We start from the raw sequence: 72,089 nt of genomic DNA, 5'->3' as shown, positions 1-72,089 counted from the left end.
ACTAATATTTATCGCAACGGGTGTGGTTTGTATAGAGCCAAAGCTCTAAACCATCAAAGTAAAACACGCCTTTAAATAGTATCAAAAAATATTGTACTAATACTAGACGTCTTTGTGATGACTTGAAACTTTTTTTTATTGGTAGTTATAAAATTTAAAGCTTCAAGAATAAAATGTAGATCGAGTAGATTTATGAACACTGGAAAATCTTGAAAATTAATGGTCCAAAAATGCATTACAAGATGTATTATTTCTAAGGCTTAAAATTTATTTTTTCTCATATTCATATATCTTGAGATCGAGATAATCAGTTTGAGGTTTTTTGGGCTTCAAAATAACCTCTAGTAAAAATTTTAGCTGCACCCTAAATTGATATTTTGGAGTCTTGGCTTTATATAGACTCTTTCCTTCGTGTAATTATATTGCTAGGTTTTTGTCTTTTTCCATAATCCAAGTCCTAAACATATCTCTTGCCCCCAACATGGGCTGCGAAAAAGAGCAATATTCAACAAGACAAATATGCATTGGCTAAGTGAATGGATTTTTGTACTTGCTAACATTTTTATCCTCTTATCACCATCGTTTGCATAGGGACCCACTAATTGCAACAAATCCATCCTTTCAAATTTTCATTTTGGAGAAGGAATTTGGATCCAAAACTTTATCAATCTATTCATCATTATCTTTTTGGCAGCCACAATCATGAATAAAAAAATATTAATATTAAATATTTAACAATAATTTTTATAATTTTTTGAACCTTTTATTGCAATTCTTCAAAAATAATCATATCTACTGGACTTTTTGGAACTCCAAATTCATGAATATGAGGTAGAAGTGACTTTACAGTTATCTGGGATGTTTTTTTAGTGGGGAACATGGAGTCCAGGTAATAAAATAATAATATAATTTCGAAAAAAAAAAATATCACCATCAGACAAAATGACTTTGGATACTTAACAAACAAAACAAAAAAAAGGTCTTATGCTAGCTTGATTCACGCAAAATGGCTTTGCACCTTGACTTAATTGGGTATTGAATCTTTTTCCACGAGTGATTTTCGGATAGATTTGTGTTTTTGTATGTATACACTTCATTTTAAGAGGACATGTTTTTATCACTACAGTCTTTTTCTTTGAAATGATCCCTAAAAGCCTTTTATATCTAGTTGTCTCACACGATGCATTGTTTTTTGGCATTTTTTTAAAAAATCTGTAAATTTCGAGGGGAAGATAATTAATTTGGTGATTTTTTCAATGGTAGAGCAAAATTTTCAAGCGAAATTCAAAAAGCTGCTCTAACCTTTTATGTCTAGCAAGGAGCAAAGTCCAATTGTTTTTAAAGGCAATAGTAAGATTTATTGGACTGAGAACTGAATATAAAAGAGGCTTTTAGAATAGGGAAAAGTTTATATAGAGCAGAGGCTCTAAACAATCAAATTTCAGCCTACCCCAAAAATTTCATTAAAAGTGTTTGTTTTGATGCCCAAATATCTTCAAATTGACCATCTCGACATCAAGATGCATGGACATGAGAAAAAAAATAGATTTCAAGTTTTGGAAATAATTATTTTGTAACACAATTTTGGACCGTCAATTTTTGAGTTTTCATAGATTTATCGATCTACACTATTTTCGAAGCTTTAAGCTTTATAAATAAATATAAAAATATATCTTAAGGCTATCACAAAGATTTTCAATATTAAAACCAAATTTCTAGACACTATCTGAATGTAAGCTCGAATTTGATTTTTTAGAACCTAGGCTCTATACAAACCACACCCGAATAGGGAAAAGTTTATATAGAGCTAAGGCTCTAAACAATCAAATTTGAGCTTACCCCAAAAATTTCATCAGAAGAGTTGGTTTTGATGCTCAAATATCTTCAAATTGACCATCTCGACGTCAAGATACATGGATATGAGAGAAAAACGAATTAAGTTTTAAAAATAATGTATTTTGTAACACAATTTTGGACCGTCAATTTTTAAATTTTTAAAATTCTTTAGAATAAGAGAGTCGAATTCAAGATAACGTCCCTATAGTTCCTTCGGAGAGAGAGAGAGAGAGAGAGAGAGCCTTTCTCCAATGTAGGGTTGGAAGTGGAACTCAATGTATCAAAGCACGTGGAGAGTGTATGTGACAGAGAGCGACCATGTGACTGAAGCGCACATATGTATCCGAGTGAATGAATTAAAGCATGTGGAGAGAGAGCACAATTTAAACGAAAAAATTAGAGCTAGTCCCAAATTTGACTTTCTAAGCATCTCCAACCTCTATCTCAAAAAAATTAAAAATCTTTCGACATTTTTTAGGAAACGTTTCTATACTTCCCTTACAGCATAGAATATCTATACTTCCCTAACCATCCAGCTGTCCAATTTTGATCAAGAGAGCCACTCACGGTTTGATCTTAGATCTGACGTCTCAAAATATTTTTTTTTTAGTTTTTTTATACAAATCGTATGAATATGAAATTTGGTACGTGTCATATTCTCATTGAGGCTTACCTATAAAAAATATTAAAAATAATTTTTTAATAAAATATAATGACCAAAATAACCTTAAAAACAAAATACCCCTTGAAACTTTCAGGGGTATTTTAATCATTTTATTTTATTGAAAATTTTTTTTATATATATTTTTCTCTAGTGTGAGTTTAATAGATGATTGGACATACAAAATTTGGTGTCAAAATATTTTATAGAAAAAAACTTAAAAATAAAATATCGTAGAGACGTGACATTGTGATTGGAGCAATCTTAGCTATCCATTCAAAATGGAAGGTTGGATAAGGGAAAGTATATAAGTTTTATATTGTAGAGACAGCATATAACATAAGTATATAAGCTTTATGTTGGATTAGGAGAGGTGAGAGTAGAGAAAGAAAGAATCTCTTCATACAAGATTTTAGGAAATTAAAATTTTAATAGGATTTATTTGAGAGAATATGCACAAGAGAGATAAAATTTTACTGGAGATTTTGAGGAGTCAGAGTATTTTAGGAGAGATTTTGAAGAGAGAGAGCAAGAGAGAAGCTAATCATTGTGTAATGGAAGATTTTTACGTGGAGCAAGCTTTTTATGCTTGCCCTACAGCGTATAAGTTCTATCATCTCCCGTATCCAACCCTCCATTGTGAATAGAAGGTTAAGATTGTCCCAATTACAATATCACGTCTTTGCACTATTTTAATTTTAATTTTTTTCTATAAATTATTTTGACACTAAATTTTGGACGTCTATTCCTGTATTAAAAGAAGAAATACAATCATTTGGGTCGGGATGTATTAACATCCTTAGGGCCCTACATCTAGAGAGAGAGAGAGAGAGGGAGTGGGAGCGAGGCCTTACATCTAGAGAGAGGGCCCGGATGTAACATTCCCAATGCCTTACATCTAGAGAGAGAAAGTGGGCGTGGGAGGGAGAGAGTCCAAAGACTATCAGGCCATGTGATAGACATTCAATCACCAAAGTCATGATTTTCGTACCTCAAAAATGATTGCATATACGATGATATGCAAACAATTAAGTTGAATGGTCCAACAACATAATTCAAAAAAAATTATTTTTACCATTTAACATATATATTGATCATTTCAATCTCCAAATGTATGGATATAAAGAAAAAAAAAAAATTAAACATTAAAAATAGGAAAAAGTTTATATAAGGATGCAACTTTATAATGTAGAACTAAGGATGCACCTCAAAAATCCATCGGAAAAGGTAGTTTTAATGTTGAAAGACCTTTTGATTAATCATCTCAACATCGAGATGTATGACCATGACAAATTAAAAGATTTTAAGTCTCAAAAATAGTGTATTTTACTACATATTATCTACACCGTCCATTTTCAAGATTTTCATATGTTTATAGATCTACTTGATTTTAACCATTTTTGAAATTTAAAATTTTATAATTAGATATAAAAATGGATTTTGAGATAATCCTAATAACATTTTACATCAAAATTATATAACATGATAAAAATTGAAGCTGCACCTTACCTCTATAGCTACATATGCATATGTAGGCCAACTGCACCCTTAAAAATAAGGTATCTTCTAATAAGTTATTTGAACCATCTATTTTCAAGTTTCAAATGTTTATATATCTGCTCAATTTGCATTATCATGGAAAGAAAAGGTATCATACCCTACAATCCCATTACAAAAAAAAATCTAAAACAGAAAACAAACATGCATTATCTGAATTAATTTGTTGAGAGAAATACTTCCTTACATAACATTTTTTTTTATTTAAATAAAAAAAATTGTTTCATGCGGCGGGACCACATTTCTACATTTTCCATTGCCGAGGTATAAAGTGTCCATCTTAAAGATGGATGCAAATAGGTGGTCCATCTAAAAACAAGTGAAACTAGCGGTCTAAATGTTTTCTTAATAGAATTGTTATTTTAAAATTTTAAAATTTATTTATTTTCTCATACTCATGATCTCAATTACATGGTAAAACAATCCATCTTAAAAATAGATTTTTAAGAGGTGACTCATTTCTACATGGACTCATAGAATCGTGTCCTTTCAATAATCACCACCATTTCCGTTGTGGAAAACTACAACTAATTTATTCATAAATAAAAAAAGTTTATTGAGCTTTGTTTCGAATAATTTTGAAACAAGGATTTCAGCCCTTGGCTCATTATGGTTCCCATGCTAAGGCTGTAATCCTTGTTGACTTATGGCAGAAAACATGAATATTTCCTTCTTTTTTTTCAAAATTTTAAAATAGTCCTACATACTTCATATGTTTAAATTTGAGTCGCTTTTTTTTGCATTGAATATTGTACTTTTGGATTCACCCAATTAAAAACCTCTCGCACGAATATGAATGTGCACAACCGAACACGGATATGTGGAACTTTAAATTTGAGTCGCTTTTTTTTGCATTGAATATTGTACTTTTGGGTTCACCCAATTAGAACCCTCTCGCACGAATATGAATGTGCACAACCAATGGTTTAAAAACCGGATCGGTGACCCGGATCGGGCTTTCCAAAAACCAATCCGGATCGGCGAATAGGCGATCCGGATCGGCGAATCGGCGGTCCGGATCGGAATCCGGTAAATCGGTCAGAATAAAGCTTCAAAAAAATCCGAAAAAATTATTAAAATTCATTATAAATATTGTTTTTTAGGAATTCAATAAAAAATGAGGGTACTTCATTAAGAATTTTCATGTTTTTGGATGAATATGCGAATATTGATATGTTCTTTCCCTGCATGAACGGCCATTCAACATTTAATTTACATCACACAAAAGGATAAACATAGAATTATCATGGAATAAGTATATCAACATACATGGACTACAATAAAGCATAAAATTAATAACATACGATCTAAAAATAAAATGATAAACGACGTTGTTGTTCTTCTTGGTCACGCTGGTGCCATTGATTGAATTCGTTTGACAATTCATTGATTCGATCTAAAAACGAATCATCGATATTAGCGGGCGTCTGACTCCCAAATCCTTGAGTGTTAGTGTTTTGTTGTGTTCCCAGTCCAAAATCCCCGAAGCTTGTCCATCCTTCATGCTCACCTGCACTGTCGTGCTCATCCCTACACTGTTGCTGTTGGGACTCGATATGTGAATAATATAGCTGGGATAGGGTGGCCTCAGAATCATCATCTCTCTCATTTTCTCTTAGACCCCCTTCCCACTCTCCCTCATTAGGTGCAATATCATCGACATATTGTGGATACATTGGCTGGCTGCTTCCTCTTTCATGCCGCTCATCAGTTTCTTCAATATCTTCATCACCGATAGCCTCAAGGAACGCTCTCTTGTGCAACACTGGCTCCTCCTCTTCGACTACCCATCGGTCTGCTGTATCTGTGACAAATATTGTGTCTAAGTCTATCGGCCCATAGTCTTCAAGCTTCCTTCTTATTTGTCGCTCTCTGAGGTTTAAATTATAATGAACGTAGACTAGCTTATGAAGCTTCTCAAAAGCGAGTCGATTCCTTCTAGTAGTGTGCAACCATTGGAACGTACTCCAGTTGCGCTCACAGCCAGTAGCAGAACATGTCTGGGAAAGCACCTTGATTGCTATCCTCTTTAGGTGAGGTGCATCAGTACCATATATCTCCCACCATTCAGCTGGATTAAAATGTAAAAAGCATTGTAAGGGTAAGAACAATTCATAAGATTAAATATATGAATAAACAAAATATTAGCGAGGGGATAACCTGGATCCATCATAGTTCGAGAATTTCTGGCAAGTTTAGTTCCGAAGGATCCTATAGCATCCCTATACATAGCAAGCTAAAACAAATATATTACGTTTTAGTGCATTATTCCTCACAAATATAACAACTCAATGAAGTTCTTACCCAAACATTAAATAATACATCTTGTATTGCTGCTACTTGGTTTCGATGGCTTCTCTCCAACCTTGCAATAATGTATCTGACCGCTTCCATAATCTTGTGGGGTTGTTCAGGTGTCAAATAGAAAAATTTTGGGTTGAAGTAGTAACCTAAAAAATATATAGGTAGAAAAATGTCATTTACAATTTCATAAAAAAATGATTTAAACTGAAACATTGTAATGATATAAATATATATTTACCAGCATAATGAATTGGACGTCCGAATTTAGTGTTCCACCTCTTTTCTATAATCTCGATCACTTTGCTAGCAAAATTACACTTCTCCCCAATAGCTGATTTCGCCCTCTCAATACCTTTATAAAGGATACTCATGGTAGCTTTCTTATCAGCATCCACCATTCTTAACACCGTGACCAAAGGGGCAGTGGCCTCTACAACACTGGAACATCGAGACCAGAACAGCCTATTTGAAATTATGTTATCCACTTTTACACCGGTACTGGACTTCGAGAGGCGGTCATTTAACCACTCTTCACAAGTAAACAATCTCTTTAATGCACCTTCAGATTGTCGAATGGAGTCCACAGCTAAGTAATCGGTCGCAAAGCGGGTTATGGCAGGCCTGAATATCTCTTTTTTCTTAGAGTGTTCTCTAAACAAAAATAATATTTTCGAGTGGTTGTATATAAATCTCGACACCAACCTTGCTTCATCTAGAGTCTCCTTCACAATTTTGATCTCACCGATTTCCTCTAACATAAGATCGATGCTGTGTGCAGCACACGGGGTCCATACTAGATGCTTCCTCTTATCCATCAACTTGCTGCCCGCAGAAACACATGCACGCGCATTGTCCGTAATAAACTGGACTACATGCTTATCCCCCACCTCCTCCACTATCTGATCATATAGTCGTACGTAGAAGTTTGCATCCTTCTTCGTCCCTGATACGTCTTTGCTAGACAAAAAAGCTGTACCTTTTGGGGAATAGGCCAAGAAGTTTAAAAACTCCTTTTTGCTAACTTTATTCAACCAACCATCACTCGTGAGAGTAATTCCTGTCCTTGGCCAACTCTGTTTATATTCTTCAATCCACTTTTTAACTTCCTCTACCTCTTCGTCTAATATTGGCCCACTGAGCTTATATGCCGTCGGGGGTTTTACCCCGGGCCCGGCTCTCTGGATTGCACTAACCATAGGTGGAAAATATGGGCTATTGGCTGCATCAAAGGGAATCCCTTTATCGTAGAACCATTTACCAACATATCTCCCTAACATGTTTCTTGTACCTTTAACCATGCCTTTTAAGGTCATCTGTTGTGACTTAGGCTTTGAGAGAAATGGGTCTTTACGACCATGACCTGCAATACTGGCACTCCTAGGTAACTTAGAAACAATTTCTTCAACAACTTATTCTTCTTGATACATATTGCCACCAACCCCTCCATACATATTTGAGCTGGGCCCGCCATACATGCTCGAGCTAGACCCGCCATGCATATCTGAACTAGGCCCACCATGCATATCGGAGCTAGGCCCATCATGCATGTCTGAGCTAGACTCACCAGGCATTCTAAACCCACATTCCCTCTGATATTGTTCATGTAAACTCAATCTTGTGGCCATGTCCAGCTCATTATTATATTGCTCTTCTAGGTCATAATTATATTGCTCTTCTGTATCATTCCTGCTTGATGGTGTATATAAACTAGCTATCTCCTCATTCATCCTATGTTTGGCAATTTTTTTACCTTTGCTAGCATTAAGAATTGCCACCATCTGTTTTTTTACATTACTAGGGACACTAGTGCATGCAGAAACTTCTCCGTTAACCCCTGCCAAGTGTTGCTTGAACCTATGTACCCCACTACTTATCACTCTTTGACAGTAATTACAAATAATTTGTCTTTCTTGTTGGGATCAAGTCTGACCCCATGTTGCCATGCAGGGTCTTCTGTAGATCTTGACATGATTCAACTGTTTTAAGATGTAAAAAGTTTAAATTAACCTGACAGTTCAAAAAGAAAAATAATCACCATATGTAGTGATAATATGTTGCGGTAGTTCATGTAGTCATATTCGTTGTTATTTGTTATTGCAAAATACCTTTTTTGACAATAATATTTTCGTACATATCAATGACAAACATTTAGAATAATACAAAATGCAAGCTCCAAACATGGCTACAACTCAATTATCAAGAACATACATTTTTTGCATTAAAAAATTAATAATAAAAACAATTCTTCAAAGAGCCGGCTAACATCAGTCATTCCAACTAAAAAATCCATGAACAACAGATAAAAAAAATACAGTTTTGTATTGAAAATATAATAACATGCATTTTTTTGCATAAATAATCCATCAACATACAATTTTTTCAACAAAAATTTTAACAATAAAAATTTAAAATATGGTTTAATACCTCATGATAATTAAAACCTTGTCACGATTTTCACATCTTTTCGGAAAATCATCAATTTTCAAAAAATTCGATCATGGAAAAAAAAAAAAAAAATTACAGCAAACTCAAACAATAAAAATTAAAAATTGGGTTTAAATGTTTAATACATCATGATAATCAAAACTTTATCACGATTTTCACATCTTTTCGAAAAATCATCATTTTTCAAAAAATTCGATCATGGATAAAAAGAAATAAAAAAAAAAAAGTACAGCAAATTTTCAAAAAATTCGATGATGGATTAAAAAAAAAAATTAACAAATTTTCAAAAAGTTCGATCATTGATTAAAAAAAAAAATTCATAAATTTTCTAAAAATTCGATCATGGATTACAAAAAATTCGATCATGGATTACAAAAAATTCGATCATGGATTACCTAAAATTCGATCATAGATTACAAAAAAAAAAAAAAACATAAAAAAACAAAAAATTCGATCGTGGATTACAAGAACAGAAAAAAACAATTCCATCATGGATTACAAAAAATTCAATCGTGGGTTACAAAAAAAAAAAACACACAAAAAAATCGATCATGGATTACAAGTAAAAAAAACAAACATTTCGATCATGGATTACAAAAAAGTCGATCATGGATTACAGAAAATTCTATCATGGATTACAAAAAATTCGATCATGGATTACATAAAATTCGATCATGGATTACAAAAAAGTCGATCATGGATTACAGAAAATTCTATCATGGATTACAAAAAATTCGTTCATGCATTACATAAAATTTGATCATGCATTACAAAATAAAAAAAACAAAAAAAAACAAAAAATTCGATCGTGGATTAATAAAAAAGAAAAAAACAATTACATCATGGATAACAAAAAATTCAATCATAGATTACAAAAAACTCTATCATGGGTTACATAAAAAACAAAAAACAAAAAATTCGATCATGGATTACAAAAAAAAACAAACATTTCGATCATGGATTACAAAACATTCGATCATGGATTACAAAAAATTCTATCATGGGTTACAAAAATAAAAAATAAAAAATAAAATTTGATCATGGATTACAAGAAAAAAAAACAAAAATTTTGATCATGGATTACAAAAAATTCGATCATAGATTACAAAAAATTCTATCATGGGCTACAAAAAAAAAAAAAAAAAAAAAAAAAAAAAAAAAAAAAAAAAAAAATGTTCTTCACAGAGTCGTTTTACATAAGCGATTTTAACTCAAAAATTCACCTCCAAGTGAATAAATTACATCCAATTGACTATATTTTCTGATAAACAACAATATAAGGAATCAAAAACCTAAATTTTTAACACATTATTTCTAATATATCATGAAAACAAAATCAAAAGGCGGAAAAAAAAAAAAAAAACAGCGGAATTTGGTTCCGCAGACATCTCACTGTTCATATCAAATTTCTTGCTGTAATTGACCAGATTATGTAAAATTGAAATTTTTAAATCATACTAGACACAATAAAGATTAAAAACCCTAATTATTGAACTCATTTTGTTCAAAATATGCCGTGAAATAAATCAAATGGCGGAAAAAAAAAAAACCCAAAGTTCTTACCTGTTTTTGTGAACCGAAGCCTTCAATCTCCAAAAAAGTCTGTTTTTCTCAACGATTATCACAAATTAGTAACAAAAGCTTTTGATTCACAGCTTTAAGATCAATATGCCTACAAATTTTGAAAGATTCATGCCCTATTTGGCATGAAATTTCAGAAATGGCGGAAACCCTAAAACCCGAATTTTTCTTGATCCAAAAACAACCAATTTTTCCACCATTAAATCCTTGAAAAAGCTGAATAAAGCTGTTTACAGCCTGCAAAACAGATCACGTGCCGAAAAAAACAAAAAAAATGATCAAAAAATGACAAATTTGAAAAAAATCCGTGAAGAACACTGTGCAACCCGTGTTCTTCACGGACTCGCCGATTCCGCACAGTGAATCGACGAGTCACTGTGCGGAATCGTCCGGTTCTCTCTAGAACCGGACGATTCCCGGTTTTTGAACCGATCCGGTCCCTTTTTCGTGAATTCCGAGTCGAACCAGGCGAGTCCGGTTCGACTCGGCGATTTTTAAAACGCTGTGCACAACCGAACGCGGATATGTGGAACACAAAAAATATGCCAAAGTTTATGGGGATATGTGGAACATAAAAAATATGTCAAAGTTTATGTTTGTAGGAGTAAGAAAAAATACAAATAAAGCAAATAACTTATTGGTATCGAGCTTGTTATAATTATTAACTCAATTATTACAATAGTCTTCTAATGAACAAATTTTTTTTAGCTCACTGATTTCTTCTAGAGGGTTTTTTTTTCTTTCTCTCTAGGTTTTCACTATATATCTCTGAGAGACTTTTTTTTATTTCTAAAGGTTTTCTCTCTCTAAAAAAAAATATTTTCTTTTGTTATTCTCTCTTTTCTCTCTCTACAAAGAGAAGGTATAAGAAGATGACCATTGGCTCTCTTAAGAAAAAGGGTAATTTTCTCCCTCTTTTTTTATGTCTCCGATAGTGATAACTCGCTCTCTTCTTCTTATCTCTCCGATTTGATAACTCGTTCTTTTCTTCTTCTCTCTAAAAGAATGATAACTTTATCTCTTTTTCTCTACAAGATAACTCTATCTTTTCTTTTTCTCTTTTAAGAGAATGATAACTTTCTCTATTCTTTTTCTCTACAAAAAAAACTTCTCTACAAGTAGAGATAACTCTCTCTCTTCTTCTTTCTCTTTAAGAGAATGATAACTTTCTTTCTTCTTTTTCTCTACAAAAAAAAAAAATGTCATGTTTTTCTAATATAGTAAGAAGAGTCTATTCAAAAAAATTGCCCAAAATAGGTACGTTCCAAAAATGGCTTAAGAGATGTGGCTTTAGTTAAAACTCAACCGAAAGCAACCACAAACCCCTCATTTGATTGCTTTTATTCTGAGTCAACGAGATAATAACCAGCATGGAAAGTGTATCTCATAACCTCCTAAAAGATGGGATATCTCTATCTCTTTTAAGTAAGAAATAAGAAAAAATATCTACCCATATCAATCTCCTTGGACTTCCCATATTTCATGGGATTATGACTTGGTCAACATGCCATATTTTCATCTTCAAGATGATTTCCATTGGTGTCGTCCCTCCCTTCATGGGATGGGACGCCCAACAATCTCCCCCTCCAACAGTCTCATGGATAATATATCAGACTTCCTCATTTTTGGCACGGTTCGATAATGGAAACATCAGACCTCCCCAACGATTTTCTCAAATTTGGGGAGGTAGGATGTGACAAATATCGAACTACCCAACTTTCCATTTTGTAACAAATTAAAAGCAGTCAAATGTTTCAATCATTGGAACAATACCTTTAAAGAAACGCTATATATGGGCATTATGGAACATCTAACTTACCTAAACAAAACAATAGAATATATTAGAACGGTTGCATAGTAATATGATGCAACAACCTTAAAAAATTATGTTATGGCCATTTGTTTGATCCAAATTTTGAAATATACACTCTTTTCATTCTAATAAACAATCACAAAAAGAAAAAATTGAAAACACAACTTACGAAGTATTTTTTTAGCCCAATTGACATAAGTCGTTCATTTTGATGCGATGTTTAGATCTAGGTCTTAGAAGGATTTTTCCATTTCCAATTTTTTTAGATGGTTTTATTATCATTAGATGAACAATGTTAAAAAAGAAAAAAATGATTTTGAGTTTATAAAGGCCAAGATCTTGAAATTCACCAAATGAGTGGTCTAGATTCGTTTTTGGAGGGTACTCATTTTGACCATATCTAGGGTTAAATTGAACTCTTTTTTTGGGGGGGTTTGATTATTGAGATGAAGAGAATGTTTGTACAAAATTTTGGGTCATACAAATATTACAAACATAATTTTTTAGAAGAGTCATTGCATTATATTATGATGCTCATTAAAATGTATGGCAATTCGTTGTTACCCGATTATCTACCTCCCTAGAACTGGAGGTCCAATCTTATCCATCGAACCACCTTACAAATGCCAAAAAATAAAAAAGATAAAAACATTGCAATTCCAAGTTTGCAACATTGAACTCAAGGTAAATTAATAAAAAAAAATTAACAAATACATAAATTAATTAAAAAAAAAAAACACGAAAACAAAACAAAAAAGAAGATCTAACTGTAAAATCTCGGAAAAAATTTAATTGGGCCCTTCGTAATTTTTTCTTTCCTAGTTTCTCAGGTAGAAAAGATGTTTGTTGAACCTCTCTCATTTTCATGGAACCCTAACTTTTCTTGGTCCATTGCATAGCATCTAATTTCCCATTGTCCCCACTGATAGAAATCTCTTACTCACTAGGGGGTCATAAATCGTCTCTCAATCACTCACATGTACATTGAACCTAAACTTGGCTCATTGCACAAGAACCATTGTCCCGATTGTTTAAAAATAAAAAAAAAGAAAAAAAAAAAGAAAAAGAAAAAAGAGATAAACCTTCTTTGCCTGATAGAAATCGATCGCTCACAAAGAGGTGATATATCGAAGTTGCAAATCACTTTCAAGCTATAGAAACCATGCTTTGGCAAAATAAATCTCTAGGTACCTTCCTTGATCTATCTAGGTCAGTGTTCGAAAAATTGCACCAGTCTCGAAAACCAGCCAAAGAATGGGTCTAAGTAACTAGTAAACCGGTCGGTTCAACTGGCTTAGCCGCACCGGTCCCTGCCGGTCTAAAAAGTGTTACAGAAATTAAAAAATCTAAAAACAAATATGAAAACAATATTTAAAGTATTATTAAACAAAGCACATCCAAATGAAGTTGAAAAGTAATGAAAAAACAGATTTCAAAAAATCAATTTGTATTTAGGGGTATAATTAAAATGTTTTTAAAAAGATGGGAAAATATAAAAATACTCATTAATGGCCAAAACACTTTCCAATTTTTTTTGCAAAAACAATTAAAAAAATTCAAAAAAAAAATACAAACAAATCTCTTAATTTTGGGATTTTTATTTTTTATGTTTTTTTAAATACCCTGCCGGACCACCAAAACTGGTCAAAACAAGATCGGGCAGTGCCCAGGTCCGGTTTATCCAACGAGTTCCGAGTTGGAACGGGTGAGTTTGCAAACACTGACCCAAATAGAGTCATGTGTGCTTTGTAGAAGAACCCAAATAGAGTCATGATATGGCAAATGACCATATGGTCCTGAACTCCGAAAGCCATGATAACACCTTTCGAATGAGTTCAAACTTTGGGTGCACTTCCGAAAGGGCGTTGGAAGCTTGTATAAGAAATTATATAGGATTTGGAAAGTGCTTTTCACTATTAAATAGCATGATTATATAGAAAGTTGAAATAAATTGAAAACTAATTTATGTATGGACAGAAAATAAATAAATAAAATATAAAATGGGTCAAATTTATCAAAAAAAATACAAAAAAGGTTATTTATTATAGAGCTGTTTTTTTTTTTTTTTCTCCCATAATGTCCATCAGTCTGGGGATGGTATCCCCAAACCGTTTTTTTTTTTTCTTTTTTCTTTTTAATTTTCTTCGATTGTTTGGGCCATGTCCTATATTTTATAACAATTGGCGACCGCACTGAGCTCCCCATCCTCAGACCACCTAGATTGTGGTGTTCGAGGATGGAGACCTCGGACAGGTTGTAATATGGTGTAACACGATATTCTGAGCAGTCTTAGAATGGAGACCTCAGACTGCTTGTAATGGGTTGTCACACCACAATCTCGGTGGTCCGAGGATGGGAACGGCTCCTCGGATCGGTCGTCAACTATCCTAAAACATAAAGCATGACTCTGACAATAAAAAAAAAAAAAAAAAATACCAGTTCAAGACACCATCCTCATACCGAAGGGCATTATGAAAATATTTAAAAAACTCAACAGCATAATTTTTTGTAAAAATTAACCGACTCTATATTTTATTTATTTATTTTGTGTCCGTGCGTAAATTGCTCTAAATTGAACTCAGAATGCTACGAATTTTAGATTGCAAACGGTGGTGCTTGAAAAACAGCTTGTGGTGAATTTATTTGACCATGATTTTGGTATCCAATAAAAGTAAATTTCTCTATGGAGATGGGGAATACCTCGGAGAGGTTACTATTCAAATTTCATGAACTTTGGACATACTTTTAGTGGTCCAAATAAATTCAGTGTTTGTCGACTCGGGAATCGCCTGCTACCGAGCCGGTTCCATGAAAAAACCACCGAGCCGGTTCCACGAAAAAATCGGGAATCGCCCGTGTCCAGAGAGAACAAGGCGATTCCGAATAGTGAATCGCGAGTCTCACAGAGAAAACCGGTATTTTTTGGGTTTACACTTGGCAGCCTCACTTGAGTGATAGGTGGCCACCAGAGAAAATCGGTATTTTTTGGGTTTACACATGGCAGCCTCACATGAGTGACAGGTGGCCACCGCACGAGACTGACACGTGGCCACACATGGTAACTTATATCACGTTTGCCTCCCTCACGTTTCTGTAGGCGCAATAAAAAATCTAATACACTGGAGTTTATAGAGAACCAAGCAACACTCATCCTTCAATGTGGGATAATTCCCACAAAAAGTCATTAAAGCAATATCATTGAATATATATTATTATGGAAGCTAAAAATATCACATGTGGCAACATAGTCACGTTGGTTGTCAACATTGAATCTTGGGTGTATGTCTTGGGTTCGAACCCTATAGCTAACACCAAAAAATATTTTTAGTTCGAACCCACAACAAATATTTTTTTTTTTTTTAGTTCGAACCCCTTGGCGCACAACCAAAAAATACAAAAAAAAATTTGTTGTAAAAAAAATAAACAAAGGCAGAAAATGCTGTTGTAAAAAAATAAAAAAAAATATAAAATAAAAGGCTTTTCAAGATAAAGATAAAAAAGATAATACAACATTTTTTTATTTTTCTTGTAAAAAAAATACAATTTGTTATCAAAAAATAAACAAATGCAAAAAATACTATTGTAAAAAAATAAAAAAAAATATAAAATAAAAAGCTTTTCAAGATAAAAAAAAAAAGAAGATAATACAACATTTTTTCATTTTTCTTGTAAAAAAACTACAAGGTAATATAACAAGTATTTCTTACAAAAAAAATAAAACAAAAGGCATAAAAAAATACAATGTACTTTGGCAGCATCATTTTTTTATTTTTCTTGTAAAAAAAAATAAAAAGTAATACAACAAGTAAAAAAAAATGTAGTACAACATCTTCTTTTTTTGTCAAAAAAAAAAAAACAAAGATAATCAACAAGTATCATATTTTTCTTGTAAAAAAAAATAAAAGATAACACAATACGCATTTCTTGTCAAAAAAATAAAAGGTATTTCTTCATACAACTTAGGAATAAATGGTCTAATTATATTTTTTATTTTTATAACAAGATGGTCTTTAACATAAATTTAGTAATATTAATTTAAATATAGGATTCATACAATGAGGCCATTTGAAATCTCTCTCTTTCTACTAACAATCTCTTCCACTAATTTATTCTAGAAACCTAAAAAATTAAAGAAAATTGGTACGCATTCTAAGAATTTCTACATTGATAACCAAATCTTTTATTTTATTTGTTAATTTTTGTATTATAAATCATGTACTATACTATTTTTCTTACAGTTGTCAATAATACATTTTAAATTAGATGATATTATAAAATATTTTGGATTTGTTATTATTTATATAATAAAATAATTATAAAATATTGGTGGTATATAATATTATAGTTCGTTAGGTTGTAATAATTTGGGCGAATTGGGGTTTTTCACCAATTCGAGATTTTAGTGGCCAAATTTTCATCGATTTAGTCAACTCTTTATTGTAGTCCATATATGATTATAAAATTAATCTATGATAATTCTATGATTTCTTTTGTGTGATGTAAATTTAATGGTCAACATAAGTTCATATAGGGAAAGAGCATCTCAATATTCACAAATTGATGAAAAAATGAAAGTTAATAATGTAGTACCATCATTTCTTATTGGATTCCTAAAAAACAACATTTATAATGAATTTTAATATTTTTTTTGGATTTTTTTTAAGCTTTAATCCGACCGATTTGGCCGATTCCCCATCCGGATTGCCGATTGACCGATCCGAATCGGTTTTTGAGGTGCTCGATCCGGGTCACCGATCCGCTTTTTAAACCATTGACACTATCAATCGCTCAGGTTGAAGCTGAACCAATGTTCTAAAAATCATCCGATCTAACCGTTAACCGCACAGTTAGTTCGGAACAGGCTAGTGGTTGGTTCCCGTTTTGGGTGGTTAGGGTGATCAACAGGTATTTTTTAAAAAAAAACTTCTAACAAATGTATATAAATTCTCAAAAATAAACTATTTGATTTGTAATGCATTTTTAAATATTCTTTACATTATGGTAAAGATTAAAATTTGTTTTGGTCATTAATAATCACTTTTATATTTTCTCATCTTTAAAAAAAAAAAAAATAGCCATTGGAAAATATAAAATGGGTTAAAATCCATTTTTTTAATTAATTTTCAACTTTATTTGAATGTGTTTTGTTTTAATCATTCTTTATATGGAGATTTTCTTGTTTTTATCACTTTTTTGACTGCCCAGGTAAAGCGGTTAAATTGGCTGGTTAAACCGCTTCCAGACCTACGTCTGGTTAACCACTCCGGTTTGATTTTGATAACACTATGCTGAACTCTGCATATACAGAGTAATCTCATGGGGAACCATACTAAGCTATACTACATGTCACTCAAGAGGCTGAAACTTTATGTGCTTATAGATCATATTACAAATAAATTTCATGAATTTTGGAAGCCTACAGGGGGAGGGCCAATAGAATTGATCTTTATCCTCAAGCTGTTTTGAGACAGAATGTGCAATAAATATTGAAATCACTGAATAAAAATCTATGATTTTTGGCCAATTGAACCTCATCTACAGCCAGAGAGCCATGTAAGTAGCATCATGTGGTGAACCTGTGGTATGTGAACATTGGTGTATTGCTAATTATTTGGTTTAATCGCTCAATGAACTACTGAATATGATTAACTGATCTCCAAATTCATTTTAGTTTGTTCTGGGATGATTTAGGGCCCTGGAGAATGTTTCTAAAAGTTTATTCGATCGAATTTAGACAAAAAAAAATTAGATCTACTCAGATGAAAGAGAACTCTTTCCCTTTGAACTCCAAATCACACCTTTCCAAATTATCGAAAGATTTAACATAGAATGATTAAATTTTGATTAGATATGCTTTTTCAAAGAGTATAGTTTCATTTTTTTAGTGAATATTTTGAGAAAATTTTCATTAGAATAGTTATTTCTGAGGGAATTTAATATTCAATAGCTCTTGATATCAAGCATGATGTTTAATGAAGTCAGTGCCATTTGATTCATTTTTTGATGGCCAATAAGTTTAGGACATGAAACGACACAAAAATTTGCCGATGAAGAGCAATCTGATGAGGAAGACAATTGCCTCGAATCCGAATTTTTTATCATCCGATTGTGGGATTTCGTGCTCAGTAAAGCATGAAATATGGTAATTTGATGTTCTTGGAAGACAGAAGAATCTAGAAACAAGAAATTTGAAGCGAGTAACCTTTTAAAAATTCGAATATTTTCCTTGTTCATCGAGCTTCAGCCTTCTATATAAAGGGGCACTTCAAATACAATTGCATCTTTTTTAGGAGACAACGCCTGCTTGATTCCCAAGCTATAAACTTATGGAAAAAGTTTATATAAGGATGCAACCTTATAATGTAATGTAGAACTACGGATGCACATCAAAAATCCTTCGGAAAATACAGTTTTAATGTTGAAAAACCCTTCGATTTATCATCTCGACGTCAAGATGTATGACCATGAAAAATAAAAAGATTTTAAGCCTTATAAATAGTGCATTTTACAATATATTATCTACACCGTCCATTTTCAAGACTTTCATATGTTTGTAGATCTATTTGATTTTACCCATTTTTGAAATTTAAAATTTTATACTTAGATATAAAAATATATTTTGAGATAATCCTAAAGACATTTTACATCAAAATCATATACCATGATAAAGTTTGAAGGTGCACCTTACCGCTACACCTACGGATGCATCTGTATGCCAACTGCACCCTAAACATATTCATCCAGAGTCCAGATTTCAAGAAAGCTCCTAGATATCAAGAAAGCTCCTAGACACAGAGATATGCATAGTTCCAGAGAGATTGAGATGATTGAATTGAGAACTTCAAGGTAAAACGCAAGAGAGAAAATACATCGATTCCAGAGTTTAATATCAATAATTTTGCTTTCTTTTTGAAGTCTTTGTAATCACATATCAAATGTGCTTTGTTATTTGTGTAAAAAGTCTCAAGTTTTTATGAAGAGACTCAATGTCCATTGATTGATATGAATATACATATTTGTCTTTTATAGACAAATTATTGATGACAATAATAGAAACTAAATCATACACAATTAAACTATACACAAACTTACTATAAAATACATGACACAATATCCTACCCATTCCATCTTGACTGATTACAATATACACCTTCTATATTAACTGGATATACAATATATACTTTCCTTTCACGCTTTGTATAAAGATCGAGTGTAAATGAAATTATGTTAACGTTCAAAAAAAAAAAAAAAAGATCGAGTGTAAATGAAACAAGTTGCTTATGAGCACTTGGAACTCTTCCCAAACCCTTTTAATAAAGGGCAAGCTTTCTATGTTTTCCCTAAAACATAGAAGTTCTATCCTCCCCTTTATCCAACTGTCAATTCTAAATGGAGGGCTAAAATTGTCCCAATCACAATGTCACGTCTTTATACTATTTTATTTTTAATTTTTTTTCTATAAACTATTTTGACACCAAAATATGGACATCCATTCCTCTATCAAAACTCGCACTAGCAAAAAATATATAAAAAAAATATTTTCAATAAAATAAAGTGACCAAAATACCTTTGAAAGATTCAAGGGGTATTTTGGTCATTATATTTTATCAAAAATTTACTTTTAATATTTTTTATAGGTGCACCCCAATGAGAAGATGGCACTTACCAAATTTCATATTCATGTAATTTGTATAAAAAAAAGCTAAAAATAAAATACTTTGAGACGTCAGATCTAAGATCAAAGGTGAGTGACTCTCTTGATCAAAATTAGACGGCTAGATGCTAGGGGGAGGATGGAACTTCTATGTTGTAGAGAAAGCATTGAAACCTTATCCTTTAATAGAACCTCTTGATTTCTACATAAATCTTGGGTGGTTTTGCTCCTTAATTGTATGCTTTCTTTGGTTTTGTTTAAATGGAATCACATTTGTCTTCAAATCAACGTTAGTACACTTCTACGTAAAGCACTTCCCTAATTAGAATAAGCCACCAGTAAAACATGTTTAATTGGACCAAACTACAGTTAACACCTTCCAAATCTGCCCTAAGTCTAGATTAGGATGATCCCGGCTTAGTTTAGGCCCAAGATTGCCCTTAACTATACTGCAACTAGACCAACTCTAATTTGATCCATTAAATATTAAAATAAATATAAATTAAAATGGGTGATTAAGCTGCAAAATTACCCAAAACCACCCAAAAGCTATAAACAATCACCGGACGATGTAGGAGGACAACTAGAGGGAAAGTACTTCTGCCTAGGGCACATAGCCTCTAGTAACTTGACACGAGCTGCTAGCAACGTGTTCCATATAGTTATAGTCAGTGTTTGAAAGTTTGGTGATTCATATCGAGAATTGTCTTAACCGTTCTAGATTTCGTAATATATCAGGATCCAGTCATGTCCCCTTTTGAACCAGCCGGTCCATACCATTTCTCTTGCAGAAATGACCTATATTTGTCAATATTTGGCTGGTTCTGTCATAGCAGAACTTTTATGAAGAACGATGGTAGCCCCATCAAGCTTTATGTGAAGTTGTATATTTATGTGATCCGACACTTTTTTCCCCAATACTCACCAACTTTCAATTCACACGTGTGATTACCGATTACACACTCCACCATGTGGCTATTTTTTATAAATTATTATGCTTCTTTGAATCCCAAATGTGAAATTTTTTTTCCGTTTTGTTTCTTAACAACCGAAACCCAATCCAATGCTTTATCTTTTACTGTTTCATTCATAGAAGAGGTCAAAATATTACAAATACTTAGAAGACCAACCCTAAACCCTTTCTATTTTCTTTTAGGGGCAGGGCTTGATTAGACCCCAAAAGCTGTATGGGGAGAGAGAGAGGAAAAATGCCTTTCTCTCTCTTTCCTTTTCGTTTATGGAACTGGGTTCAAGCATGGTAGCACTAGTGCGCTGTCTCTTTATGTTGGTTGAAGAGGACTCCTCAATCAGTGACCTTTCGATCACAGACTTAAAGAGCGTCTTGTGTAAAGTTGATACGAGTCTTGTTCTTTATTTTCTCCTTCTTCATTAGTAACCAGCAAAACGTTCTTGATGCGACCACCTTAGTAACCAGAAAAACGTTCTTGATGCGACCACCGGGCGGTTATGTATTTTTAATAAAATAATTAAAATTTATAATACAATATCTTTTTTTTTTTTTTTTTTTGAAATCTTAAAAAACTAGATTTTTAAGAAATTATCATGATTTTTGGAAAAAATAAAATAAAATAATGTCGAATCTTGTCAATTCTGCCGATTATCACTCGAATCGTCAATCCACCTATCCAATACAGTTTTTGGGGTGGCTGATCCGGGTCACCGATCCGCTTTTTTAAACCTTAGTTGCAGCAATTAAGGTTGTATCATAACTCATAAGTGATGTGCCTCATCGTCGATTGGCCATGGATGGCCTGGATTGAGCCATCCCGTTTCGAATCTTTGATTCAGACTCCTAGGGCTGCAAAATAAGTCCTTTTCTAACTAGGACCGGATTCAACAAAGAACGCTAATTCTAACAAAATCACCCCCTAAATGTTATAAATTCTAGTCGTGCAAGCCCTAGATTAGAGGGGCAATTGGGTCGGGTCGAGCTGCCGGCTGAACTAGGTCCGGGTCCATATCCATGTTTTGGACTCAGTGGGTTTGGGTTTGGGTCTTGGTCTTGTTTGGACCCAATTAGCCCTGGTCCAGTCAAGGTCGAGGGTAGGCCCAACCTAACCCAGCCCAACCCTATATAAAGTATACATTGTATAATAAAAAAGGTTATTTTATTTAATTTCTAGACTCGGATCCGACTTGGGTCATGGTTCAAATGACTTCCACTCGACCTGGATACAAGTTGGGTCCAGGTCCATGTACAACCTTGTTGGGTAGGGTTCGGGTTGACCTGGCCCCCATTGGACCTATAGGGTTCGGGTTGACCCGCTCCCGACCCAACCTGTTGCCACCCCTACTAGATCCCTAACCTTGAAACCTCATATTTCTAGTGAACCCTAATCCTACTCTTCCAAGACTTTAAAACGATCCAAAAAACTCGTAGCCCACGCACTATGGTGTCCGCATGCAAGTCTCAATTTAAAAGACTATTTAATTTTTCAAAATCCGTTAAGAACTCCGAATTTTTTAAAAGATCTTCAAAAAATCGTCTTTTTTTAATGGGATCGATATAAATCCGTATTTTATTTCTTCAAAAAAAAAACTTTTCAAAAAACTTCTTCCCTATAGTTTATTTCATCATTAGCTTAATATTATTGAATTTCAATTTAAAGATAAGCACATTAATAGTGGAAGTAAATTAAGAATCTTGGTTTAACAAAAAATTCAATCAAAATTTCAATAATAAGTTCTCTTAAGAAAAGTGTATGAAAAATACAAGCAATATGTTCCCCAAAAACCGAGATATTAAAATAATTGTCTATCTCACAGGTAGAGTTAAAAGAACAGTAACTCAATGAAAAATATTTTTTTTTCTCTGAAAACCTGTAACATCTTTTTAAAGACAAAGAGAGAGATTCAGTGATACTAAACATTTAAGTGAATTCAATGTGAGATTTGAATTTTCTTAAGCGTTTTGTTGTTTTCTTTATGCATAGAGAAGTTTAATTAATTTCATATATATATTTTTTTTATTTTATTAGTGTATATAATATAGCATTTTGAAAAACTAATATTTTACATATATTTGGATGTTTGTGTTTTACTTTAGTTAACTACAATCCTATACTCAAGGTCTTTTTTAGTTTTTTTTCATGAACAATAATCATATACCTTGATTTACAGTTCTTGTTATTTACTAATGTAGTTTTATGTTTTTAGCATTGCCATTGTTGTTGCTTCATTTTATGCCCCCAATAAATATATTATATATTTTGTATTGTGACAACAAAGTTAGTGAATTCATTGAGAATTTTGACAAAAAAATATCCATTATTACTTTTATGTCACTAAGTGAAGCCATAAATTTATTGTTCAATAGTTTTAACGTATCTATACAATAACTGCAAATCATAATCCTATATTGTATCATTTTTACATATCCGATTTTTTCCCTCCGTTTTTTTGAGTCAAATCCGAAATATTCATGATTCTATAACTTACCTTACTATTGGGCAACTTGAATTGTTTATCCGATTTTTTTTTTCTGAATTTTTAAAATAAAACTGATTTATTACCAATGTTTTAATTTGCCGAGATATTATTATTCTCTATAGTGATGGTCTCCTCACACCAAATTTGTCTTACTCAAGCCTCAACTCCGTGTACCGGGCATATGGGCCTGAATTCTAACCAAGAAGCCCATTTTCTCTCCAATTTATCTTTTATTGCTTCGTCTATCTATTTAAATTAGTTCTTCTCTATTTGTATTTCTAAAGCATTTTCAGGATCTTCCTCTATTTTCCAAAGCTTTTCAAAGTTCCTTCTTGGTTCTTGGCGACTGATGTACTCCAGTGAGAGCATTGTACAATTGGTCCCTTTGAACAGGTCTTTTATCCGAGGGAGTAAGCACACAAAATGCTCCCATGAGAGTACACTGCAGCTGCTCTTTTCTAAAAAAAAGATGGTTCCCACATTGGGTATGGGAACCCATTTTATTTTATTTTATTTTATTTTTTGACAATATTCAAAACTTTTATTGGTATATTACAATCATCCAATCATAATAATAGAAACCCATTTTATTGCCCCTAAATGACATTGATTTCCCCAATTCCTTGTGGTTTTTATTTTATTTTATTTGTGTTTCCTTGTCAATCAATTGCTTTCCATGTTTTTCTTAGTCAACATGGCTAACATGCCATTGTTGGATTTCATATTCTTTGAGTGATAAGTTAGTCTCGTGTATTGTATTATTTTTATTTATTAATTTAAGTTAGTCTCTTTTATTCTTTTTATTTAATAATTAATGCATATTTTTCGTTATCTGTTTCTCTAAAATATTTATTTAAAACTTAGTAGCCCTCCATATCATATGGTAACGCGATTTGTGATCACCATTACGTAATAGCCTCTGATTGTTTACAGTATTACAAGATCGCCCTCCCCTATAAACTAATCTTGGTTAGATAGCAAACTATCTTGTACGTTTGTTTCGTGGAAAAATTTTCTCTGCGAAAGAGATCTCCTAGGGGACCATCACGACGGATTATGCGAAAGCAGATTCTCAAATAGCATCACGTCAAGATAAAAATGGGGAAAACGGTTTCATATCTGTGTGATGTGATCATATGAGATGAATTATCCTTAGGCAGACATTACAATTGGGAAATCACTCTTTTGGAGAAAGATTATTGTCGGACCAAACGTAGCATAAAGCGAACACTCTTTCCCTCCCCTCCTTTTAGAAAAAGGTTCTTTTCCCCTTTTTCTTCGGCTCTTCTTCTTCTTCTTTTTTTTTTTTTTTTTTTGTAGATTAGTGGGTCGTTGCTTCTTCGGCTCTTCTTCTTCTTCTTCTTCTTCTTCTTTTTTTTTTTTTTTTTTTTTTTTTTTTTGTAGATTAGTGGGTCGTTGCTTATTTTAAAAATAGAAAAATTTTATATAGAGTCAAGGTTCTAAACAATTAAATTAGAATCCATCTCAAAAAATTCACTAAAAGAGTTTGTTTTGATGCCCAAATATCTTTAAATTGATCATGTCGACATCAAGATGCATGGACACGAGAAAAAAAATGGACTTCAAGTTTTGGAAATAGTGCATATTGTAACGTATTTTTTGGACCGCCAATGTTTAAGAGTTTCAATTTTCATAGATCTACTCTATGTACACTATTTTTTAAGCTTTAAATTTTATAATTAAAGATGACAATATATTTTAAGGCTATCACAAAGATTTCCAGTATTGAAATCACATTTATCGATACTATTTAAAGGTATGTTTTACTTCGATTGTTTAGAGCCTCGGCTCTATACAACGGCACCCTCCTTTATATACTCTCTTTAAATGGGCCCTAGAGTTGTGGGATTAGGCAAGTGATGTTTTTTATTTGAGTGAGGAGCATGGAAATATTTAGATCTCATTGAGGAAGTTATGCAAAATCTAAATTGAAATGGGAAGGCAATATCTGCTCATAAATATATAGGAAATAGAGAGAGATTGATTGTTCACTCCAATCACTTAGAGAGAGGGGTGTGGTTTCTGTAAGGTTGCAACCTTAAACGATCCAAATACGATGCACCTCCAAATTTTATCACAACATGTAATTTTGATGTACAAAATTATTAAGATTATCTCAAAATATATTTTCAAATCTTACTATAAAATTTTAAAATCCAAAAATGGTTAAAATTAAGCAGAACTATAAACATATAAAAATATTGAAAATGGACAGTCTAGATAATGTGTTGCAAGATGCACTATTTATGTGACGTAAAATCTTTTTTTTTCAAATTCATATATCTTGATAACGAGATGATTAATTAAAAGGTTTTTCAACATTAAAATAATCTTTTCTGATAAATTTTCTACATTTGAAGTTTGCAACCTTATATAAACTTTTTCCCAAAGAAAATGCTCGTTAGATGTTATAGAGAGAGAATAAAAAAAAGGGGAGGGAGAGATATTTTGAGAACTCCAATGCCCAACGAGTCAAAAAAAAAAAAAGAAGACTTGCGTATATTGTCGATGTTTCTACTTGCGTATATTTGGATCCTATGGGTCGGGTTCGGATCCAAAACCTAGACCCAAATACTATTCGGGTTCGGGTTCAGGTCCAGGTTCGGGTTTGGTTGAACTCGACCCGTGAAACTTAAACTATTGGAGATAAAATATTTCAAGTCCTATTTATTTGAGTGTATTAAGGATTATATACAATAAGAATTCATAATCATCTTTAGTTATTAAATGACAAATAAGGGAGCTTAAAATCTAACGGCGAGTTGTGATCCCTTTGCCAAAAGTTTGGGTGTACGATAGCAAAAAAAAAAAGCTTATAGTGAAGGTGGCAATGGACCCAACTAGACCTAAGACCCGATGATACGAGTATTAGTCCAACGTTTAAACCCGACAGGTTAGGTTTGAGTCCAAAACCTGCACCCGAATATATTCGGGTCTGGGTCCAGGTCCGGGTCCGGGTCCCGCCGGACCGTCCCATATACAACCCGTTACCACCCCTACTACAAAGGAGGAGTGGCAGTTTGGTAATACTATATGAAATTTCGCCTGAATATATGAAAACCTACTTTCTAGTACTCTCCCCCGCTGTATTAAAAAGACCGCCCAAAAGTAACAAACATCAAATTGCAGAAAGAAAAAACAGAGAGAAAAGTGGGGAGAGAGAGAAAGTCACATGGTGAGTTTTTCAAAGGCTCTATTAATTCGCTTTCTCTCTCGTCACCAGGCCCTCTTTCTTTCTCATCTCTCTTAAATCATGTCAATGCGAAGGCGAACCTTACTCAAAGTCATCGTTCTTGGAGATAGCGGGTTTGTTTTCTTCCTCTTTTTTCCCTTTCATGTTGATCGCTTTCTTTTCGTTGTTTTCTTCAGCATTTTTAGGGTTTCCTAGTCTTCTGGCTTGTTTTTTTTTATTTTTTAATGGAATTCTTGGGTTTAGGGTCTGAGACTTTTATTTTCTCCAACGTTTTTTAAGATTTAACTGTTCTTAGCTGAGCTTTGTGTCTCACTTGCCTTTGTTTTTAGGGTTGGGAAGACTTCATTGATGAACCAGTATCCTTATGAATTTTGTAAGTTTTTTCTTAAGTTATTGTTGAACTAATGTTATTGTAATGATCTGATGTGTTTTTGGTGCTATTTTTCATGTCATTTGATTATTATTTTTTTTGTAAAAGATATTTTTTTGTTTTTGTTGGATTTTATTCTATTAGTTCTTGAATGATGGAAATCGATGTCTCTGTATTCATACATTTAAGTGGAATTACAATTGTTACACTGTAGATGATCTGAAATTATCTTTCCTGCAATTTGAAGTAGGTTTTTTTGTTTATTTATTTGATTTATTTCTATTTGTTCTAAAATGAGGAAAACTACTTAAAGTTAGATTCAGACATTTTGGTGGAATTATGATTGATTATCATGTGTGTAATCCGGAAGCACATGTATTTATTAGTTTATATAGTCGTTTTCCCTTAAGTGTTAGTGGATCATTACTTCTTAATATTTGCAGTTATCTAATGTATAATGTATTTGTATTGTAAACTTTTGTTTTAATCAGTTGAAATTACGAATATGATCTTTTCTATTTCTGGATTGAATTTTAGTGGTGCTTTGTTTCTTTTTGGTTTATAGATGAGCAATTTAAGAATTTTAAGCATATATTTATGTTTCAAACGGAATGGCTATTTTTAATGATTATTTTTTAATTAGTTCTTTATGAGTCTTTTATTGATTAATCAATATTTCATGTGCCTGTCTTTTTATTTTTATATTTATTGGTTTACTGCTTGCTGCTTTATTTCTTGTATTAGTAACTTATTGTTAATGCTACAAAAAAATTCCTTTTTTTTTCCTTCTCTTTACTTTTTTGAGTATTACATTTTGTTGTTCTCCTTGCTACATAAAAAGGGTTGATTCCCCTGTTAAATGTGCATATTATTGCCAATGATATGTCATCATATGTATGAATCTTTTTCTTTAAGCTCCATTTGTTTCATATCTTGTCTATGGTTAGAAGTTGTGTTATCTATGGTTAGAAGTTGTGTTATGTGGCACAAAAGGTGAAGTACTTTTGAAATGATCTATCAATCACTACTGATTTTAATTTGTTCTTTTTAAATCTCATCTCGTTTTTCTCTTAAATCTTTATTTCATTATTTTTGTTAGAATTGTACTGAATACTGCAAATTTCAATAATATTTTATTTAAAATAGTTTTTGGGTTTTTTGCAGTGGTTTTACACTGGTAGTGTTATTAGCGGCTCATGCTTCAGTTATTTCTATCACTTTGTGCTAGATTTTCATTATTTTCTCAATCTACTGACATGTTGGCATGAGGAAGAGTTAAAATTTTCATTACGGGTGGATAGTCTTCAGATATGCTATATATGAAGTTGAAGAGAGTTGCTAGAATGTCTGTTTTTTCCCCCCAAGCGAAAGAGAGTCACTAGAATTGTTTGAATGCTCTTATAGTTGAGGCTTTTGAGAAGGTATTGTCTTGTGTAAGTATTGCCATCAGTTGATTGATTTGCCTAGATTTTCATCATTCGAGGTCAGTAGTTAGGTATATTTGGTCCATTTTTTCTTGTCATGCTTTGGGGTTTCATTTGATTGCTGCTGACTTGATTTAGTACATTACGGACATCTGCTTTTGTTTTGAGCAGAACTTTTAGGTTCAGTATTGGGCAGCCTTTTAGGGGACAGTATTGGGCAGACTTTTGAGAATCATTCTAATCTAGATATGGAAAGAAAATCAGTTAAATGTGACATTCATTGCACTGTTCGGGCAATTGGAAGATGCTTCCCTAGTTTTAATCCCTCTGTTATGATGCCTGGATAACTCTATGAACATTGCTACAACCTCAATTTTTTTTTTTTCTATTTAATTTCAGGGTCAAGGGTCCTATTATAGCAACCATTTTGAGATATACATCCACTTGAGCAGAAATAGCTGCATTTATTGGACTTTATGTTGGCTAGGCATTATTCTGAATTTTATGATATTACTTGTTTGTCATTTGAACATCTTGAGACTTGAATGGAGGTGTATATTACATTAAGCTGGATCTACTTGTGTGACACATCATTAGACTATTTGCATCTTGTGTTTCTGTTTAGATTGGATTTGTTTCAAGCTGTGCAAGAAGATGTGATTTGAGTAGTTCAAGGTTTGAGTTACCTAAATGCATTTTATCCCTTGGAGTAATGGAGACTAGTCTATGACTCTTTTAAGTATTTAGATTTTAGATCCTTATACATGACCTCTTTGTCTTTATCATTCTGTTTGGTATCATTAACTGGTTTTAAGATATGTAAACAAGAAATTTAGCCATCAGTATAAAGCTACCATTGGTGCTGACTTTGTCACAAAAGAACTCCAAATTGAGGATAGACTTGTAACGCTACAGGCAAGTGATTGCATCAAAAGTTTGTTTGATCCTAGTTTTATGGGTGATCACATATCATTTTATATCTGTTGAGGATGTCTGATTGCTTTGGTTTTGTCTCTGTCTTTCATTGTTTTGCGGGGATAGATATGGGATACTGCTGGGCAAGAAAGGTTCCAAAGCCTTGGCGTTGCATTTTATAGAGGCGCAGATTGCTGTGTCCTTGTTTACGATGTCAATGTATTGAAATCATTTGATAATTTGGACAATTGGCATGAGGAGTTTCTGAACCAGGTATGATACTTCTTTTCTAATTTTCCATCTTGTTTGTGTTATTTTTTCTCTCCTCTTTTGCTTTTGCATTGCTAATGGGGCCATTTTCATGCTACCTTTAAGGAACATATCTTTTAAGGGAGGGAGGGAGAGAGGGAGGGCTGCAAAGAACATAGAACTTGTTTTTTTTAGGATGGGTGAGGAGGTTGAGTGACCTGAGTAAGCACCTTTCAGAACTTGATGATAGCTTATCAGTTATCACTGTGAATGAAAATTCATTTCCAAGTTGTAAGAACTTACCGAGTGAGCTCGACTCATCCACTGTGAGTTATATAGATTTAAAGCTTACTCTGGCGGTTCCCGGACTATCCCTTTTAGATGATTTCTTTTGTTGATTTGACCAACAAATGGTCTCTCCTGAGCTGGTAGCATTGTGGTATGCTTGGTGAGATGGGTTCAATTTCATTAATTGCCATGTCTTTCTGGTAAAAACTTTTTGCAAAACATTTTGGAAAAACTGCCAATTTTTTTGTAGTTCACTATTTCACTTGATGAGTTGACCAGTTTTGGCGGTGACTAAGTCACTACTGAGTCAGCACTGACTTAAAGATTTTAAACACTAATTTCTCAAGTTGATAAATTTTAAGGACTTTGGAAGTTCGTGTCATTTACCGTTGAACACATTAATATACAAAAAAATTTACATGTGATTCACCATTGATATGTGTTTATGGTAAATCGTGATGACTTATGTGTCCATTCCCTTAAACAAGCATAAGAGAGGTGTGAATGCTCAGGGGCTATGGTTCATATGTTTAAGGGAACGGTTGGTTGATGGCCCTGTGCAACCATGAGTGTATGCTACATACTTCCCCTTTATTTGATGCACACCAAACAAACACTGAAGAAGAATATATAATTACTTTCAATCAAAACAATACTGAGGATGGATCAACGAATAGTGTACAAAGTTTGAAATGATCTATTTGCTCAAGAATGGTATGCACTTTCAACAAATAAAAGAATGGTGAATTGAATCTGATGTTAGGGTGGGGGCAGTCCCTGCATCACCAGTCTCAGGCACATGATAGAGGGGTTGAGGGGTGCTAATTGTTTCTATAGAGCCTCTCCCTCAAGAGGTTCTCTTTGGGTCAGGGGTCGGAAAAAATAAACAGAGTATGGCTTCTTATGAAAAGACCAGTACTTCTCAATTTGCCCCATGTGTATAGACAATTATACTTTTTTTTCGCATTCCCTCCTTACAATTATTGGCTGTCTTTTATTGTTTGTCCCATTGTTCTGACCTATTCTTTACTCAATAAAGCATGTTCTAAACACACCAGGAGAGATGGAAAAACCCCATGTTTATTGAGTATCATTTCTGAATTCTTGGATTTGTTGTTTATGTTACTAGTCCCTGAACATCTGTGCAGTGAAAGCTAACATGCTTTCACATCCATACATGCTTCTTTCATTTTTCTTCTGCCTTTCAGTAGTCTCTTATATCCTAACCTTTTAATCCTTTTATATTTTTCCTTTTTTTCTGTTTGGTCATTTCTGTCTTTTGATAAATTAACCACTATTATTGTAGGCAAGCCCACCAGACCCCAAGACATTTCCATTTATTTTACTTGGAAACAAGATTGATATTGATGGGGGAAATAGCCGAGTGGTGAGGAATTTTAAATTTTGAATTGTTTTTATAAAAATATCCATCTGTTTTCTTTGTACGTCTTAACTTGCTTTTTGAGTGATTTATTTGCAGGTACGTGACCGTAGGCAACTTGTATTTTTTGATTTTTCAATTGTATTCTTATTTTTTACCATATTTCCAGGTGTCTGAAAAGAAAGCGAAGGATTGGTGTGCTTCCAATGGAAACATACCCTACTTTGAGACGTCTGCTAAAGAGGATTACAATGTCGATCCTGCCTTTCTCAGTGTAGCCAGAATTGCTCTTGCTAGCGAGCGTGAACAAGACATGTACATTTATTCTCTCACTTTTCATCTTCTTTGTTTCTTTACTATTAATTTTAAATTTTGATCAGACATCAGGCGTGCAAGTTGTCTCAAGAGTAGTCTACTTAAGAACAAATGAACTAAAACACCCTATTGTTTTTCCAAAACTTCCTAAATTTACTAAAGATTTTGGGCTTCTTGCAGTTACCCCTTTATTATTCTGCTTACATTGGTTCTATCCATGTGCAGTCCTTCTATTTTGGTGTTTAGAAAATTGTTGGTGATTCGGCCAAGTTGAAATGGATCAGGAGCAAGGCAATTCCGAGCCAAAAAACTCTGGAATTGCCTAAGATTCCTCTCTCTCTCTCTCTCTCTCTCTCTCTCTCTCTCTCTCGTGCGTGCTGGTATTGCTATTTTGCGTATTTTAATGTCTGGTATTAAAACTTCACTGTTTTCTTGTTTTCCTGCAGTTACTTTCAGAGCATCCCGGAGGCTGTTTCTGAGAATGAGCAAAGGGGGGGCTGTGCTTGCTGACTTTGACGAGAGAGCCCTTCGAGGAACACGTGGCTTTTTCATTCTTTTTTTGGGTGGAAATTCATCTCTATTGTTTTCCTTACCCTCTTTATTTTGTTCCCGTATTTTTGATTTGCACTCTGTTTCTGTTTGTTCTTTTTCTTTTCTTTTCTTTTTTTCAATGTCATAATTATTGGTGGCCATTTCTTTTGTTCTAATGTACCAAATGTACACTCACCATCTTTTTTTGGGGCCCTCCCTCTTGTAACTGTTGAATTGTAGAACACCAAATGCTGGTTTGATTTTGGGTGATGCACATTTTTTTATTCATATTTGCAGAGATGGAACATATAAATTTTGTGTATGGATCAGATATCATTTTGGGGCTCTGTTTGAAATTTGAGAGGTGGAAACACCTTTGGATCTTCTGTTTTTGAATATGTGGTTTGTTCTTTAATTCAGCTGAGAGAGAGAGCAGTCCCCTAAGTAATCCTGATAAAGAGAGAGAATTGTTATCTGATTGTATTTTTGGGCATGTGAAGGTTATGGGTATATGGAGAGAAGGAAATGTTATTTGGCATTGTATTTTTGGGTATGTGAAGGTACTCCTATGGGTATGTAGCGACCTCGCTAAATACCTAATGGAGTTTGATATGAAAATTAGGGGTTTACTGTAAAATCAACCGAAGAGCAATTTTTTTTATAAGGATGAGGTAAAAAAACATTAAAGCATTTTCTTAAGGGAAACATGTATGGCAGTTTGTCAAATGGTGAATGTTAAAGTTAGTATACAGGCATCTAATCTTGATTAAATAATTTGAATTTAATCTTGATCAAATAATTTGAAGTGAATTATATTTGATTTTCAGTTTTTTATTTTATAAATTGTTTTTGACGAATCTTGAGGTGTGCCCATCTTATAGGGGTGCAGCTAATAAAAATAAAAAAAAATATTTTAGTAAAAACAGATGACCAAAAGAGCCTTGGAAATTTCTAGGTATTTTGGACATTTTGTATTATAAAAAATCTTTTCATTTTTATTAGGTCCACCACTATAGGAAGTGGGCACACTGAAATTTTTTTGTCAAAATGATCTATAGAAAAAATTTTAAAATAAAGCAGGGCCCAACCCTCTATTTATATATGGTATTGTTGCCGGGGAAAATGGATAAAATCATTTCTTAGTTATCGGTATGGGTAACAAATTGCGATGGAACTTGTATAGGGTATTTACTCCAACTGGACTCTATAAAGTGAGCTTTTTCCTGCCATTTTAGGGTTCAAAACTAGGTATGTTAGCCCTAACCCTAATTCGCCATATTAAATATTACCCTTCAACCTTAAAAACCTTAACCGTAATTCAAGAAAACTACAAGATTCCTTCCAACCTAAAAAACCTTAACCTTACTCTTAAAACAGCTAAGAGCGATACACGAAAAGTCTTAAGATTAAATAGGCAAATACGATGAAATGCATGAAAACTCCATGATATGGATCTTGTTTTTTTTTTTTTATTCTTTCTCTTGTTCTTATTAAATTCATAGCACATGATCGTTGTCCAATAAAAATTAAATCGAGTAGAGGGACTCTATATAGAATCCAACTACGGCAATTGTAAGATTCTTGTATTATTCTATATGCTGTGTGGTCGGTCTACTCCTAATATGCTAGGTGGTCGGTCTCCAATGTATCCCATCTATTTAAAATGGTCTCCCATTATATTTTCAGTAGAACCAAACCATCATTCTTTTCTTAAAATTTAGAAATTATCCTATATAAATAATTAAAATAAATATTTTATGAAAAAAATTAATTAAAATTTTATGGAATTTACTTGAATAAACCGTCATTAGGTAATCATACATAAATAAACATTTTTCTTCTTGAAACATTACTATGGTTCTTACCTCTTGAAACATTGTTATGGTTCTTACCATTAGTATGGTTCTTACCTCTTACCTCGTGCAACGTTACTAGAACCTCTTGAAATATTACTATGTTATTGCTCTAGATGGAAAGACAGCTTGAAGTGGTTCCTTAGGAAATTTTGGGTGATTTTTCTTTTTAGTGGAAGAGAATCTCGATTCGATAAGGAGTAGTTTCCACAAAAAATTTGGGTGGTTTTTCTTTTTAATGAAAGAGAGTCTCGATTCCTCTCAAAGCGAATAGAGATGCCCATTCCTGGACACGCAAAACTATGATGTAAGTTACGAATTATTGTTTCTGCATTTAAGAGGGCTATCAAATCCTAACGATACAAGTAAAGTTGCCGTCTACTTTAATATCCCAATATAGCTCTATATAGCCTAAAACCTTATGTATTATTCATCATTCTAAAAATATAAGCTACATCGCTTCTTCAATCTTTCACCCCCTCCAGTGATATAGGCTGAGTGAAAATATAAGCTGAATGAGGTTTTTTTAGTGTTTCACCCCTCGATGTTTAACCTCCTCCCATGTTGAGGTAGAGTCATTTAATTATGAATTTTTGGGTCCAATTATATACGAATGAGTGACAGCTGAGTTCTCATGCTTTGGCAGTTTCACTAATACCGGCCTCCCATCATTCATTTGCTGCATGTGAATTGTTCATTTACACCCCAATCATGGGGTACGTGTAATACCCATGTTTTTGGCCCCTCATTCTTCACTTGAATCGAGGGATTTAAAAATTATTTATTCAGATTAAGAATCAGCGATCCAGATCAAAATTAGTGTGAGGGTAAATTTGATTCTCGTAAGAAATAGGGAATCTATTTGATTTAGAGAGAATTATCTACATTTATAAAAAAAATTAGGCGGTCTGATAGAGATCAGACATTACTGAGATATGGATCCAATTTCCATGCAAATTACTTGTAATAGTTTTATGTTATTAAGCCAGGAGAATGGCTAGTTTGCGTTGGCCCACTAAGGATCTGGTTCTGGTCAATATGGACCAATATTTTAGAACTCAGTGATCACTGATCTAGACCGCTGATTTAGATGGAAATTGGTTGAGATCGAACCGGTTTTGGGATGGAATGAATCCCCTTCTAGTTCCCCCCTAAAACCCCCCTTTTTTTTTATTATATACTTTTTTAGGCCCCTTTAAATCCCCACACCAAACCGTATTCTAATTTTCATTTTATTTTATTTATTGTATAATATTTGTTAGATCATCAATTATGAGTGATCCAAACTTGATGAGAATCATTGATCCAACGATCCAATATGGATATATATGTAGGTGAACAATCTACGCCACAGATCTAGATTTTAAAACACACCAATATGTACTTTTTGGACATGCTTCCATCTACTGCAACTTACGAGGATGAGGTCCACCTAAGGAACCCATTAAAAAGAAATTTTGGGCGCACTTATTCACCAATTAGCGACCGCCATTTACCTAGGGCATCCTACCATTTAATGCCACGTGTACATGGGTCCCATATTAATGAAGTAGAGCAGGCTAAAGCCACCTTCTCAGTCCTTGTGAGGAAACCCATTTTGAAGTCTTTTTATTTTTTTTTTGAGAAACAAAGCCATTTTTTAGTCTTTTATTTATTTTTAAGTACCCTTCAACTATGCACCCTCGGGAGCACATATCCTATGCTCGCTTGCTCCCTTGGGCGGAAGAGCTACTTGCGGAAATTTATTCAAATGGAAATTTTGGGATCCATCTGGAAACCACTATATGATTGCTTCCAAAGAAAAAAAAATTGGATTTTAAGTTTTTCAACACTTAGAGTCATATAGTTTTTATTCAAGGTTGGGACATTATTTTTTGGTAAATTGCTTTGTGGGGGCTGCCTAGCCCGCACAGGATCCCAACCATCCAACTTGGTTGGACGGTGGAGATTGCGTGGACACATTGCAATAAAAAACCATGACCTTGTTTTGGTAATCCTTTTACTTAGATAAATATCTGGATTGCAGATGTTGCATCCAAACGTTAAGAGTACTAAAAATATTACTGGATTAGGTTTCACTTAAAGGAGTAAGTGTACAATATGCTCCTATAAAACTGCATAGACATCCGACCTATAGAATCCTAATTGATTGTTTTTTAATAAATACTAATCGGCTAATTCACCCATTAATCAAAGCATGCATGAAGTATAGAAATAAAGTAATTAGGATTTGACATGGAATGGCTACTCTTATAGGTTGGGCAGAGCCACCAATGCATTTGGCATTTTGGATTCAAACCAAAAGTTGGTTAAAAAGTTAAACCTATTCAACTGCTCAAAATAAATGACTAGTTTTGGCCAGTGGAACCAACTAAATAAGTTTGGATAATTTTAGTTGGGGAAAGCATTCTATGTTTCCCCTATAACATAGAAGTTCTATCCTCCCTCTACCATCCAGCCGTTCATTTTTTATCAAGAGAGCCACACACCATTTGATCTTAGATCCGACATTTCAAAGTATTTTATTTTTAGTTTTTTTTAATACAATTTTTCCGAATATGAAATTTGGTATGTGCCATCTCCTCATTAGGGCGCACCTATAAAAAATATTAACAATATTTTTTCGATAAAAATATAGTGACCAAAATACCCCTTTAAACTTTAAGGGGTATTTTGATCATTTTATTTTATTGAAAATATTTTTTTATATGTTTTTCGTTAGTGCGAGTTTAATAGAGGAATGGACATCCAAATTTTGGTGTAAAAATAGTTTATAAAAAAAAAATTAAAAATAAAATAAGTTAGAGACGTGACATTGTGATTGGGGCAATCTTAACCCTCCATTAAAAAACAAATGGTTGAATAAAAAGGATGATAGAACTTCTATGTTGTCGGGAAAACATAGAAAGCATTCTCTTTTAGTTGTAGTACTTTACTATTTGTATTTACTTTTAATTTTTTAAGTACATCTTGAAAGACGCTACTGCTTATTTTGGCAGCTTTGTCGGACCAAACCCTTCACTTGTTTGCTAACCAAACTGCTTCTAAAAATACTAATCTAGATCTAGCCTTGGGTAAACCGGTATCTTAAAATGGGTGTGGTTTATATAATAATACTGAATCCCTGTAACACGCACCTTCAAATAGTGTCAAAAGGTGTTTAAATACAATTTTTTTTTATGATGGCCTGAAAATCTCTAATAATAAACTGAGTAATGATCCTATAAGATCATCCTATATTTATGTGTGTAGGACCCCAAATGATCACTATTAAATTTGACACAGATTTTTAGAAAGTTATCGTATGGGTGTGGGACTTGACTTTTCTAAAGATCTGTACCAAATTTAGTAGTGATCTTTTGAAGTCCTACACACATGAGTATGGGAGGTTCTCACAATATTTTCCTGGTAAAATTAAAGCTTTAAAAATAATGTAGATCGAGCAGATTTATAAACACTAAAAATCTTGAAAATTGACGATTTAGAAACAAAAGGAATATTTTGAAGACTTGAAATCCATTTTTTCTTATGTCCATATATCTTAAGGTCGAGATGATCGATTTGAGGATTTTTGGACATCAAAACAACCTCTTCTAATGATTTTTTGATGTATGCTTTAATTTGATTGTTGAGAGCCTCACCCTTATATAAATATGATACAAATAGAGAATCGTCCGATCTAGTTTGGGAATTGCTAGGACCGGTCTGGTTTCGACTAAGTATCAGTCTCCAATAAACCCCCCTTATTTTATTTTCTTTTTTTCATTTTTTTTTTTTTTTCTTCTAGGTGATTCTTGTGTTTAACACCCCCAGTTACTTCTCTCATTTTATGCTTTTGGTTCTTCAAATTTCTACTATAATATTTTCAGAATTTGTATCTTTTAAAATTAAAGTACCGTTTGAGTTATTTGGGACCCATGTTTACACTATGCAGAATCGAATCCTATTCACTAGTCTGGACCGAATTTTTGGGTGGCTAATTTGGCCAACCAAGCAAATTCTAAAAAGTGTGGTTTGTATAAAGTTGAGGCTCTAAACAATCAAGGTAGAGCGCACGTTTAAATAGTACTGAAATATGTTGTTTTAATATTAAAAATCTTTATGATGTCCTGAAAATTTATTTTTATCTCTAATAATAAAATTTAATGTACAAAAATAGTGTAGTTCGAGCATATCTATGAACACTTGAAAGTCTTGAAAATTGATGGTCTAGGTAATACATATCAAGATGCACTATTGTCAATACTTGAAACTTTTTTGCTTCTCATGTTTATACATCTTGAGGTTGAGATGATCGAATTGAGAACTTTTAGCATCGAAATGCCATTTTTTTATGAAATTTTTATGTGAGTTTTAATTTGATAGTTTAGAGCCTCATAATTATATGGACTTTTTCCAATTCTAAAATGCTAAATTAAAACAATTTATTTAGTTAGTGATTCCAACGGAGACGGGTGGGTGACCGGTTGGAGCCATTGGTACAAGTCTTTAAGGCTGCCCATGATCCACGAACAATGTCATTGATCAAGCTCAAACTTCTAAAAAAAAAAAATTCGACCTTTGTGATACATCTAGGCTATCAAATTTCACATCGAATAGTTATAAATAAGAGAAATAATCCTATAAGACCCTCTTCCACGCATATGTGTAGGACCTCAAAAGATCATCATTAAATTAAACACAGATCTATAGAAAAGTCAAGTCTCATACCTATGTAGATAAATTTTCTAAAGATTCGTATTAATTTTAATGGTAACCTTGTGGGTTCCTACATAAATGAGTGAAAGGAGATCCTACAGGATCATTATCCTATAAATAATTGAGACCCTGAACACGTATCAAAAGTGAAGGGTAATTAGATAAATGCCTTTTTTTCTTTTTTTTTTCGTATTCCAAGCCCCTGTTCTCCTCTTTCATGGACATAGAGAGTCCACGTGTGACAAGCGATAGCGTCTATCAAAACCCAGATTGACGGTTTAGATTTCCCCTTGCATTCTTAGAGGACCGACTATCGCATGGAGTCCTTTCGACAGGTAAAGGGAGGGAGAGCTTAGATACTCAAGATAGAGAAAGCGTTTTGATGATTAAGGATATATATATATATATATATATATATATATATATATATATATGGAAAGATAGAAGGAGCCTTTTGATACTAAGGATTTGCAGAGAGAGAAAGAGAAGAGGTTAATTTTTGACCAAAAAATAAAGAATAAATGGGGTGTGGTGTTGTAGCGGCAAGATTTGTGTTCAGTATATTGGGGCTAATCATGTTGGGGGCTCTTATCTATACGATCATCACCGATGGCACTCCTTTCAGAAAGGCACTTTTCACTCCGTCAGTTCTCTCTCTCCTTTTTTTCCTTTTTTTTTGTTCTTTCTCCCCAATTCATTCTCTCTCCCCATTTTTTGGTCTCTCTCTTCAATTTATCTCTCAATTTCTGTTTGAATCTCTCTCTCTCTCTATTTCTGTTTTAATTTCTCTCCTCTCTTAATATCTATCTTTCTGATGATTTTCAAGTATAGTTTGAAATTTTGAATATTATTTGGAAATTGGAATTGATTTGTTTTTTCTGTTTTTTTTCAGGTGGATGGTTACTACCTTAGTTGATTTCTATGTGAATGTTGCAGCCATTTCGGTATGTATTTCCTCATTATTATCACTTATAAGTTAGAATCTTTGATATTTTTTTTGTTACAATTTGTAATAAATGTTTGTTAAATTGAAGAGAGAAAAAGCAATTTTTTTATCTTCTTTTGAAATTTGTGGAAGTGTAGATATTCACTATTTAGCATTTCAATTGTTCTCTTTGTCCTGCTTTGAGAAAGCTAGGTCAAAATTTGGTGGAGGCATAATTTCTGTTTACATACTATATGGAACATAGTTATTCGAAAATATGACATTAGTCGATCCCAATTAATTGGAAAAAGGTTTTCACAAAAATGATGATAGTGTTGAAAAACCCCATTATTGTTTTAGGGCGAGGTTTATATAAGGTACCTACGTTAAGTAAGATGGTCTAAAATTTCAACCGTGCTTATAAAATTGAGCAATGATCCAATGCAATGGTTGTATCATAATATAATGGAATGACACTTCTAGAAAACTATGTTTGAGATATTTGTATGACCTCAAATTTGGCACACACACTCTCTTCATTTCAATAATCAATCTCTCCAGAAAAAAAAAAATTCAATTTGAATCCTAGTCAAAATGAGTCCCCTCCGAAAACAAATATGGACTATTCATTTTGTGAATTTCAAGATCTTAGCTTTTATAAACTTAAAATCAATTTTTTCTTTTTTAACATTGTTCATCTAATGATAATAAAGCCATCTAAAAAAATTGGAAATGAAAAAATCCTTCTGGGGCCATCTCTGAACGGCCTATGTTAATTGAGCTAAAAACATACTTTTTAGATTGTGTTTTCAATTTTTTTTTTTTGTTGTGATTCTTCATTAGAATGAAAAGATTGTATATTTCGAAATTTGGATCATATAAATGGTCATAAGATGGTTTTTTAGACTCGTTGCATCATATTACTATACAACGGTTGTATGAAATCATTGCCCTATAAAATTTAAAATTTTGAAAACTATACAATCTAGTAGATTTATAAACACTTTGAAAATTTTGAAAATAGATAGTCCATATAACTTTTTACAAGATGCATTATTTTTAGCACTCGAAATTCTTTTTTTTTTTTTTGACCAGTCCAAATTATCAATTAGAAGGTTTTCCAACTTTGGATCACTCACTACTGGATTTCTGAGAAACACATACTTCTATAACATAAGATTGCTGAGAGAGAGAGAATTTGTATTTTCTCTTAGCTTATATTATGCATTGCTTCTAAGAATGTGAAACCAAGTGATTGAGTTTATGATTATTTATATTTTATTTATGAAAATTTGCTTCCATTATAGGTTCTTTATTGTCAAATTGACCAAATCAAAGCATCTCTCATAGTCCTTTTGTCTTCCAGGCTTGGGTTATCTACAAGGAAGCATCTTGGTTCAGTTCATTGATTTTGATAATTCTTTTGATATGTTTTGGCAGGTAACTGTTGAACTCGCGTATTTACATGTCGTGCATATGGTTGTCTTGCGGGACTAAGGGTGCCAATGGGCTGCGGGCCGGGCAGAACCAGGCCACTACTGGCCCTAGTCCGGCCTTCCAGCCAAGTTTTATGGGCCAAACACTAATTTTTAAGAGCCAGGCCCACTGCCAGACCAAATTGTACATTTGGTCTTGCAGCTGAACCATCTATTTAGGGTAATCTTGTCTCCTGAAATTTTTTTCAGATTATCCTTGATGCATCCCAATATCTATGTGAAAAAAATGAGAAAAAGGAAGCAGGACCAAACTGTATATTTGGTCCATAGCTAAATTATCTGTTTAGGGGACCATATGTCAAATAGCATTTATTCAAATCATCTGATGCGTTCTAAGATCTATTGTTTTTTTCATAAAAAGGAAAGAATTTGAGCTCAAAATTCCCAACATCTAAGGTGCATCAATATGAATAGTCCATATTCAGTTATAAAGAGAATTTTGATTCCAAATCAGTATTTCTTTCGATTGATCTTACAATGAGATAAAAGCATTTTGCCAGTTTGGGGTCCATAATCCCACAAATTACAGGACGAAATTTACGTGTGGATGCCAGACCACCAATTTTTTTAAAGGTTAAAGTGCATAGTTAGATCTAGGTGTCAAGAACTTAAAATCCTTTTTTTCTTTTGTGATACTCATTTGATGATTCTAAAGTGTGTAACAATATTTTGGACTGCCAAAATCCTATCAACTAGGACTTTTGCCTGAGGTACTGAGTATATAGTGTATTCCTATATAGGAGTACATTATACATGCTCTTGATTAATATATTGGTTCCACAACCATTAGTTCTGGAACTAAGTAGGGATCATGTTCATTTTACTATATTGATTTGGTAATATATGCAATAAGAACATTTGTTTTTGATATAAGAATGTCACAATCATTATTGACTGTGAGATGTGAAATCGAGTGATTGGGGACGTGTCATTGAGTAGGTGCAAACAGCAAAATAAAATTTCTCGAATGTTCTAACACAATTTAATCTGTAAGATTTCATGTCCAATGGCTAAGAGCAGTTATGATCTACTTGTACTGAAAACGAATGGTCTTATATAGAATACAACCATGATTGATATTGTGTATTTGTACCTCTAATGAAATTGAAATATATATTTGCAGCATTACAACATGTACATACATTGTAGTCCAGCTGTTCAAGCTTTCTTCAGATGACCCTTTATACCTCGTGTTACTGAATTCACAAGATAGGTAAGCATTCTTAAATAAATAGGCTTGTGGGATTTCAGAATTTTAAACTTATTATTATTATTATTATTAGCAAAATTTGTCAAATTACGCCTGATTAACATTTACCCATATGCTTTGATTTGATTTCGAAATTCTTATCAAAATACACATGATTTTGAGTTGGAATAGTAGAAAATGTGTAAAATATTAGATAGTTAAAAAATAAATTATATTTTGATAAATTTCGGTTATCACCACCTACCACTTCTATTATTATTATTGTTTTTGTAGTTGTTTTTACACCATTTGCTAATTGAATTTCTGGCTGAAGCTATATCAGGGTTTCTTCTGTAGCAGGAAGAAAATGTGAATCCTTTTAACACCAGTTCGCTGTGGGAGCAAATATGTATATGATTAAATACTACCCGAATGAAGACTAATTTCTCAGTTCTAATGCTGTTTCTCAGATTTAATGGATATTAAAGGTGGTGTTTGTATTAATGATTGTTATTATTATTGTTGCCTTTGTTGTGGCACAAAAAAAATAATAATTAAGAAAATAATATTAAGTGATTAACTTAACCACTGGTCTAGCTAGCAGTCCAACCAACCAAACCGGCTGGTCCATTGAGGCTTAGGGAAAAGTTTATCTAGAGCCAAGGCTCTAAACAATCAAATTAAAACCCACCTCAAAAAGTTTATTAGAAGAGGTTGTTTTGATACTTAAATATCCTTAAATCGATCATCTCGACATCAAGATGCATGGCCGTGGAGAAAAAAATAGATTTCAAGTTTTGAAAATAGTGCATCTTGTAATGCATTTTTGAAAAGCTTATTAGAAGAGGTTGTTTGATGCTTAAATATCTTCAAATTGATCATCTCGACATCAAGATTCATGGCCATGAGAAAAAAATGGATTTCAAGTTTTGAAAATAGTGTCTTGTAATGTATTTTTGGAACGTCAATTTTCAAGTTCTCATAGATATGTTCGGTCTACACAATTTTTAAGCTTTAAATTTTATAAATGAGGATAAAAATATATTTAAAGGTTATCATAAAGACTTCCAGTATTAAAATCACATTTCTCAACATTATTTGAAAGTGCACTCTACTTTGATTGTTTAGAGCCTCGGCTCTATACAAACCGCACCTTGGGGCTTAATAATATTAAAATTAAGTGTATCACACACATAAAGCACATTATAAGGATATGCTCAATGCAGCTAAGGGTGAGGCTTGTATAGTTTATATCAGTCTGATCAAGATTGGACCGGATGAGGGGTTTGGTTGAAGGGTTTGGTTCTATCAAAACTAGTCTGATTATGAGTCAAATTGGTTTAATTGGATTTTGAAATTATTAAGAAATATGATGCATAATTATATTAAAATATGTTTATATGAGGGAAAAAGTTGCAAACAAATAATTGAAGCAGTTGAATCTGGCGGGTCAAATCCGTCAAAGCTACTCAAACACCGGTTTTGATTGAATTTTTATCAAACTCAATTTTTACTCTAAATTAAACAAGTTATGGTACTAACAGGCGGTCTGGTCAGGGCCCGGTTCGATCTCGTCTTGACAACTATGGTTTATATGAATGAGATGGCTAGTTTATCGTGGTAGTATGTGAGATGGATCACGTAGGATTTAGATGAATCTTAATTTCGTGAACAAACTTATATTTGTGGTTTTCTTTGATTTTCACTAGTCATATATAAATTCAATTATGAATATGGATCTAGGATGAAATTTGGGATTTGAGTCTAATTGGAATTAAAGATGAAAATACGGATATTTTGGTCGATCTTGCTTGAGACCATAGAAGAGTTTACCGCGCCAAGGTTCTATAATCTTTGAAGGTAATATTCCCAAGATTATAGCTCAAAAACTTGTTTTACCTGATTGTACAGTATTTTGAAGGTTCGGTGAATACCATACGAGGGAACAATGTATACACTAAGTCCCTCACCCAGTATTATCTTTCCTTTTATTTTTTATTTTTTATTTGGCGAATCAAAGATGTAGAACTGCTAATCCCTAGATCTGCATAATCCGTGGAGTATTTTCTTGAAGAGTGCGTATACTATGCCCCTGCAAGAGCATACTATGGATATACTCTCTAAGTCAAAAGTCCTTTAGAGATCTTTTTCAGTTTAAAATTTTGGGAACCACTTAGATGATTATTTTTAAAAGAAAAATTTTGAATTATCAGTTTTTTAGACTGTGCTCTCGCCCTTCAAAATTTTGAATATTGAATGTCAATTTTCAAAATAGTGTGTGTAGCGCTCTTTGGCAAAACATGGTTTTGCTGATTTGAAATTTTGAAATCCACTAAAGTATTACTAGATGATTATTTCAGGGAAAAAAACAAATAGATTTTACGTTCGTTAACACTTAGGGCACGTTTGGAACAAGTGAAATATTTATGCAAAACTATTTTTCACATGAAAAAACTCTCTCGTGTGATTAAGTATAGGAGTTTTTTTGACATCAGGAAGTCCTAATATATTTTTTCATACTAATTTTCAGCCAATTATTATGTAAAAATTCAAACACAAAATTAGATGATAGAGTTTTTTCACATGAAAATACTTTTACATATGCATTAAAAGTAATTTCAGGTGTACCAAATGCGCCTTAGTTCTTGCCCTCATGTTCAATCTTAGGATGTTAATGTTTTCAAACACAAAAAATGTGTTTTTTGAATTTTTTGTCTTTGATGCGGGTTGCTAGGCTCAAAAGGTTAAATCCCCGAAATTAGGGGTCTGAAAAATACTCCTAGCTAAAGCTTACTTGAATGAAAATGGACAGTATGCTTCTACGGGAGTAGCATATCTTTTAATTTTTAAAAAAGGTGTCACTCTAATCACATGGATGCGATCATCAAAACAGTAGATCGTCCGATTCATGTAGTTTTATTCAGAGATTATCTATAAAAATACCATTTATCTACAACTATTCTCATTCATGTTATATTTGATGGTTTGGGGTGAGTTACGAAATGTGAAAGTTTGTTTTTGAAACTTTGTGTCTATTAAATGAAACTTTTGCAACCGACCATTTTAAAATTCAAAGAGCAAGAACGATTATGACATCCTTTATAAAATGTGTATGAACATTTCTTTTGTTTTTAGGTTGTTGAGGTGACTACATCCCAAGTTTTGGGTCATAAAATTACTTATAGAAATTTGCTATAAAAATAAAATGTAGAACATGCCCTCATTGCTTATATAATCTATTTAAGTGCTTTTCTAAATTTTAGTATCCCTTTTTTTCTTTTTTCTTTTTATAAATGTTGGCATTTGAATGGTATAATTAGAATTTATGAAGGAGATCTTGTTTGCAACAACAAGTGGTCGAGGAGGCGTGCTTTGAGTGCCCATTTGTTTGAGACATACATATCACTCCAAGTACACTGATAAGAACATTCATATATAGAAAAAGTTTATATAAGGTTGCAACTTTAAAATGTAGAACTACGGATGCACTTCAAAAATCCATCGGAAAAGGTTATCTTAATGTTGTAAAACCCTGTGGTTGATCATCTCGATATCGAGATGTATGACTATGAAAAATAAAAAGATTTTGAGTCTAAAAAATAATGCATCTTACAACATATTATCTGCACCGTCCACTTTCAAAATTTTTATATGTTTATAGATCTACTTGATTTTAACTATTTTTTAAATTTAAAATTTTATAATTAGATATAAAAATATATTTTGAGATAATCCTAATAACATTTTACATCAAAATTATATATTATGATAAAATTTGAAGGTTCACTTTAGTTGGATTGTTTAATGTTGCAACCTTATGGAAACCACACCCTTCATATGTATAAGAACTACATTCCAAGGGACTCTGGTTGGGACCAATGCTTTCTTGGAATTGGTTCGGTCCCCGTCAATTTTTTGTCCGGATCGGTGATTTCTAACACGGATCAACTGGTTTTAAAATACTACTCAAACCCATATGGGGTATAATTACTCATATTCAATATTTGTTTATATCAATTATAGAGTGGAAACTAATGCGTTGCATCTCACTTTTATAGTCAAACACATTTTTAGGAAGATTATGTATTCCCTTGGACCATACTTTTTAGGAATGGTTCTCCTCAATACTTTTTAAACCACGCAACCAACTCAATTACTATTTATTGTGTAGTCAAACCAAGGAAAAAAATATTTTGATTTGGATGAAAATAACCCCCATGTACAACCCCACATTTCTCTGTCTAAAAACTTGAAATTTGAAATTTTAGAGAGAAAAACTATTTTAAATTTCTAGAGAGAAATTATCTAATTTCAATTTTACATAGAAAAATAATCTCCAAATTTTGAGACATAAACTATCTCAAATTTCAAGCATTTTTGGAGCGAAACTATCTCAAAAAATTTAAAAAGAAATTATTCCTATTTTTAATAGAGAATAATAGGTTTATATATGGGGCATTTTTGTCCAAAACAAAGCTATTTTCTTCCTTAGGGGTGGCTACAAAAATCATAGTTGTGTAGTAAAAAAAAACCTATTTTTTATAGAGAATAATAGGTTTATATATGGGGCACTTTGTCCAAAACAAAGCTATTTTCTTCCTTAGGGGTGGCTACAAAAATCATAGTTGTGTAGTAAAAAAAAGGTGTGGTTTGTATATTGCCGAGGCTCTAAACAATAAAAGTAAAGCATACCTTCAAATAGTATAGAAAAATGTGGTTCGATATTAGAAATCTCTGTGATAGCCTTAAAATATATTTTCATCTTTAATTATAAAATTTAAAGCTTTAAAAATGGAATATATTTTCATCTTTAATTATAAAATTTAAAGCTTCAAAAATGGTGTAGATCGAGCAAATTTATGAAAACTTGAAAATCTTGAAAATCTTGAAAATTGACGGTCCAAAAATGCGTTACACGATGAAATATTTCCAAAACTTGAAATCCGTTTTTTTCTCATGTCCATGCATCTTAATGTCAAGATGATCAATTTGACGATATTCGAGCATCAAAACAACCTCTTTTAGTGAAAATTTCCAGGTGAGCTCTAATTTGATTGTTTAGAGTCTCGGCTCTATAAAAACTTTTTCCTTTAAAAAATATGGCGAAGACTACACCTAGAAAGTATGGTCAGGGGGTATACATAGTCCCCCCTAATTATTCTAACGAACATGTATTCAAGTCCACCGGTCATAAAAGTAAAAATACATAATATCGTACTTGGGTAGTATTGTACAATATAAATTCAAAGCATAATTACAAGATCAGACCGTTGAATCGGTAAGGGATTTGATCTTCGATCAATAGTCGAACCGGTTAGACCACATGTATATTTGTGTGTGCACGTGCGCATTGTCCATCCTCATTAAAGGAGGCCGATATGAGATTAACAAAGCGGCTAATCTCCATCTGTTAGTGAGAACGAGCGGTAGATCAACGGTATACAATGAATATATGATAAGTATACAAACTTTTCCGATCATAATTCACGGGTGCTAGGGCCAACATGTAGTAAAAGGAAGAGTTGTACTTGTCTCTACACATCTTTTGGATGCATTTTGAAAACTAACAGAAATGAAATTTTGATTGAAAAATTTGGACTGCATAACGACACAAATTAATATTTGTCATTGTCAAATTATAATTATCATGTGAAATTATTGTCGACTTACTCGTAACCATCTCATAAAAAAATGAATGACTAAGTCTCCAACCATATAAATTTTAACGTGTGGAGACATTTGAAAAGCTCTACCAGTGGATACAATTATCATTTACCTTTTCGATGCAAAGCAATTTGAATCATTGTTGGAAAAACCAAGTGGTCTAACCGCTAATTGCCCGGTTAGATTGGCCGGTTTCAATTTTGAGCGGTTTTGGTGATAGACTGATATTTTTTTAAAAAAAATATTAAAATTTTTTTATATGAATTCCTAAAAATAAGGAATTTAGTTTGAAATGTATTTTTTAATGTCTTACATTATCGTAAATATTAAAAATTATTTTGGTCATTAATACTCACTTTAATTCAAAAATGGTTTCCTTGAAATCTATTTTTTTCATCAATTTTCAACTTTATTTAAATGTATTTGGTTTTAATGATTCTTTATATGCTTTTCATATTTTAGTAGATTTTTTTTTTTTTATCTTTTTTTTATTTTTTTAACAATTTCTTGACCGCTTGGGACTTGCCTGATTAGAATGGCTGAATCTACCGGCTAAACCGCTTCCAAGCTCATGTCCAGTTAACCGTTCCGATTCAATTTTACGAACACTGATTTGAATGGCATGCATAGCCTTTTAAGACATTATTAGGGGGGACATAGTCATTGCAAAAGTATGCTATGATTCTCATAGTCCAATAAAATTAGGGATTGTATACTATGAGGTCATTTAATTTTAGTACGAGGAGGTCACGATCACTTTTAGCCAGTGGATGTGAAATCCAGTAGACTGAAGTATATCGCAACATTCAAGAAATTTTATTTGGACTTTGTGTTCAATCAATCCCATCCTCAACCACTTGATTTCATATCCACTAACGACGGAGACCTCCTTATATCAAAAGCAAATGAACTCTCGTGGCAAAAAATTTGTCCCCTCATTTATTAAATGAATCGAGGGGTTGTATTCTACAATATCATTTACTTTGGTACAAGGAAGTGACAATTACGCAGCCATCAAATGTGAGATTTGACACCTTGGAGTGTGTTACAAAGTTCGACAAATAATTTTGTTTGGACATTGAACTCGATCGACAGACATCTCTACTAGCCCAATCTTACATTTAACGCTCAGTAATGATTGTGACCTCCTTGTATCAAAGGTAAATAATGTCATTAAAAGCTTGCCTTTTCTATAAATCAAATGATGGATGCTAATGAAAAGAATGGGACCATCCACTTGGGTGACATGGTCATATAAATATACTATCTCATCTTCACCGTCCATCTATTGATTGGATGGTGATAACACTAGTTACTTTATCATAATGGACCATAGTATGCTTTCACTCCAACCCCTTGAGTAAAAATCTATTTACGACTATGAGGAACGCACCCAAATTTTAGGATGTAACATCCACTTTTTATTGTGAAAGCGTTTGGTGTGTCGGCCGACAAACACTATTTTTGTGCGGTCTCCTTACAAAATGTACCTCAAATATGTATTTTCAATTCAAAATTTTTGGGTTCGATGATCTCAACCACGATAGTAATCTAATATATATATATATTTTTAAATTCAAAATATATAAATGTTGGCTTTTGAATTTCTTTTCCCCATTTTAACTTTAGCTGGATATAACATTTTTTGACATACATCTTAGAGATGGGCATTAGATAGACAAGGGACCGCACAATAATAAGTGAGTCAGCTGACTCACGAAAACCATGTCCATATTTATTTACCCGTAATGTAAATTTTTTTCATTGGTCCAATATACATACCTCAAGCAAGATTGGACCTCCCCTTGACTGGGGAAGATCTAGTTCAGTCAAAATTGGATTCATTGATGGTCGATTTGGTTTAACCACATTTTAAAAATTTTAAATAATAATTTACAAATATATAATATATTAAAAAGCTGCCATATTTTGTTCAACCAGTTGAAAAATATATAATATAATAGTTTCAAAGCTGACTGCTTAGACCATATAAAATCAATTAAATACTGATTTTAACATGTTTTTTATCGCACTTAATTTTTACTCTAGACAATACCGGCAAAGACACTACTAGTCAATGATCCAACCGGTCGAAGCACTGATTTGGCATGGTCTTGGTAACAATGCCCTAGAAAAATAATATCCTAATGCTAAAATAAAACCCTAATATTGAATTGACATAATTGGTTAGTCAATGTAAGTGTCAAATTTCAGTAAACCAAAAATCAAATTGTTTTATCTTGGAATTACTCCTCTCTTTGTTCTAAAGTGGATCCCACTATTTTGGATTATAAAAATATTTCTGGCACGCCTCTTGTGCTCCAGCGGAGTACCTTTTCTTACTCAAACTTTCAAAGTAAAGAGAAAATTCACAGGGTCAAATTTTACACCGAGAATAGGGAAAAAGTTTATATAGTGTCAATGTACGAGTAAGATGCACCTAAATAAACCTTTAGAGAAGGTTGTTTTTATATTAAAAAATCTTCAAATCAATCGTCATCTCAAAATTTACAAGGTATTTTTAATTCTTAAAATAGTTTATTTTTTAACACATTATCTAAACGGTCTATTATTAAAATTTTCAAATATTTATAAATCTTTCTAATTATTACAATTTTTGAAATTTTACATTTCATACAAAGGCCGGGCAACCATAGATTCTCATTTCATTACAGGGCTTTGACCGAAAAAGACTGTATTTTAAATATAGTTTTGAGGTGCATTTTACTTCAATAATATAAAGTTGACCCTTATACAAACCTCAACCTTATTGCAGATGGAATTATTTTTCCCATATAAGTATTCAAATTTCAACCTAGGCCCAGATACCATAAGTTTTTGGTGGTTGTATTTTTGATTTGTTCAGGTGAAAAATCTAGAGGGAGGGAGGGGGAGACTTCTGGTTCCTGAGTAGCTATGGCTTTTTCTCTGTCTTCATCTTCGACCATCTGCCACGAATTGCGAAAATCTGCCCTTTGTAAGAGAACCCAAACTCCTATTTTGAGACAATCGGTCTCTTTTGGCAATATGAGGAAACCCATCTCCATTAAAGCGAGTTCAGTAACAGGTACGGGTTTTGCTTTTCACTAGAAACATGGGTTTCTTTCCTTTTTGTTTATTGGGTTTAATTTAGTTTTTATCGTTATTTTTCTTTTCTCTGCAATCTTTTTTTGTACAAAATTGATTCTTTTTGTTCGATAGAAAACATGGGTTTTCTTGTTTTTCTGTTGTTTTATTGGCTTATATTTCGATTTTATTTATTTAATTTCCCTGAGTTGTTTTTGTATTCCATCTTTGAAAATATCTGACTCAGAACCAGAGGTTAGTTATCAATTTGTAGAAACAAGTTGAAATAAGATTGAAGGGACTACTTTTTGATAATTAATGAATGATATTTTATTGAGGAATTAAATTTGTTGCGTAAAGAAAATAAAATTAATTTTGCTGCGTCATAGTTATGCTACAATACTGAAATTCTCCTTTGTTTCTTATGATTGTTATTGATTTAACTGTCTTTCTTGATCATTTTGATAATTAATGAATGATATTTTATTAAGGAATTAAATTTGTTGTACCGTATTGAAACTCTTTTAATGGGGAATTCCTTTTCTTTTGTAGAAATGGTTTTAGCAGTGAGAAATCATGTTGCCATCTTGAACCTCTATTTTCCTTTTCTCTTTCCTTGTTATCTATATCTTCAGTCTTTTGTGGAGGAGGTTTTGCCTCCCCTTCCCTTGCAATTGCACCCCTGTTTCTTGAAATTCTAATGGTATCAGTTAGAGAAACGATGGAGCAAAATGCATTCAATCCATTTCTCTAATATAGTATGATTCACTTTCCTCATGCATGTTTTAGTATAGTTTTTTAAATGCTTCTCATTTCCGGAACAATGTCAATTTCAAGTTTCAATACCCTGTTTCCTCACCCATTTTCAGGATTTTACTTTACCATTTCACCTTCTTTTTACCCCCACCTATTTCATCTTCTAGAACCTATATTGTGCATGTTTATTTTTTTGAATGTTATGATCTTCTTTAGGTTGACATTATTTGGTTGAATTCATATACAGAAGTATATGAGGTTCCATTCTTGTTTGCCCTTGTATCCTCTTTGAACAGAGTAGATCTGGTTTTGCCAAAAAAGGTCGAAGCTTTAGCACCTTCACTTTGACCTAGATGCCGGAGCCTAAGTACTCAATCAAATAAGTGTTTCATTGATTGGATACTTGAATTCATGTAAGATGTTATACAGACAATAATACAATGTTATGAGTTGCGTAAGAAACAAAAAAACAAAAAAAGAAATATGCAATGGATTCATGATAGCAATAAGACGGATATTTGGAAATAACTGAGTTGACCTTGTGATGATTTATTAATGAACAGTATATTTATAACATTCAAACTGATTGACGTGGAAGCTACACATAGTTCTAGCAATTTGAGATTTCTCTAAACGAAGTGAATGGTTACTAAGAGGAAAATTAGGAATATTGAAACCAAAAAGAGCAAATTAGTTTCTAATAAATATAGGCTAATTCAAGTGAAATGCAACACAAAAGATGTAGTAGAACATGTATTCTACTTGGAAATCTAGTAGCTGTAGTTCTCAGAGCTCTATAGCTTGCAAAATTACATATTATATGACTCTTTTTAGAAAACTGCTTCAGTTAGGATACAAAGAACATATGATGGACTCTACGGAAATATCTGCATTTATTCTTTCATCAACATGTGAAGTCACTAACCGTGGATAAGTACTCGTGCCCCTAGAAACCAAGTCTATCAATAATTTGCTGATGTCCCAGATCCACTTAGCTAGCCTCTATGATCACAAGTTTCTTCCTTAAATAATATATCCTACACCCTAGATAACATTGGGAGACATGAGCTTTAGATTCTTCTTCTTCTTTTTGTTGGGGGGTGGGGTTGGGATAAGTTTGGGTAGGTTAGCTTCCTTTTGCTTTAGAATGAACATCAAAGGTTTGAGCCCTTAACATCCTCATTAGAGCCCACTGTCAAAGAAAGAAATGAACACTATAATATATTGCGCAGAGGAGGAGGAGTTCAATTGTATTTCCAAAAAAAAAAACAAGAAGATTGCACGAAAAATTCTGATAGACATTAGTTATGCAGGAAAGTAGGGATTTATTAACCAAGGTTTGTAAAATTTGTTGAAAGGGGCAACCTACACAAAGGAGGCTACTTTATTTGGAGCCTTATGCATGTAATGCCAACCATTTGAAAATCATCATCTGCTTTACATATAGAAGATAGGTACAGAATAACATCGTGTATTGGAATACTGAGTAAATAGCGCCACTTTTGTGGTATACTCCTCCAAATCTTGTTAACCATTCAACAGCTGCTATTGAACCTTACTTTATATATTCTTACACAGAAAAAAACATTTATTTGTATGCTTTGGAGAGAGATTCTAAATAGGTAATGGCTATTAAAAATGACCTTTTATTTTTCAAATATTCAGCTACAACATCTGGTGAGGTCAAGCCTGCAATCTCATTGACTGATAATGCGCTGAAGCATTTGAACAGGATGAGATCTGAGAAAAATGAAGATTTATGTTTAAGAATTGGGGTGAGGCAAGGGGGATGTTCTGGAATGTCTTACACCATGGACTTTGAGAATCGAGCGAATGCGAGGCCTGACGACTCGATAATTGAGTATAATGGATTTACAATTGGTAAGTTCCTTCCTCCTCAATAATTTTCCTTGGGCCTACAGTTTTAAAGCCTAACTATTGGCCCTACCTCTCTCTCTCTCTCTCTCTCTCACGGTGTGCACGCTTACACACTGCCATGCGTGTATTTCCACATTCTTTTCCAGTTATGTGCCCTCAGTTTTTACTATGTGTGTCAATTTCATGTGTCCAATAGAAATGCTCCATTTGATGCATCTTCAACAACATGTGTAACTTTCGGCATGCATGGATGTGCGCCTGTATATTTTAATAAACCTAATCAAACCTTTTTGTCTTCTCTATGCTCTCTCTCTCTCTCTCTCTCTCTCGCAATCTGTGATGCACACAGACACGTACTCAAGTTTTATGTAAGGGCCATAACCCGGTGCTGGTCCCGCCTATGCAAGGTCCTGGGAGGGGTGAGATGGAAACGGTCATAACTTTTGGCTTTTTATGCACAAAGTGGCTGCTCTCAGGACTCGAACCTGCGCTTTTGCGCTGGCTACGCGAGCCTTTTATCATCACACCAAGTGACGGCCCCTTATACTCAAGTGTGTGCATGTAACATATGCTAGTCTCCATAATCTGACCTAGCTAATTAAGAGAGAGCACATAAAACTTGATTATGTGCTCTCTCTTAATTAGCTAGGTCAGAATATGGAGACTAACATATTTTACATACACACACATAATCAAGTTCTATGTGCTCTCTCTCAATTAACTAGGTCAGACATCAGAATATGGAGACTAGCATATGTTATCTGTACTGTTTAATAGTAAGTAAATGCAGGTTTTTAAACAGATTTGTTCCATTCAAGCATCATATGAGGAACATATCATAGATTTGTCCTTTTTCTACCTTATCTTTTTGTTCTTTGACTTTGACAATGGGCAGCTGAAGATTTTCTCTATGCTTGCAAAATAATATATCACCATTGAGCTATCTGTGTTCCCTTTTCTTTACTGATTTTCATATAATTGTACAGACTTTTTTTTTCTTCTTCAGGTTATGTGGTTCCTTTTGATTTTCTTTGTTGTTATTGCTAAGTTGGTTGTTTTCGTAGGAAAGAAAAAGCAATTAAAAACATAAAAAATCAAAATTGATAAAATTCTAAGAATGCTTGTTTTTTGAAGGTTCGAAATATTAAGATTAATATTGCAAGATATTCAAAACCAATGGAAATTTTGTCACCATGTTAATTTGATCTCTTGATGTTTTGGTACAGTTTGTGACCCCAAGAGCCTTCTCTTCCTTTTTGGGATGCAATTGGATTTCAGTGATGCCCTCATAGGTGGAGGTTTCGCATTCAAAAATCCTAATGCCAGTCAGACCTGTGGATGTGGTAAATCTTTTGCTGCTGAAATGTAAATTGAATTCATCATCTATGTACTGATATACATTCTATAGTGATAAGTGTGGATGGTCCATGTATTCTTGTCGCTTTTTTGCTTTAGTCCTGGCTGTCTGTGCGAATCAAAATTATGAAGCAGAAGTAAAATGGCTTTTATATAGCTTCTTGCTGCTGCTATTGATGAAACTTTTGATTAATATGTTGATCATGGATAGTGTAATGTAAAAGGTTAGCATAGAGTCGCGGCTTCGGAAGCCGTGGCTCAAATCTCACCTGAAAAGGTTCTTTTGGTGCCCAAGAAACCTTGAAGTTCATATGTTGACCTCAACAATTATAGATCTGAAAAAAAGAAAAAAGGATTTCAAGCCCTAAAGATAGTGTATATTGTAACATAGTATCCAGACTGTCTATTTTCAAATTGTTCACAAAGATCAGCCCCATTTTTGGAGGTTCAAATATAATAATCAAGGATCAAAATAGATTTTGAGGCCATAATAGGACTTTTCAGCACTGGAACTGTATTTCTTGGTGCGGTTTTGTGATGCAGCTTACTTTCTTTTTGTAAAGCTGTAACCTTACTCGAACGTCACCCTTGAGTGATTATACAGAAGGAATGAAATTGGGTATTGATCCTTGTTGAGGCAGGGCATCATCATCATTATCATTGCCATCATCATCATTATCATCATCATCATCATTATCATCATCACCATCACCGTCACCGTCACCGTCACCATCACAGTCACCGTCACCGTCACCGTCACCGTCACCATCACTTCCATCACCATCAAGAGAATGCCCAAAAGGACATGGATAGAAATAGTGAGAAAATATATGTGATTTTTGGTCTTACTGAGGGTATGGCCCTTGATAGAGATGAATAGAGGAATATGGTTCATGTAGCCGACCTCAAATCATTGGGATAAGGCTTAGATGATGATGATGATAATGACGATGATTGATTGACTTATTGATTGATTGAACCATATTGCATAGTGCAATGTGGCCATATTCCAGCATTAAGGAGTGTCCTAGTCATATTTTTGAGATTTTTCAAGCAGTCAATGTTTGTAAGGGGGTATTTCTGTCTTCCTTTTTTCTTGAGATATTTGAGTCGGCTATTTTTAAAGTATGGATCGATATATGAATGAATTGTTTGGATTCTTTTGAGACTCATGCCTTGAGATATTCCGACCGGTGATTTGGGTGCAATAATCTTTTCAAAACTCAAATGTACCCCTTACATAATGGGAAATGATGATGTTGCCTTAAAACTGATGAATACTGGCTTATTATCCAAATGGTGGTGGCACTTTTGCATAAGATGAAGATGAAGATTTACGGTGCAGGTGAATGATTGAGAGACAATATGGAGTATATATATATATATATATATATATATATATATATATATATATATATATATATATATATATAGATAGGAAAATAGTACGCAACGCCTATAGGCGAAAATGAACAGTGATTTTGTCTACTTCCATCACCGTCCAAAATTCATCGCGCGGTCATGATTGTCCGGTAGTATTTTATTTTTTATTTTTTTTCTACAAATTGGAATGACTTGAAATTTGGAACGTGTATTCATCAAAAATAGGGGAATCTTTGAAAATTATAAAAAATATATTTTACATGAAAACAATTGATCAAAATACCCCTAAAACATTTTGGGGTTATTTTGGTCAATTTATTTTTCTCGGATAATTTTTTTTATATTTTTATTAGATGCGCGTCAATAAGATGTACATATCCTCCAAATTTCAGGTCATTCCAATTTGTAGAAAAACAATGAAAAATAAAACACTACCGGACAATCGTGACCGTGCGATGAAATTGGGACGGTGATGAGGGTAGGCGAAATCACTATTCATTTTCGTTTATAGGCGTTGGAAATTTTTTTCCATATATATATATATGGATGATGCTACTGTTGGTCCAAGGGCTAACAAGAAGATATGAGCCCAAAGGTTCGGATTGAATCTGGGTCGATCTGATGATCATGGATGCTCGATAGTGTTTGAATTTTAAATTTTTTTCTACAAATCCAAATCACTTGAAATTTTAGGTGTGTGTTCATCAAAAATAGGTGAACCTTAGAAAAATATCAAAAAAATATTTTACTTAAAAATAATTGACCAAAATGCCCCTGTAAAGTTTCGCGGGTATTTTGGTCAATTTGGTTTTTGCGAATTATTTTTTTTATATTTTTATTAGGTGCTGCTTGATGAGAAGAACACGTCTAAAATTTCAAATGATTTGGATTTGTAGAAAAACATGCCGTTGGGCTCATATCTTCACGTTAGCTAACAGGAAGATTTTCACATATTGGTGTATGCCTATTAGCCTACTGCTACATATAAGCCCAACGGCTCAGATTGAATCTGGGTCGATTTGATGGACACGACCTTATTTCGTATTTGAATTTTAAGTTTTTTTCTACACATTCAAATCATGTGAAATTTTAGGCGTCTATTCTTTTCATTAACGTGCACCTAATAAAAATATTAAAAAAATAATTCATAAAATATAAATTGACTAAAATACCCATGAAATGCTTTGAGGGTATTTTGGTCAATTTATTTTTTACAAAATATTTTTTTGATATTTTTATTGGATTCTAATATTTTTAAAGAACATATGCCTAAAATTTCAAGTGATTTGGATTTATGTAAAAAAAATTTAAAATTCAAATACGAAATGCAATCATGATCATTGGATCGGCCCAGATTCATTCTGGGCCGTTGTGCCTATATGTAGTTGTAGGCTAGTGGTCTTATGCCAGCATTTTCCTTATATATATATCATAATATATATATTATGATGCTATTATCTTTATTACAAGGAGGTCACAATTGCTACTAGCTATTAGATTTCAAATTAGACAGCTTGAGGTGTGTCACAAAGTTAGAGAATTTTTTTTTTTGACTATTGATCTAGTCAATAATACATTCATAACCACCTGATTTGAAATCTGACAGACAAGAGTGATTGTGACGTCCTTGTGTGTGTATATATATATATCTATAGTCTGGCATATGGAGGGGGATTACGAGTTGCAAACCTGCTTAATAGCATTGTGGACATAGGTAGGGATAGACCACCCTGTTCTGGCATCATAAATGGCTAGGTGGGATGCCTTCATAGTTCCAACTTCCAGGTTTGTTTAGGGCAGTTACTCAGCCAAATGCAGGGATTAGTTATTTGGTCTCAGGGCTTACTTGATAATACCGATTGGGAGATTACTTGCAGGTATAACAGAATCCCAGATACCTTCCTTGCAGAATTCTACCAGTCTCTGAGTGATTCAATGAATGTCTACTGTTGCCTGAGTAGAAGAGATGAAGTTAAATGGGAACCAGTGGCTAAGGAGGACTTTTAGGTAAGATTAGTATATCAGTTACTATTCCACAAAAATTGAGATGATTTGATAAATCATTGAACCTTCCTGTACCTTACAAAATTCAAGCCTTCATTTCACTGTTGTCTATTTGGCAACTGTTGACAGCTGATCAGTTAGGAGGGATAGTCGTAATCAATGTTTCGTATTTGTGTAAAAGGGTTGGGGAGACTGCTTGTCATCTGTTTCTATGATGGGAGTTGATTATAAAACTGAAGTTGGGCAATGCAGTTAAATGTTCCTTTGCCAGCTTCAGCGACATATATGTTCAGAAAATCTAAGCTCCAGCACAGCCCTCTAAACACGCCAGCTTATATGGAAAATCCTTTAGGCTGCACTGTTATGGCAGTTATGGAAGAACCGCAATAGTCATTATGTTTCAAGGTGACTGCCTGCCTGTAGGACAGTTGCAGGGTAGAGAGTTGGCCACTGGCAGATTGGGGGATGGTTGCAGGGTACCAGTGAATGGTTACACAAATATTGAGGTTGGAAAAATGATATATCATAGATGAAATAAAGTGGCTAACTGGTGTCCTCCAGCACAAGAATGGATGAAGATGAATTTCACGGATGTTCCTTGGGGAATCTTGGTGAGCGGGGATTGAGTTGTCTCACAAGCGACAAGAATGCTATAACAATGTTCATTCAGGGGCTGCTGGAGAATGCACTGCTAATGAAACTGAAGTCAAAACAGTATTGTAAGGCCTTAAGTTGATTCAAGACCAAGTTAAAATCAATGGGTCCTGGCCGAGCCTGGTTCCTATAGGGCCAGCCCAGATTGGGCTCGAAGAAAAAAAAAAAAGGAAAAAGAAAAGGGTTGGGCTGAGTCAGGGCCTTGTGTGGCCCTCGCCCAAGCCCTAGTTTTTTAAGGCTGGGCCTCTTGGGCAATTGCCAGCCCAAATTGTGGAGGGGAATTCGATGAACACAAACAGTGAACCAACGGTACAATCATGTGTTGTATAGTGAACAAACGGATGGAGACTAAGATCGATGGTGATAGAGATTTGGGACATATTGGAATCAAAGCAGGTATCGATGGTGATAGACATTTAGGACATATTGGAATCAAAGCAGGTTGAATTCATTCCTGAATGTAGGGAGAGTAATGCTCAAGCTAAAGGAATAGCCAAAGCAGGCGCCTTTCTTGATTCCATGGTTATTAATGGATTTGAAACTCTATGACCAGCTGCAATTTGTCTGAGCGGTCCGAATACCCCATCCTCGTATATGGTTGAAATGAGATCAATAGAAGACCAACATGATAACAATCAAGGAAAAAAGGTTACGATGTTCTGCTTTTTCGGGTCCTTTTCTTTGGCATACAGGTTAAGTGATCATTGGTCTACTATATTTATTTCATGTATATTAAGCGTAGGGACACTTGGTATTCAACATTGACATTTTGGATTTTATTCCTACAATGGATAGGGGCCCTTTTTCCTATTGAACTACTAAAAAGGAAAAAAAAAAGAAAAGAAAGATTCTGGACCAAGTTGAGTTGGTAACAGAAATCAACTGAGTCACATTGAGATTCTATTTGTTATTATTATTTTTTTGAATGTTAACTGAGTAAGAATGAAATCAAGATTTCACAGTGGCACCTCATGACTTGAAAAGCAAGGCCTTGGGTTCGTTCTTTCATTTCGAAACTTAGCAGTTGATTTGTCGAGTTTTAATATTGTGCTGCAGAATAATACCTTATTTTTCGTGGAAGTTAGTTAATATTATTAATTTTGAAGAAATACAATACCCGGGTCTTTAGTCTCTTAGTAGTCTTTATATCAAGTGTTATGAAATTCATTTCAAATCAGCCGAGTCTTCGGGTTTTACTTTTAAAAAAAGCGAAGCTAATCACTCTAAGCAAGGTTTAAAAAACGGTTGGTGATCCGAATCATCTATACGGAAAACTAAGTTGGATCAGTGGGTCGATGATCTGGATTAGAGAATAAGTTGTATTGGCTAGGTTCGTCTTAAAAATAATTTCAAAAAATATTAAAATTTATTAAAAACTCAGTATTTTAGGTTTACAAAAGCAAACGGGGTACTACATTATGGATTTTTATTATTTTACCAAAAAAACGTAATTATGAGAATTCATATGGGGTTTGAGTGTATGTCGATCATCACAATCATTTTATAGTCAAAATGTAGTTTAAATGTATTCAAATATATATATATATATATATATATATATATATATATATATATATATGAGAAATGTTGGTATAGGCCCATTATTAGCCTATAGCTACATAGAATTTTTGTTGATTTGATGGATATGATTTCATTTTGTATTTTAATTTTAATTTTTTTTTTACAAATCCAAATCATGTGAAATTTTAGGTGTCTATTCTTCTAATAAACGTGCATTTAATAAAAATATTAAATATTTTTTTGATATTTTTATTAGATTAAAATATTTTTAAAGAGTACACACCAAAAATTTCAAGTGATTTAGATTTATATAAAAAATAATAATTAAAAGTACGAAATGCAATCGTGATCATTGGATCGGCCCATATTGAATATGGGTCGTTGGGCTTATATGTAACTGTAGGTTAATGGGCATGCACCAGCATTTATATATATATATATATATATATATATATATATATATATATATATATATATATATATATATATATATTTATATATATAAAAGCTTGGATGAGCTTAACGGCCTAGATTGAAACTGAGCCGATCTGACGAATACAGATGTTTGGTAGTGTTTGAATTTCATTTCTTTTCTACGAATCCAAATCATATGAAATTTTAGGTGTGTGTTATTCTCATCAATCTGCATCTAATAAAAATATAAAAAAAATAAATTGTGAAAAATAAATTGACCACAATACCCCCAAAACATTTTGGGGGTATTTTAGTAAATTTATTTCATGTAAAATATTTCTTTGATATTTTTCGAAGATTCACCTATTGATGTACACTCCTTCCAAATTTCAAGTGATTTGGATTTGTAGGAAAACAGTTAAAATTCAAACACTACCGGATATTCGTGATCGTCAGTTCAGATTCAATCTGGGCCGCTGGGCTCATTTTTTCCCTTGAGCTAGTGGGCTCCTTCTAGCATCTTTGATATATATATATATAATGATCATATGAGACCCTTCGACATCCATGTGTGTAGGATCCCAAAGGATCACTATTAAATTTGGCACAGATATCTAGAAAAGTCAAGTCTCATACCCATGTTATAAATTTTTTAGATATCTGTGTCAAATTTAATGGTGATCCTCTGGGATCCTACACACATGGGTGTGGAAGGGTCTCATAGGATAGGGAAAAGTTTATATAAGGTTGCAACCTTAAAATGTAGAACTACGGATGCACTTAAAAATCCATCGAAAAAGGTTGTTTTAATATTGAAAAACCCTCTAATTGATCATCTCAACATGGAAATGAATGACTATGAAAAAAAAATGGATTTTGAGTCCCCATAAATGGTGCATCTTACAACACATTATTTAGACTGTCTACTTTCAAGATTTTCATATATTTATAGATCTACTTGATTTTAATCATTTTTGGAGTTTAAACTTTTATAATTAGATATAAAAATAGATTTTGAGATAATCTTAAAAATATTTTACATCACAATTATATGTTATGATAAAATTTGAAGTTGCACCTTAAATGGATTGTTTAAGGTTGCTTCTTTATGGAAACCCCATGTATATATATATATATATATATATATATATATATATATATATATATATATATATATATATATATATATATATATATATATATATTTATTTATTTATAATCTTCAACGTCATTTATGATGGTAAAGATAGGAGATCTTGCCTACTTGTTTTTTACTAATTCCTTTTCCTAAAAATTAATTTATTGAATTAATTATTTGCTCATTCATATTTTTATTAATGTTTTATTTCTCTAGAAGTATCATATTTAATATATCTATAGTGGCGTCATATTTATTTGAAATTGTACTTAATTTATATCCTATTATCTGTTTGAAAATGTTGTCCTCAGCTGCTTTCCATTGATTTAGTGTAGAGATTTTTTTTAGTTGGATCATTTTGGTAGTGGACCGGCCAAGGTATAGGTTGGTTGTCCAATTGGTTGGATTTAGTGGTCTGCTGCAAATATTCAAGTGCTTTGGTCATGGCCGACCTTGTATCCTTGTTAGGGTCAGGAAAGAATTTTGTAGCCACATTACAGCAGATCTTTAAGACTACTATAGTAAAATTAAAATTTGATGGTATCTCCAAAACAACCAAAACTGCAAGTTAAAACACTACTACGGTTGTCCAAACCCCTTGCTAGTTGTTCTTTTAGCAAGGCAGAAGCATGCCATTTATTTTTAAAAATCGTATATAATGAAAACAATTATTTTTTTACCATAGAAGTCATAATTATTATTGACTGATGGATGTAAAATCAAGTAGTTGAAGACGTGTTATTGAATGAGCACAAAGTCTAAAATAAAATTTCTTAAATATTGTTACACACTTCAATCGATTGGATTTCACATTTTAATGGCTAAAAATAATTGTGACCTTACTTTTAAATGAGAAACTCCTTAATTGGTTTAGCCAGCACATTATTTTTAAATGCATGGGAGTAAGGTCCCTCTGAGCACTAGGGGCCGTTTCTCTTCACCCTCTTCCATTGAATATAGAGAAATAAGTATGGATGCTGACTGATTTATAAACGGATTGGACTAAACTTCCTTTTTTTTTTTTTTTTTTTTTAATTTATTATTTTTCTTAAGTGTTAACATTGTGCCTATTTTTCATTACTATAATATATGATTTACAAAATACAAATCACACCCTAATGAAAAATAGGCGCAATGTTAACATTTAATAAAATAAAAAAAATTAAAAGAAATAAAAAAAAAAGGTGCAATTTGTATGAAACCGATGTTCTAAACAATCAAAGTAAAGCACACCTTCTGGCAAAAAATATGGTTTTAGTATTGAAAATCTTCGTGATAGCCTTAAATTTTATTTTTATATTTAATTATAAAATTTAAAGCTTCAAAAACAATGCAGATCGTACAGATCTATAAAAACTTGAAGATCTTGAAAATTGATGGTAAAAAAATAGTTACAAGATACACTATTTTCAAAACTTGAAATCTATTTTTTTCAAGTCCATGCAGAGGTGATCAATTTGATAATATTTGGGCATCAAAACAACCTCTTCTAATGAAATTTTTGAGGTGTGCTCTAATTTGATTGTTTAAAACGGCGTAGCTATATAAACTTTTTCCTTTTCATTAGTATATGAGAAGATTTACGAAACATAAAAGTGACCATACAGGTATAAAAATCTATGAAGTATCCAGTGAGGTCGGTTATTAGTCGATCTCAATTGGTCGGAAAAAATAATGCACGTGCCTAATCACACGAGCGTGGACACACGTTGTTCGACGGAGGGGCATGCTATGATACATGTAGTATAATGCTCACTATGATGCCTATGTAATGGCCCTTTTTTGTCTCGAATAAATATAGACGTCGTTAGATAAGGCGCGAAGTTTTGACCATGGCATTTGTCTCGAGCTCGCTCTCTATCCCTGCAACTTCCCCAAATTCTGCTTCTTCTCCTTTTTATTTGGTTCGATTTTGCCCTAATTTTGCTTCTTATTCTTCAAAGTCGGATCGATTTTTCCCTAATATTTTGACTTCTATTTCGAATTTAACTGTATCTTGTCCTAATCGTTTGACTACTCGGTTGAGTACTTCTTTCTTTTATGGATCTAGCTTGTATGATGGATTTCGAAATCTCAGTGTACATGCGAAGTTTGAGAAATTTGAAGGGTTTGAAGAAGCTTCTGATGAATCTATGGAGGCTATGGAGTCGAAAGAACCAGAAGAAGAAGATGACAGGTTCTCTCTCAAGGACTCTCTCTCTCTCTCTCTCTCTCTCTCTCTCAAGTCAATGAGGCTACCTGTTGGATCCATTTTCCATTGTTTTTGAAACTCAGTCCCCTTCTGCTAAATTTCAACCCGGGCAGCTGTTATTTTACTGAATTCTAATGTAATATACCAATACGCTTCGAAGTCAAACGTGTACTTCAGTGAATTATACTGAAATTCACTTGAATTCCATGAAGTTGGTTTGAAATTCCAATTAAAGCATTGGAAATTGATTAGAAGTTGTTGTGGAAATCTGTAAAAAAATTTAATGATAATTTTTTGAAATATATTCTGAAGCCGATAAATTTTAGGAACATTTCTATAAATATAAGTCCTCCTCACATTTCTTAGAAATGTCCCAAATATTTTCCAAGAGTAAAAGGACCACCCACATCAAAAAATTTATAGAATTCTAGTGATTTGAAATTTTCCCAAAATTTGTCCTAAATTTATCTGAAAATTTTATATAGAAATCTAGTTTTTGGATGACGACTCCTCTTTATTATGGGAGTTACTTCTATAAGCCGATGAGCATATAGATAGAGTGATAGAGTATATGCCGAGTTCCAAATTTGGTTGCAAGAGGGATTTTTTAAGGCTGAAATCTTACGCATATTTGATTAAAAAAAGAAACAATACTAAAAAAAAATTGATGTTGAGTTCTTGCTAGAACTACGTACACGAAATGCATGGCTTGGATTCACCCGAAATGACAGGCTCATTATCCCCCAGTTGTTATGTGCGAACTTTTTATTTTTTTTAAATTTTTATAGCCTAAATGAGATCTACATGTTTGCAAAATTTTGGGGCCTAAAGGACCTCTACTTTTCAAAGTGGCATACACCATAATATAAGCATGTTAGTTTATATGATCCTTTTCTATTCATTATTATTTGACGTTGTATATGATGTTTTTTGTTCTTCTTTTAGTGTTTTACCTTCTGACTTGGAGGGTGCAATTCGACAGTCAAGTAATGCGAGTGCCCTCTTTATTTCTTCGGGTGGAATGAGAGCTATCGTAAGTCTGTATTCCATATGCTGCTTCTCTTGTGATGTTATCATGGTCTTTTTTATGTGCTTGATTATTAAAATGTAGTTCTACTGAATTGTAACATAAAGTTTTTTGTCGTGATTCATGTTTGAGTTATCAGTTTTTCTTACTTCTTTCTATGAAAATTTGTTCATAAATGCCTACCCTTTATCTTCTGTTTACTAGTTATGCAAAATTGAGTAGTTTTGGATACTATGATCCCATTTTCAAATTCATTAATTTGGTGTTAGTGTGAGCTGTCCCATTGCCTTTAACTTTTGTTAGCTATGCATAGTAAATATCCTTAAATATTGGAAAACCCCCCTTATTGTATCAGCAGCAATTAGTGACTTCTGTCTTATTCCATGTAAGCCTTTGTTTGCTGGGAAATTTTGGGTTATTGTAGTAATATTAGTCCTATTGAAAGGGGTTCATGGTCATTATTCTTAATTTTTCAGGTGGAACTATTGATACCAGCGCTAACATTTCTTGATGAGGAGGGTGCTCAAGCTGAGCTATGGGAATTATCAAGAATTTTCTTGGACTCACTTAGAGAAGAAACAGGATATCAGGTTCGAAAGGAGTTGTTCTTCATTTAATGGCTCTCAGATTCTGTTCTCTGAAAAAAACAGAAAAAAAAACAAAATGCCTCTAGTTCATATTATTCTGTTGTAATTGAATGTTATTCTTGTAATGGGGCTTATAAATTTACATCACTTGGTTGTGTGCTGCTTGGGTTTTCTAGGGACCAGTATCTGCTGGTGCTTTGTTGGTCATTAAGTTCGTTTGTGCATTCAATATCGCAAGAAGATATTGCTTTGCTGCTTATGACTTGCGCACATTATATTGTCCAGATTGTATCTTTGCATTTAGACATATGGCTATATTTGCTTTCTATGCAATGCCATGCACACATTTTAATCTGAACAAATCTTCTTAAAGATTATATTGAAATCTGATAATTGCTAGAGTTCTACATACCACATTTTCACAATATGGTATATGCCTTATTTTATTTTCACTTTTCTATGCCTGTAATTGATATTATTAGATTTCTGATTAGATGGGGTTAATACATAGAGAATAAAAGCCATTTTCCCTGATGCTGGAGCAGCTGCACTTTTAAAATATCGGTGGGAAGATGCTCCTTTTGGTTTTGCCAGGTAAACACTGTCATCAACCGAATGCTTTTTGTATTATGCCGTTCTATGTTTTTTGAGGGACAGCCATTTCACTGTTTTCTGTAGTCATCTTGTAATCTTACATTCTTTCTAGACGACTCTGCCACTCCACAGGGATTTTAAAATCTTAGTTCTTTCTAGATGTCTGTGCTACTTACAAGGGATCCAGGTGAATAATACCTTAGATGAAAGATTCAACAATAAAAGACAAATGAACTTTTCAAGGATAATTAAGTCAATTTTCAAAATTCTAAACTTCCATAATGTAAAGCTTGTGTACCACCTTTTCTGAAGTCTTCCTTCTGAATTCGGTGAATTTGGATGATTTGCTCTTGTTTCACGGTAATCGTCGTCTACAGTTGACTGTGAACAGATGAAGTAATGATCAGGATTGTGTTGGAGTTTTACATTCCTATGAAATTGACATTATTCCCAGATACTGGGATTGTTGTATCTGACCATGATCCTTGTTTAAAGGTTTGGACATTTTAGTGTTCTCTTCTTACGATGCAAGTTATCTTAATTTCAATTATGACTCTTTTCTTCCATAATGCTTTGTATGTCGTTATTTGTCAAGTTGGAAACCTTATTCATTGTTAGAAAGTAGACACTGTTTGTCCTTTTTTTTGTTGTATGGACAGGGATGTTTCTTGGCCATGGGGCCAGTATAAAGTAATGGTCTAGAACAAATAACATACTAACCACCCACATCCCCCCCTCACCCCCAGAAAACAAGAAGGGAAAAACCAAGTCTAGAACAGCAACTGCAATTTCATCTCCCATATATTGTTTTAGTCCTAATATTATCAATAAGTTTGGTTGCAACAAGTAAATGCAGTTATCACCAGATGTCTAATCCAATTGAACATAAAACCCATTGATTTTACTTGGATGTAATAATCACCAAGGTTTATTTGTTTTCACTTTAACAGCTTAAGTGACAGAAGGCCAGTACAACGTGAAGACGAGATTGTAGTCATGGTTGTTCCTGATTATCAGATGTTGGAATATGTTGAGCGAATTGCATCTCAACTCTCTGATGAGCCGGTACAGATCCTCTTCATATGTATGAGTTTACCCATATGTCTGTGCTCATGGTAATATGCTTCAGCAATAAAGAATTTTTAAGAACCTTATTTCAGTTTTCAACCATAAAGAACGTTAGGTCCAAGAACTCTTTAATGTTTCTTCTTGTGTTGTTCAACAGCAAGGATTCAAGTTTGGATGTAGTGAAAACTCTATTGTTATATTCTTGCTAGTTAGACTTGGATATCTAAGTAAGAATGTATGGAGCAGATCTTGGAAATTCTCTGAGTTTTGAATGATCTGTTGGAACGTTAAAAAGTTATATAGCATTCTTGTCATTGTAGATGGGGAAAGCATTGACAAGCTTACTTTAATTAATGAGCTGCTTTCGTTCGGGACATAGACGTGTTTTTGCAATATTTTCTCCTTCGTCACATGGGCATATCGACAGTATTTTTTCTCTGTTACAGTTTCGAGGTTAGGAAGGGTGCTTATCCTTACCATGTCTTGCTGCTTTTATGTTGCTAGCCAAGACCTCTCATCATGTGGAATCCACGACTTATCAGTGAAGATGTAGGAGTTGGTTATAATGTTAGAAAGCTGCGGAGATACTTCTTAAGGTAATCCTCCAATATCAAAACTAATGCAAATGCAAGTGGAGAAAATCAACCTTTTTGTTGCTTTGCAAAAAAAACAAAAATCGTAGAAGCAATCTTTTTAACAATAACAATAAATGGTAATCAATACAATCCATAATGATCATATTATTCAATCCTTTGCAAAAGTTTGCCTGACAACATCTCAATGCTTTTGACAACAATGCTTGTATTACTTGATATTACTGATGCTTTCGGATTTGGTCTTTTGCTTCAAAGAATATGCAGGCTAGAACAGTTATATTTCAGTTTTTCTCCTCTTCTTTTTATAATCGTCACTTCTTGGTTTTGGCAGCTCTTTCACAACTGTATATTCCATGAAGCCTTTGCCATCTGGTGCAGTGTTCAGATGCTATCCGGGGTAACAGAAAAACCTTTATTTTATTTTGCTGCCAGCCAAGTGTGCCTGGTTTTTGAAAGATATTGTACTAAGATTTTAAAGTTCTTCTACTAACATTTCATTTATGAAAATTTTCAAGGCTATGGAAGGTTTTCTATGATGATAAGGAGAGGCCAAACCGGTATTTACTTGCCAAAGAGCAACCTAATCGTCCTGATGCAGATGAGCTAGATGTATGTTTCTAGTGCTTTCCAATTCTTGTAGTTGATATGGTAGTTTCATGCTCCTATGTTATGACAATTATGGGACTAAGATAAAGTGCTGGCCTTCCCTCATTGAAGATGAAAAGAGACTGGTTCCTGGAATGGGCATAGTATCATCAAACAAGGTTTCCTGTACATCAGGAAAACGCAAACTTAGAGCTTCAAAGAAACCTTCTGATCACTTTTCGCTCTCTGTGACCTCATCATCCTCCCTAATTCTCTTTGTTTTTCTAATTGATCTACGTAGAAAAGGAAATATAATCTACCACCAGTTTCAAAGTTATTAACAAATGCCTGAGGCCTGTTTCAAATTTCAGAAGTTTCAGCAGTTATCCCGAGATTTTTACAAAATCAATCCTTTAAATAACAAACTCGTAGAAGTTAAAACCCTATAAATCAGTGATTCAAAAGTCATCGATCCAAATCAAAATAGGCCGAGTTGGATTGGAACCAGGAGGCTGACGATTCCAGATAAAAAAATCCCTATAATCTCCTGAATATCCTTTTTCTTTTTTTTTGGTTAACTGTGGCCTGGTCTCACTTGGGTATCTTCCTAGTCGAACTGAGGGAATTGGAATTAGACCCCTGTCAAATTGGAGCCCGGTTTCGATTTTTGAAACACTATCATACAATAGTTTCTTTTCCTCCTAAGGATGGGGGTGGCTTCCTCTCTCTCTCTCTCACACACACACACACACACACACTAAATGCTTGCATTGAAGAGGTGAGGTAATTCTGACTTCTTGTATTTTCTATTGTAGCTAATATTTGGGGATGTGGCTGAGAAGTCAGAGAAAGGCCCCTCTTTGCTGACTGCGGCTATGGGTATGTTTTCTTCATTAAACCGCTTTGTTAAAGCCATCTCTAAATGATTTGTGCACAGTGTATTTCCAAATGGATAACATAGGTTTCACTTCCTTTTGTTCTCTCTTCCTTTATGGATGTATAATGCTGAGGTTTATGTTAGTGTTTAATGAGAAAGAAAAAAGGTGACTGTCATATAATTTCATGAAAAAGAATCTTTACTCACTTCTATAAACAGCATCAAACAGCACAAAAAATGCAAAAAGGTTCCCTGCTCCTGTGGCAGCATTTTTTTATTTTGCTCACTTAGGTAAAACCTAAGGGAAAGTATATAAAGAGACTATTTACCTTTGGAGCAAGGTGGTCACAATTAATATTTGACCATTGGATGTGAAATTGGGTGGTTGCATTTATTTCATTGATCAAGTTCGAATTTCAAAAGAAATTTTTTTAAACTTTGTGACACACCCATGCTATCAAATTTCATATCGGAAGTTATAAGTCATTGTGACCTCCTTGTATCACAGGTAAATGGTTTCATTGTATACAATCCCAAAACCTAAACTAGAGCTATTTTTAGATCCCCACGTTTTGGTGATATAACCAGAACCCACCCCCTGCCAAAAAAAAAAGAGAAAAACAAAAGTGGAAAGGAAAAAGAAAGAAAAATCCAAATTTTAGAGTGCCTGAAAAAACGAACTTCAAAATATTGAACAAGGTTTTTCCTACTTTTTGGGTAACATCTTAGGTGTTTAAATTTTTTAAAATATGTTATTTTCTTTTGAGAATAACATATATGGCTATTCTTAGGAGGATCACAAAATTTTAAATCGAAAAAAACAAATCCTTCAAAGTACCTAGGGAGAAAGTGGGCAGTATACTTCTGTGGGATCATATGATATATGGAAAAGGAATTTACTCACTTTAATGAATGATTAGTGTTAGTATAGACACGATTTGAGGTGTCTGGCTATTATTAAGAACGCTAGTTACTCTTTGGCTTTGAGCTCTGTATTCCATGTGGAAATAATGAGAAGTGATAAGAGGCTACATTTAATTAACGATCTGAAGTATCAATTAGATGGAAACAGAAATTCATCATAACTTGAAAAATGTGAATGATTTCTAGTTAGGCGTTACACTTGTGAAGTTTACAACGGAATAAACTGTATCTAAATTGTTGTTTTTTATAAGAATATCAGGGTTAGTAAGAGTGAGTGATATAGAGAATGTTATCAGATTTTCTTTGGAAAGTTTTTTGTTTGGCCAAGAAAGAAAATGTTTCGGTGTTTTAGCATATTCAATTCAGGGAAAGTCTTTGCGTGCATTATAAAGTAAAAATTAAGGGATAAAAATTAAGGGATTGTCTACATAGATATCATTTATCTTTCATACATGGAGGTTGCTATCATTCTCACTCATTAAATATCAAATTGAATGTCTTGAATTTTTTTTCTTTTTGAAACTTTGTATATATTCGATGACAATCTTACAATCGAAATTTAAAAGATACAAGTGATTGTGACCTTTTGTACAAAAGATAAATAGTCCCTTTATAGACAATCCCTTAGAGTGTGTTTGTTTTTATGAAAGTATTATTTCAGATTTTGAAAAAGTTCCACATTTGTTTCTCACTTTTCATGAAAAGCTCATAAACTAATCTACCAATAAAAATTCTCATTCATTTGTTAAAAAGTGAAAGATTAAGTTCCTAAAAGAGATAAAAATTTAATCTTTCATAACTTTTTTGTTGATCACTATTCAGTATGCATAATATAAATATATAATATTAGTATTATTAATAGAGTAATGATCTTATGAGCCCCTTATCCATACGGGCTGTATAGGACCCCACTTTTGTGTTATAAGATGTACATTCATATCTCGAGAAAAAAATGGGACGCCAGCTCACAGGTAAAAGGTGTAAAATGGTCAAAGTTAAAAACAGAAAAAAAAAAAAATACAATCCCATGTTTTGCAATGGATATAAACACTCTCTTCCCCGGTGAAGCTCTCTCTCTCACTCACTCACTCACTCACTCAGGTGGATTAAAAACTAAATAATTGAGAGCACATTCTCCAGCCTATTTTGCGATCAGAGAAGCCACACGGAACTATTGACAATCAAGCTTCGAGACCCCTTTGGCCTTTTTCTTTCTCTTCATTGATTTTAGGTAGCTTCAATTACAAGACTTCTGACAAGATTGGGTGGCCGGAAAAGGGGTTACTGTAGATATGAAAAACAATCCACGAAAACAAAAAAAAAGAAACAAACACAAAAGAAAGACAATCAACCACAACGTAAAAATGTAAAGATATACCTGATTTTACAACATGCCTATGTTCATGGGAGATGAGAGATTCTTTACTGGCAATAGGGAATAAGGTTATAATAGCTCTTTTCTTCACGCTTATTTGTTATCTCTTATTACAAAGCAATCCTTGTTTTCCCTTAACCCTTAAAAGAACCCCATCGTTACAATATATATAGTGTCCCGTATAAATTACCAAAATACCCATATATGGATAAATACCCATGTTATATATAATACAAATATACATTAATAAAATATATAAAATATATTATATTATGTTATATA

General features: G+C 33.1%; 4 protein-coding genes and 1 long non-coding RNA gene across 23 annotated transcripts; all 5 read left to right on the top strand.

Moving 5' to 3' along the window:
* Nucleotides 1-26,456: 26,456 nt before the first annotated feature.
* LOC18431991 (ras-related protein Rab7) lies at nucleotides 26,457-32,335 on the top strand. 4 transcript variants are annotated; one of them, XM_006842102.4, is made up of 7 exons: nucleotides 26,457-26,628; nucleotides 26,845-26,871; nucleotides 29,125-29,224; nucleotides 29,351-29,497; nucleotides 31,068-31,148; nucleotides 31,312-31,457; nucleotides 31,904-32,335. In XM_006842102.4, the coding sequence occupies exons 1-7, from the start codon at nucleotides 26,576-26,578 to the stop codon at nucleotides 31,965-31,967; spliced, it is 618 nt and encodes a 205-aa protein (XP_006842165.1). In that variant the 5' UTR covers nucleotides 26,457-26,575; the 3' UTR covers nucleotides 31,968-32,335. The 4 variants fall into 4 exon arrangements, with proteins under 4 accessions (XP_006842165.1, XP_011622521.1, XP_088724382.1 ...); XM_011624219.3 differs by lacking the exon at nucleotides 31,068-31,148; XM_088868256.1 differs by lacking the exon at nucleotides 29,125-29,224 and having other exon boundaries at nucleotides 26,845-26,888.
* Nucleotides 32,336-38,954: 6,619 nt separating this feature from the next.
* LOC18431992 (uncharacterized) lies at nucleotides 38,955-42,734 on the top strand. Of its 13 annotated transcripts, none has more exons than XR_016056434.1 (5): nucleotides 38,955-39,182; nucleotides 39,432-39,483; nucleotides 40,905-41,120; nucleotides 42,084-42,173; nucleotides 42,510-42,734. XR_016056434.1 is itself a non-coding variant. In XM_011624223.3 (5 exons), exons 1-5 carry the CDS (start codon nucleotides 39,061-39,063, stop codon nucleotides 42,520-42,522), a joined length of 351 nt encoding a protein of 116 aa, XP_011622525.1. In that variant the 5' UTR covers nucleotides 38,955-39,060; the 3' UTR covers nucleotides 42,523-42,734. The 13 variants fall into 13 exon arrangements, 8 of the variants coding, with proteins under 8 accessions (XP_011622525.1, XP_011622524.1, XP_011622523.1 ...); XR_016056435.1 differs by having other exon boundaries at nucleotides 42,507-42,734; XR_016056433.1 differs by having other exon boundaries at nucleotides 42,493-42,734.
* Nucleotides 42,735-50,668: 7,934 nt separating this feature from the next.
* Nucleotides 50,669-55,025, top strand: CPISCA (chloroplast-localized ISCA-like protein). Its single transcript, XM_011624224.3, has 3 exons — nucleotides 50,669-50,880; nucleotides 53,301-53,516; nucleotides 54,740-55,025. Exons 1-3 carry the CDS (start codon nucleotides 50,730-50,732, stop codon nucleotides 54,880-54,882), a joined length of 510 nt encoding a protein of 169 aa, XP_011622526.1. The 5' UTR covers nucleotides 50,669-50,729; the 3' UTR covers nucleotides 54,883-55,025.
* A 3,103-nt stretch (nucleotides 55,026-58,128) lies between these two features.
* On the top strand, nucleotides 58,129-59,756 carry LOC148782143 (uncharacterized). The gene is made up of 2 exons (XR_016056430.1): nucleotides 58,129-58,259; nucleotides 58,386-59,756. It is a non-coding gene; the product is annotated as an uncharacterized LOC148782143 (long non-coding RNA).
* Nucleotides 59,757-63,736: 3,980 nt separating this feature from the next.
* Nucleotides 63,737-69,701, top strand: LOC18431994 (DUF1995 domain protein, putative (DUF1995)). 4 transcript variants are annotated; one of them, XM_020665776.2, is made up of 10 exons: nucleotides 63,790-63,887; nucleotides 64,034-64,159; nucleotides 65,120-65,207; nucleotides 65,678-65,791; nucleotides 66,300-66,382; nucleotides 67,333-67,447; nucleotides 67,955-68,046; nucleotides 68,378-68,443; nucleotides 68,562-68,655; nucleotides 69,447-69,701. In XM_020665776.2, exons 2-10 carry the CDS (start codon nucleotides 64,116-64,118, stop codon nucleotides 69,555-69,557), a joined length of 807 nt encoding a protein of 268 aa, XP_020521435.1. In that variant the 5' UTR covers nucleotides 63,790-63,887; nucleotides 64,034-64,115; the 3' UTR covers nucleotides 69,558-69,701. The 4 variants fall into 4 exon arrangements, 3 of the variants coding, with proteins under 3 accessions (XP_088724375.1, XP_006842168.1, XP_020521435.1); XR_016056429.1 differs by having other exon boundaries at nucleotides 63,740-64,159; nucleotides 66,283-66,382; XM_006842105.4 differs by having other exon boundaries at nucleotides 63,755-64,159.
* The last annotated feature ends 2,388 nt before the right edge of the window (nucleotides 69,702-72,089 follow it).

This window comes from Amborella trichopoda, chromosome 5, assembly GCF_054954075.1.
Source record: "Amborella trichopoda isolate Santa Cruz 75 chromosome 5, AtrichopodaSantaCruz75HAP2 v2.0, whole genome shotgun sequence".
Classification (NCBI taxonomy): domain Eukaryota; kingdom Viridiplantae; phylum Streptophyta; class Magnoliopsida; order Amborellales; family Amborellaceae; genus Amborella; species Amborella trichopoda.
Note: the sequence above shows the minus strand (reverse complement) of the source record. Positions and strands in the feature narration are given on the sequence as shown.

Excerpts from the sequence above, each read along its gene's own strand:
- CPISCA (XM_011624224.3), top strand. The coding sequence starts at position 50,730 with ATGGCTTTTTCTCTGTCTTCATCTTCGACCATCTGCCACGAATTGCGA. Across the intron at positions 50,881-53,300 it reads TAAAGCGAGTTCAGTAACAG|CTACAACATCTGGTGAGGTC; the intron begins GTACGGGTTTTG and ends TCAAATATTCAG. Across the intron at positions 53,517-54,739 it reads GTATAATGGATTTACAATTG|TTTGTGACCCCAAGAGCCTT; the intron begins GTAAGTTCCTTC and ends GTTTTGGTACAG.
- LOC18431994 (XM_006842105.4), top strand. The coding sequence starts at position 63,816 with ATGGCATTTGTCTCGAGCTCGCTCTCTATCCCTGCAACTTCCCCAAAT. Across the intron at positions 66,383-67,332 it reads GCTCCTTTTGGTTTTGCCAG|CTTAAGTGACAGAAGGCCAG; the intron begins GTAAACACTGTC and ends TCACTTTAACAG. Across the intron at positions 68,656-69,446 it reads CTGATGCAGATGAGCTAGAT|CTAATATTTGGGGATGTGGC; the intron begins GTATGTTTCTAG and ends TTTCTATTGTAG.
- LOC18431991 (XM_006842102.4), top strand. The coding sequence starts at position 26,576 with ATGTCAATGCGAAGGCGAACCTTACTCAAAGTCATCGTTCTTGGAGAT. Across the intron at positions 31,149-31,311 it reads ATGGGGGAAATAGCCGAGTG|GTGTCTGAAAAGAAAGCGAA; the intron begins GTGAGGAATTTT and ends CCATATTTCCAG. Across the intron at positions 31,458-31,903 it reads AGCGAGCGTGAACAAGACAT|TTACTTTCAGAGCATCCCGG; the intron begins GTACATTTATTC and ends GTTTTCCTGCAG.
- LOC18431992 (XM_011624220.3), top strand. The coding sequence starts at position 39,061 with ATGGGGTGTGGTGTTGTAGCGGCAAGATTTGTGTTCAGTATATTGGGG. Across the intron at positions 39,484-40,830 it reads TGAATGTTGCAGCCATTTCG|GCTTGGGTTATCTACAAGGA; the intron begins GTATGTATTTCC and ends TTTGTCTTCCAG. Across the intron at positions 40,905-42,083 it reads CTTTTGATATGTTTTGGCAG|CATTACAACATGTACATACA; the intron begins GTAACTGTTGAA and ends ATATATTTGCAG.